This window comes from Amblyomma mixtum, chromosome 1, assembly GCF_055824585.1.
Source record: "Amblyomma mixtum isolate Tamu chromosome 1, ASM5582458v1, whole genome shotgun sequence".
Taxonomy (NCBI): Eukaryota; Metazoa; Arthropoda; class Arachnida; order Ixodida; family Ixodidae; genus Amblyomma; species Amblyomma mixtum.
This window is the reverse complement of record NC_143012.1, coordinates 159,667,916-159,737,994: the sequence shown is the minus strand read 5'-3', so window position 1 is coordinate 159,737,994 and position 70,079 is coordinate 159,667,916. Positions and strand designations below refer to the sequence as shown.

The window sequence follows — 70,079 nt, the reverse complement described above, 5'->3', positions numbered from 1 at the left end:
TATGATTCTAGAGGGACACGTTTTCCAGGCCAACGACACCGACGAATCCGGTCGGCGGACGGTCAGCGTTGTCGGCGGCTGAGCGAGAGCACGGTGATGAGGCGGCGGTGTGTGCATGCTCGCGCTTCTAAATGAGCGAAACGAACGGCTATATTTCACGTGTGGATACCTGAACACTCACCAGCGATAAGCGCTTGCCAAATCAGTTTCAATCGACGACAGCTCTGTTCCCTTCCGCGACGACTAGGCCCAGCGAGTTCGCAGGGTTGGATCTGTGATTTCGGCGGTTGTGAAGAGCGAATCACAAGCTTTAGCGAATGCAAATGGTCACCAGGTGTAGTTTTGGCAACAGTGACCTGAAATCAACTATTGCTTACATCGCAGGGCACGCGTACGATGAACGGGAATCGCCGGTGTGACCCAGACTGCCGAGCCGTGCTTTACGGCCAGCAGCAGTCGTCGCTGTGGCTAGCTTGTGGATAACAAGTTAGGCCGTTTCAGTTAAAGCGAACAGTCGCCATACATACTTCTGGATAAAGTAGTTTAAAAAAAAGTACTGGTCACGTCGGAGAAAGCCGGGACAAGAAGCGAGAAGCGCCAGTCCTGCGCGATGCCAACAACCCGGCTTTCTCAGGCGTGCGATCGCATCATCGCTTCCCACACATTGTAGCACTGCGTAAACAATCACGAGTACAACCAGTAAAAAAGAAAACAGATTGTTTATTAGAACCAAAGCGCAGATTGCGTTTTATGTTATGTAAACAAGCGATGTAAACAACAGTATGAGTGCAGTCGTCCTCATCGGCGCACTCCCGGGGAAATTTCATGCTGACGCGGTTAATATTCATTGGCGTAATATTATCTTCAAGCACTCCCTTAGACAGAACACATGTAGCATCGTTAGATGACATTCGGCTGGAAGGCATTCGAAGCGCCCGTGTAGCAGGGGTATAAGTGGTGATCACCTTCCTGCTAGAAGTTACCATAAACGAAAGGATGACAAGAAAGGGAAAGTTTTCACTCTTCGCTGAAACCTCATTTCGAGCCCTAGATTGTTCCACGGTAGCTTGAAGTGTAATGCAAATATGTTTACGCGGACAACCCATTTGTTAGAATTTAAATATACTTCAGACGGATTAATTGCGTATTTACGACAGTACACTTTAAATAGATGGCCAGCACCAAAATGCGATGTCCCGAAACTCGATTTTGAGCATTAGATTGTTCAACGACAGCTTGTAGTAGTGCGCTGCAAATATGCTAATGCGGACTGCCAATTTGCTAGAATTTCAGTGTTCTTTGGACGAATTAATTACGTATTTACGGAAGTACACTTCAAATACATTGACGACACGCAAATGCCATTTCCCGAAACACGATTTCGAGCACTCGACTGTTCATGGCAGCTAGAAGTGTGCAAAGACGTTTAAAAGGACTGCCCGTTTGTTAGGATTGAAATATATTTCGGATGAATTAATTTCATAATTACAAAAGTTTACTTTTAATACATTGACAAGATGCTAAAACTGCATACATATACGTTTACAAGGGCTGCCCGTTTTCTAGAATTGTAGTATACTTTCGATGAATTAAGGTATGTCACCACCTTTTCAAAAATTTTTTTAATTTTAACTATTAAATTTTTATTTCACATTCACCCTATAAAGCACCGTTTTATGTGATATTGAAAAGCAAGAAAGAGTGAAAAAAGCCATGCTGGTATTAATTATTCACAAAAAAATGCCCAAACTTGGTTGTTATGCAAACATTCATAACTAGCGAATGGAGAGCAGGAATTTTAAATTTTTTGGCACAGACTTGGGCAACTAACCATACTGTGCAACCAACTAGGATCTTTGCCATCCAACAATTGGGAAAAAAAGTTATAGCAAAAATGCCAAAGAAAACAAAAAAATGTGTCATTTTTGCCTGCATTCCTTGACATAAAACATGATTATATCAAAACTAACCATTCGATTTAATTTATCCTAGTTCATTGCACAGGCTAATAACAAAGGAAAGAGCGTGCAAAGTGTCATTGAAAAATATCTATTTATTTCGAAGTTATGACTGTTTGCGCAACACGAAAGTGCAAGAAATAAAGTTTTGAGAAAAACAAGATTAAAGTTTTTCAATCCTTGTAGAAACAAGATCATGCCCTAGGAAGTTAAAATCCTCCATGTTCATAGCTAGGGCCCTCCTTAGCTGATGTGAGCTCTCTTTTGGCATTTGTTGCTGCCCGTTCTTTTTTGCGGAGATGTTTTGCCCCACCCGTTGATTGACGTTGGGCCTTCACCACATGGTAATGGTCACTGGTGCAACATGCTACGAGAGTGTGGTGCCCAGATTCGATGCCTGCTTCCCTCAAAATATCTGCTCTACTTCTGCTGCCATCATTGAAGGACGAATTCGGTAGCATTCAAAGCGATAGCGCGAAGAAAACAACTGAGACGCTTGTAGCGTCATGCATCAACCTTGCGGAAATTTAAAGCAATGTTTAAAAAACAAAAGAAGCCTTACAAATGGCCTTTGAGTAATCTTTTACATATCAGACTAAAACAAAACAAAAAATTTTCAATATACGCCGCTGATTATTGCCGAGTTATCATTTTCTGTTACCAAACCACATTAGTTTCGGTTTCAGAACTGTTCACCACCTGTTCGAAAGTTGGCTATAACTTTTTAACAAAATAAGATACGAACATTATTCTTGCTGCAAAACATTTTTGAATGTTTTGGGATTCCCAAAATATAAAAAAGAAAAAATGTCATTTTTCCAAAAAAAACGCTTTTTCAAAGGTGGTGACATACCTTAATTTCATATTTCCGAAAATACACTTTTAATACACTGACAAGATGCTAAAACTGCATGCATATTTTTTCATGTATTTCAAAAGTGCTCGAAGTATGCTTTAAGTGAGGTATTTTTGGCACATTTTAAAAATATATTTCGAATACCAAGCATGAAATTTCAGAAACGTATTTCCTACATATTTTTAGTGCATTCATGAATACAAAATATTGTCACGTGCTGCTCACTGACAGAGTTGGTTAACGTCGCGACGGAACCTGACACACCTTCCTCGAAACGGGCGAGTTTGAGGCCCCGGGGCAACACAGCTGGCTCTTCAGAGTGGTTCACTGTCCACAGCTCAGTACGGCCTCTCACCACGGGAACGACGCAACGAGGCACGACGATACTCTTCTTAGAGCAGGCGAGTGTCGTAGGCTCTACCACAGCTTCAAAAGGTTCGCACTGATTGTGAATAGAGGAAACCCGCACGAATGCTGCGGAGAAAGCTGGTACAATAGTGTCTTCTTCCACCGCAAATGCTCCAAAATCCGGTGTCGAGTTATCCACAAGAGCTGAAAGTAGTGAAGAATTCAAAGCAATTTCTCCCGTACGACAGTCTAAAGTTGCACCACACTCTTGCAGAAAATCAATTCCAAGAATCACATCATGCGTTGACCGTGGTAGCACTGCGAATTCTGTTCTAAACGTTAGACCACCAATAACAACATCCGAAGCACACACACCAAGTGGAACCAAAGGTTCACCACCGACACCACGGAATAACGCTGCACGGTCACCACTAAACATCACTTTCCTACCTAAACGGTTCTTAAACCTCAAACTCATAACGGATACGGTAGCACCAGTGTCCACAAGAGCCATTGTTTTCACACCATCAATAAACACTTCCAGTTTGTTCTTCAACATAAACACGGGCAGAGGTATATTTGACGTCATCGACTCGCCGGCATCCTCACCTCCATTGGCCGCGCCTCCTAGTTTCCCGGAGGCGGAGGGGATGCACGACGTCGAGGAGAAGGTGACCGCCGTTGGCGCTGAGGTGGCGGCGTCACACTGCGGTCAGATGCAGGTGATGAACTCCGCAAAGTGCTCGGACGGTATGGGTCCCAAGCGGACGTTGAGGGTCGCTGCTGCGCGGTGTGCACTTGTCCGTAAGTAGGCGCCGGGGGTTGGCAGTCTTGAGAAGTCGGGAAACGACGGCGGCAATATCTGGCGATATGCCCTGCAATGCCACACCGGTAGCACGAAGGTTGAGAGCGCCAGCGACCGGCATAAAAGTCCTGGCGAACAAAGTCGCGACGTTGGCTGGAGCCAGGATCTCGCTCCTGACGAACAACGTCTTCTGGGTAGGTGGGCCTCCTTACCGCCGGCTGGTGGCCATAACGTTGGGCAATGTTCCGATCGTCCATGGGCAAAGTGCTGTTAGGTTGAGCCCACGGAGTCGACAGGGCGGCAACATCTTCCTCCGGTGCAGAACTGTGCCGCAGATATTCTGTGCGGCAGAAGGTGTCCCGGGATCTGGACAATTCCTCGCGCACAATCTCTCGAATCATATCAGCCATAGAATTTTGAGGACAGGCTTCAACACTGGCTATAGAGGTGACATTAGCCAATCTTCCGAATTTAGGGGTAATTCGACGCAGCTTAAGAGCTTCAAATGTTCTGCAATGTTTTATAACGTCAGCGGTGGTGCTCAGGCTCTCTTTACTAATCAGGAAATTGTAAACATCTTCCGCAATTCCTTTTAGAAGGTGGCCGACTTTGTCTTCTTCAAGCATACTGGAGTTAACTAGCTTGCATAACTTTAGGATGGCTTCGATGTATGCCGTGCAAGTTTCTCCGGGTACTTGCGCGCGGTGAAGCAATGTCTGTTCCGCACGTTTCTTTGTTGCCGATTCATCCCCAAAATTTTTCTTGATTTCGGTCGTAAAGGTTGCCCATGAACTCAGTGTATCCTCATGATTGTCGAACCAGTCAAGGGCAGTGGCGGCAAGGAAAAACACCACGTTAGCCAGTTTGGTAGCAGCGTTCCAGCGATTGTATTTGCTCACCCGCTCGTAGTGTTTCAGCCACTCGTCAACGTCCTCTTCAGGTTTTCCAAAAAATGTGCGGGGCTCTCGGTAATGTGGCCAGTTGTTCGCTGTGGATGTCCCGGGTTGCTCGCCATTGTCGTCTCCAGGCATGTCCGATGGCAGTGGTGGGAAGCCTGCGAGTCTACGGCTCCTTCGGTAGATGGAATGCTCCGTGGTCGATACCCGGCACCTCTCACCAAACTGTTACGTGCTTAGCACGCACGGGGGGTTATTCACAAAGGGAATCGGTCGGAGCAGGATGGAAGCAGGAAACCTACCAGCGTCCCTCAGCTCTTTTTCTTCCTTTCTCTCTGCTGGTCCTTCATCTTCTGCTTCTTCCGTCGAGGCTCTGTGCAAGCACGTGAAAGGAGATATGGAGACCCAAGTTAAGGCTATGATTAATCCGGCTCTTCCCACAACCGAGCGTCGCACTCTAGTGGAACTCCTTCTGAAGCACGTGTTCGTGTTCGACTTTGCCAAAGACGATTCTACACCACCGCCTACCAGTCGTATTCATCACACGATCAACACCGGCTCCGCACCTCCTATCCGCCAGAAGCCCTATCGAGTCTCAGCCACTGAACGTAAGTTAATAGATGACCAAGTTCAAGAGATGCTAAAGCGAGGCATAATTCGAGAGTCTTCAAGTCCATGGGCAGCTCCAGTAATCCTTGTGAAGAAAAAAGATGGCACATGGAGGTTCTGTGTTGACTACCGTCGCTTAAATACGGCCACGAAGAAGGACGTCTACCCGCTTCCACGTATAGATGACGCAATTGATTGTCTGCACTCCGCTTCATACTTTTCTTCTATTGATTTGAGATCCGGCTACTGGCAAATCCCCATGCACGCTGCAGATAGGGAAAAAACGGCATTCATAACACCAGACGGACTTTACGAGTTTAACGTTATGCCTTTCGGATTGTGTAACGCACCTGCAACATTCGAGCGGTTCATGGATACAATCCTGCGTGGCCTTAAGTGGCAAATTTGTTTATGTTATTTGGACGACGTTGTAATTTTTGGCAAAACGTTTAGTGAGCACAACAGCCGCCTGGATATTGTGCTTGATTGCATGGAACGAGCTGGCCTTATCCTCAATTCCAAGAAATGTCATTTTGGGAACCGTGAAACAATTGTTCTTGGTCATTTAGTTGATAAAGAAGGTGTTCGACCAGATCCAAAGAAAATTGAAGCTGTCAAAAGTTTTACGGTGCCTCAATCAGTGAAAGAGCTGCAGAGTTTTTTAGGGCTCTGCTCGTACTTTCGACGTTTTATAGCTAGGTTTGCGGACATCGCTTACCCACTGACGTGTTTGCTGCATAAAGATGCACCGTTCAATTGGACCAGCGAATGTGACGCAGCTTTCCGACATCTGAAATTTCTTTTGACCTCGGGCCCCATCCTACGCCACTTCTGCCCATCTGCACCAATTGAAGTGCATACTGATGCAAGTGGTATCGGTATCGGCGCTGTACTTATACAACGCCATGGTCACGATCAGCACGTGGTAGCATATGCCAGCCGGTCATTGAGTAAGAGCGAAAGAAATTACACGGTTACTGAGCAAGAATGCCTCGCCGTTGTTTCCGCTGTACAACGCTTCCGCTCCTATCTGTACGGGAATGCTTTCACCGTCGTCACCGACCACCACTCGCTTTGCTGGCTAGTGAGTCTTCGTGACCCCTGTGGCCGGCTTGCTCGATGGGCTTTGCGCCTACAAGAATTTAATTTCACTGTGGTGCATAAAAGCGGCCGTAAACACTCAGATGCCGATTGTCTTTCCCGTTTGCCGCTTCAAACGACTGATGACGACGCCGGCAACTTTGATGAATACTTGGCGTCACTTTCACAAGCCTTCCCCGATCTTCAAGTTTTCCGAACTGAGCAACGCAAGGACCAAACATTAACCTCTTTGTTTGATGCCGCTCAAGATTCTGTAAAGAATACTTTTTGCATTCGCGACGGTTTGCTTTATAAGAAGAATTTTGCTTCTGGAGGAGCACGCATGCTTCTTGTCGTACCCGAAAACCTACGCATCACAGTTCTTGAAATGATGCACGACGACGCCACGTCTGGGCACTTGGGAGTGACACGCACACTCCACCGCACACAGCAACGATTTTACTGGCCTAACATGCGTTCAACCATCCAGCACTATGTAGCCAGCTGTGTGCAATGCCAGCGCTTTAAGCTGCCGACTTCAAGTCCACCTGGCAAACTGCGGCCAATCACACCTCCAACAGCCCCGTTTGAGCAAGTTGGCATTGACCTCCTTGGACCTTTCCCACGGTCCTCGAAAGGAAATCGATGGATTCTTGTGTGCGTAGACCACTTAACCCGTTATTGTGAGACAGCCGCGATACCAGCTGCTACTGCGTCTGAAGTATCTAACTTCTTACTTCGTTTCGTCATTCTTCGGTATGGCCCTCCTGCAGTTCTCATTAGCGACCGTGGACGCCAATTTACAGCGGACGTTGTTGAAGAACTTCTCCGCCTCAGCAGCTGCAGTTTTCGCCACTCCACGCCATATCATCCCCAAACGAACGGTGTGGTAGAACGCACTAATCGGACGCTCACCACCATGCTTGCTATGTACGTCGCTGCAGATCATAAGGACTGGGATGGCGTCCTCCCGTTCATTACTCATGCATACAACACAGCGCAACATGAGACAACTGGCTACAGCCCCTTTTACCTGCTCTATGCCCGGTCGCCTCGCTGTGGCCTTGACACCATTCTACCATTTTTCATCCACGACGAACCTTCTCTTGCGACCACACTCTGCAGAGCTGAAGAAGCTCGCCAGCTTGCCCGCGTTCGAATTTTATCTTCGCAAGAGCGTTCCAAGAACCGCTACGACGTCCAACACCAAGAAGTTTCTTATGTTCCTGGTGACATTGTGTGGTTGTGGACCCCTCTACGCAAGCGTGGTCTGTGTCAGAAACTGCTATCCCACTACACTGGACCGTTTGTTGTGTTGGAGTGCATTAGTGACGTTAATTACGTTATATCGCGACTAACTGCTAGTGGTCGACGGTCACGCCAGTCTCAGGTGGTGCATGTAGCCCGCCTCAAGCGATTCCATCCCAGACGGTCTATTTAACTCGCCCGACGGGCTTCGTCTGCGAGGAGGGAAATGTCACGTGCTTGCACAGAGCCTCGACGGAAGAAGCAGAAGATGAAGGACCAGCAGAGAGAAAGGAAGAAAAAGAGCTGAGGGACGCTGGTAGGTTTCCTGCTTCCATCCTGCTCCGACCGATCCCCTCTGTGAATAACCCCCCGTGCGTGCTAAGCACGTAACAATATGTTTAAAATACATTTTAAATAGACCTCCCTATATTCCAAACGTATTAGTTTTTGCTAAGGGATACGGCCATGCCAGCGACATGTCTTTCTGTTCAAACTTTCTCTAGAACCGCTGTCACTACGCAGAAGCAGGTAGCAGTATCTGTACTAAGAATTCGTATCTTAAAGGAAAAAAGAAAGCACAATGTTCACCTTTAGCATGATTTCTGCAGTGATGTGCGTTCTGCCGACTGACAGTACACCGCTTGCTTGGTGTTGTCGGCCTAACCTGTGCTTTACTCAAGGTGTAGCGGGTAGCGCTTTTGAGCTAGCCACCAGCGACCACAGAAAAGTCTACTCTTTTTACCGCCTCTACAATAACTTTATGGGGGTATGAACGTGCAGTTTATTTCCCCACCGTCCTCGTAAGTGAAGCGCGTGGAAAAACTGGCCAGGCGGACCGCCTCGCACTGATGGATGTGGGTTGCGTGCACGGACGCAGTCTGAGCCGTCGGCAGAACAGTCATTACAGGCCATGGTGCACTTGCTCACACGTTGCATGCACGTCTCCGTCTTGATTTCTATCTGGAAACAGCTTGGTTGACATCACTTCTGTCAATAAAGTGCTCTGCATGCCAATGTCTCTCCCATTCCGGACGGTTCCCGCCAGCCATCGTATGAAGCGGGGTGTGCATATTCTTCAGTTGTATAATTGAGGCTTTTAATGCATTATTCCTGTGGGTTTACGTCGGGCCTGTGCCAATTTGACGTTAAATGTGTATCGTTGCATGAAAGGGAAATGCATAATCGAGATTCCACTGTATGACTTTTGTAACATTTGCATGCATTTGTTGTGTATGCATACTATATATATTATTGTTCTTTTTCTTCAGCTAGGACAGTCGACAAGAGACCTGCAGAAAATCCTGTGTACAGGGGTGGAAGTGCTGCACCATGCTGCGCCAACTTAAGGGGGGATGAGGGTCTTGAAAACTTGTTTTTTATTTTTCGACATAACTTGTTGAAACTTGGCACGCAGGTGTATCATAGAATGCTGATTTCAAATATGCATTTAGATTTCAAATATCTCACCTGGAAGAAAATGTATCGCAAAATAACATTTAAAATAGGCAATTTTTTACGGGCCTTTATATTAGTCTATCAGTTAAAGAATGATTTTTTAAGAATAAGTAGACATTTGCAAAGGCCCAAATCACATGCTAAAGCTTTCTTTTTTCCTTTAAACATGATATATGAGCAATTAGGCAAAGTGTGGGCTAATTACTGCCACGTCATTTTTTCTTTCCAACTTTGTTGTTTATTTATGATCAACAAAATTAGTTTGTAGACATTTTGTTAGCTTTAGGATGTGCTTTGGGCCTTTGGAAATGTCTGCTTATTCTTTAAAAATGTTTATTTAACTGATAAATTACTAAAAAGGCCCGTAAGAAATGACCCAATTAGGATATTTTATTTTGCCATATATTTTCTTCCAAGTGAGATATGTGAAATCTAAATGCATATTCGAAATCAGCATTCAATGCTACACCCAGGTGCTAAGTTTCAGAAAGATAAGTTAACAAATAAAAAAAAGTTTTCAAGACCCTCATTCCCCCTTAATCTCCTGCGCCAAGATGCACCTAAACAGCAATTTACGCCCATTACAAGTATACAGAGCCAAATTTAGACGAGTGTTATTGTCAGCTGGGCAACACTGAGTGCTCGCTACGAAACGGACGCAACTGCATTGGCATCGACAGTTGGGTTCGCTCTTGGAGGAAGGAAAAAAATTACCGAATGCAATGGAAATTCTAGTGGGCTTGGCGAAAGCCTTGTGGTCAACCCACAGCCGCTTTCCCGAACTGCTTGGCGCGTGGCGGGCTTCCCGCGTGTGCGGTTTTTGTCTTTGGTGACTGCGGTATCTATATTGATTGCAATGTTTTAGAGCGAGCTCTTTAGCGCCTGTTTCGCGGCGTCGCCATCGCTGGTGTTCATTGTGTTCACTGGCATTGACATTTTACACTCTGATGATTTTAAGGAAAGGAAGCGTTGCAGTGTTTTAGAGCCAGTGTTTTAGAGCGTTGTAGTGTTTTAGAGGGAGCCCTTTGGCGCTCGTTGACATTTTACACTCAGATCATTTTAAGGAAAGGAAGTGTTGCAGTATTTTAGAGGGAGCTCTTTGGCAGAAACGTTGCCCTTGCCATTGTCTGTTTGTGTTCACTTTGTTCATTCCCCTTGTCATTGTCTGTTTGTGTTCACTTTGTTCATTCCCCTTGCCATTGTCTGTTTGTGTTCACATTTTACACTGATCATTTTAAGGAAAGGAAGCGTTGCAGTGTTTTAGAGGGAGCCCTTTGCCTTGCCATTGTCTGTTTGTGTTCACTTTGTTCATTGCCATTGTCTGTTTGTGTTCACTTTGTTCGTTGGCGTTGATGTTTTACACTCGTATCATTTTAAGGAAAGGAAGCGCTCTTAACTGGCTCCCTGGGTCAGTGCACGCCTGAATCCCACTTTTGGGTTGTTTCGGCTGCTACCAACCATGGCTGTACAGGAAGGGAGGCAGTGGGAGTGAAAGAAAAAAAGACACAGAGAGGGGCCATAGGGAAGAAAATGAAAATTCTATTTGAGGCAAGGAAATTCCGCAGTAAGCAGTAACTGTCTTGATTCTTCCGTTTGCAGAGGAAGTGGGAGTGAAAGAAGGAACAGAAAGAGGGCCGTAGTGAAGAAAATGAATTTGAGGAAAGGAAATTGTTGGAGGAGGTGGTTGTGCTGTGGCGCTAGCCTGGAGGAGAGGCCACAGTTGGCACGATTCCAGCGCAAGGACAGACACTGTGAGCATGAGCCATTAAAGGCTTTCACTCTGGAGATAAACAGCACTTAAAACGGCGTCCTTGCCATAGGCCTAGCTTACTAGCCCCAAACCGAATCGGTTGTTTAGGATTCCGGACACCTTGACCTGCATAGCAACTGCCAGCGCGGGCAGGGTAAACGGCGCGCGAATATAATTTTATTTACCTGAGCTAATTTCACAAACGAATTGCGAACTTCTTGCACGTGGTGCTGCCAGGGAATGGACACCTGACTTACTACCCATCGTGCGAGGTACTGTCGTGCTCTTACCTCGCACGCAGTTGGCGTTGCTTTGGTTTGGCCTGGCCAGTTATGGGGTTACATCTTCATAGCGGCGCGGCTGGCATCCCCTCGCTACTCGCACCTTTCATAGCTGTACAGAGCAACGCGTTCTTCCAAAGCCTGCCTTGGGTGCACCCGCTTGTACGCTGGTGCATTTTTTTGACATATATGCATGGGTGTTAAATTCTTGGTGCGCATTTACGTGAGGGCGCAAATTATGTGAGTACCTTCTTGTTGGTTTGGCTGCAACAGTTTTCCGAATTTTAAAATCCACTGGTTGGCGGGTATTGATTCTTTTTTTTCAGTCCTGACTAGTATATTCGAGATTCTGCAGCACTCTTTTGATGGTTTTGACGAACTGTCGCCAAAATGATGTTTTCTTTTTTTTCGAAACTGAAATTGATGACAGCTAATTTACTGCAACTACTGTTTGCAGCTGCCACATGTCTATTTTTTATGAACTCTAGCAAATATCTTTAGCGTGATTGCAGTCCTTTTAAAGAATTCTGGCCTGTAGGATTGATGATCAATATTTCTGCAGTTTTTTGGCGAGTTGCAAACAAAATTGCTCTCAGTCGCATTTAAATGTTGCCAGTCTGCTCCAAAAGTGCTCCCAAATAGCCTACAAATTGCTCCAAAGCTGCTCTAAAATAAGACTTTTGCTGCTCCCGTGCCTGCTCCAAAAAGCTGGAGCTAGCTGCTTCCACCCCTGTGTATATATCTAAATAAATAGTCGATTTGCTCCAAGTGAGATGTTTTTGTGGCTGGCTGTACTGCAGGAATGCATGGAATGTTCAGACAGCTGCTCTGTAGCTGCATATTAATTGACAAAGGGTACTTGGTAATGACTACAGGAATACAACACACTACAGAAATGCACTACAGAAGGCAGACTACAGAGATATGACACTACAGAAGACAGACTACAGAATTACGTCACTACAGAGGACAGACTACAGAAATACTACACTACAGACTACAGAAATACTACACTACAGAAGACAGACTACACAAATACTACATGCCCAAAATACGACAGACTACAGAAGTTTTCTGTCGTAAATTCCTGTAGTGCGTTTTGACTGGGATGGTCCCAGGATCTTATCCTCTGTTAAGGGGCGAGGATCTAGGTGGTCCAGAACGCAATGAAGCGCACGTCGTGCGATCGGAAAAGCAGGGCGCTCACACAGGAGGTATACAATTGCCTCCTCGCAGCCGTATCGTTCACAAAATACAGCTATAGTCCCCTTTTAACCATTACTGCTTATTTATTTATTTCAGTATACTGCAAGCCAGAGTTAGCCCAAGCAGGAGGGGCATACAACTAAAAAAATTTCTAAAAGAGCATCAGCTACAACACCAAGAGTCAGTAAACAGGACACAAATCCAGAGTCATCAAACAAGATACTAGGAGCCATACAATAAGTTCTTTAGCTCCTTCTCAAAATTCCTAGACTTACAAAGACCCGAAGAAAGACCATTCCACTCCGCGACAGTGTTCGGAAAAAAACTGTTCTTAAACCGACTAGTTCGTGCGAAAATTGGTGCTAATGACTACTCATGTACATGACGTGTTCTCTTAGTGCTCGCCAGCTTCACACAATCAGGAAGATCTGTCTTCAGATTTCCAGACATGTAATTATGAAGCAGTACTAGACGGGTAACTTTTCTTCTTATTGCCAAGAACTGTAAATTACTCTTTCGAATTAATGCAGTTGGAGAGTCTATCCTTCTATATTTCCCGTAAATAAAACGAACTGCTTTTCGCTGAACACGCTACAGTTGAGCAATGTCTTTCTTGTTATGCGGGTCCCACACTGCTGCCGCATATTCAATTCGGGACCTAACACAAGCCTTGTATGCAGTGATTCTGGTACTCACGGGAGAGTTTCTGAGTTTTCTTTTAATGAACCATAATTTCTTTACTGCTGATGAGCAGATGTCAGCTATTTGAGTGGACCAAGTAAGTTTGTTTGTGAGGGTTACTCCGAGGTACTTATAGCTTTCTACTTCTAAAATGAGATGATTGTGAAGTATATAACTGTGAAATCTGGGCGCTTTTTTTCTTGTGATTCTTAATAATACGGTTTTGTTTGGGTTAATATCCATGCCCCAGCGCTCACACCAGTCTGCAATTGCTAGTACAGTTTTTTGAAGTGACAAGTGGTCAGAATCACTTACTACCTCTTTAAAAATTATACAGTCATCGGCAAACAGCCTCACCTCTACATCCTTTTCAACAATATCCACTAGGTCATTCACATAGATTAAAAATAACAGGGGTCCCAAGACACTGCCTTGAGGAACCCCTGAAGTCACATGCAGCATGTCTGAACAAGAGTCCTGGATTGCTACAAATTGCTGCCTATCTGTAAGATAGGCATGCACTCACTGAATTATAAAAGAGAGAAGTCCGATCGATTCAAGTTTAAACAATAATTTTCCGTTAGGCACCTTGTCAAATGCTTTACTAAAGTAAAAAAATAAGACGTCTGTTTGCCCGGAAGCATCCAGCACTCTTGAAAATTCATGCACTACAGATAAAAGTTGGGTAACAGTAGACATACCTCTCCTAAAACCATGTTGGTAAGCTGCCAAATATTACGGTCCTCTAAAAATTTTAAAATGTAACAAAAAATAGCATGCTCTAACAACTTACAGCAATTGTTCGTCAAAGAAACAGGGCGATAATTGGTAACTAGTTGGCAGTCACCTTTCTTAAGAATAGGGACAACTCGAGCCTTACGCCAATCAGACGGTATAACACCTGTTGTCAAAGACAAGTTAAACATTTTAGTTAAGTATTGAAATATTTGTTCCGCGTAGCGTTTAAGCAATGAATTCGGAACACCATCGGGTCCGGAAAGATTTTTTTGTGTTAAGTTTAAGTAACATTGCTAAAACTCCTTCGCGACTAATTATCAGTTCATTACTACAAACAGAAGAATAATCATTACTACAAACACACTGAGGTTTAAAATCATGTAGCTTCGTGAAGACACTCTGGAAGTAATTGTTAAAATGCGTGGCAATCTAATTAGCGTCTGTTATAGTCACCTCGTCAATTTTTATCTTCGTGATTTCGTGCCTGGAAGGATTCAAATGGCGCCAGAATTGTGATGGGTCCGACCTCATGAACTCTTCAAGCCTGTTTTTGAAAAAGCTATTTCTGGCTTCTCTTACTTTGTCTGCCATCTTGCTTTTTAATGACTCAAACAGTGGAGTTCCTGTCCTGTGCTGTTTCCTAAGTCTTTTAAGTTTCCGTTTAACATGAATTATCTCTCGATTAATCCAAGGATTTTCACTGCGCTTAACGACTTTCTTGAGCGGAACAACTTTGTCAATACAAAACTTAACCGCATTGCAGAATTGTGTCCAACAACCCTCCACATCACTGGTAACATAGCTAAGGTGACATTCCAAATAATCAAGAATCGCGACATCATCAGCTCTGCTAAAATCTCTGAAGCTGATCACTTGAACGGTTTTATCGGTCTTATCACCAGTGATTTTCCCGCAAAAGCATATTAATTTGTGGTCGGAGATGCCGCGCTCTACGTGAATAGTGCCATTACTGAACGACTCGCTCACAAACAACTGGTCCAAGATCGCTGATCCCCGTGTACAGTCATTCACAATCTGTTCAAGATTGAGCGAGAACATCGTATCTAAAATGAAATCATTGGACATAGAGCAAATGGAGAGTAAGCCAGCTTGCGTTGTCGGCATGCTCAGAAGGTTAAAGTACATGATACCTACTACGACAAAACTTGGTATTTACCATGCCCTCTTTGACTCTCATGTTAAATATTGTCATTTGGTTTGGGGTACAACGACGCAAACTAATATTCACAAGGTTTTGACATTACAAAAAAATGCAGTCAGCGCAATTGCGGGTGCCACATACTTAGCACATACGAGTGCTCTATTTGCAAAATACCGCATTATGGATGCAAGTGTTATTCATCAGTACCGTGTAATTCAGCAGTACAAATCTCAGGTAAATAGTGACACCACATTTTTTGCTGACCTTGCGAATCTACGGGAAAATACCGCAACACAAGATACTACGAATATTGGTATGTACCTTGTCCACGCACAAATTACGGTTTTCAAACTCTCAGGTATGTGTTGCCATCTTTCCTTAATAGAAACGCTTTCACTAATCAATCCATTCTTTCTGTTTCATATAACGCTGTCAGAAATATGTTCTTACAAAACAATGAATAATATCCAACTGTAAAATAAACAAAGTATCCATGTGCTGTGATTAAACTATCATTTGCGTGTGTGTAACAGTACCGAGACTATTCTGGTGATCTTTTATGAAGATATTGTACATATTTGTTATTTCATGCATTCTCTTGATATTGTTTTACAGCTGTCTGTCATCGCAGTGCCAAGCCGCTACGGTAGAAGGGAGCATTGTCAAGCCGAGTGCGCGGCTTTTTTTCCTTTCTCCTCAGCCATCGTACATGACTGAAATAAATGCACTGAACTGAACTGAACTGAAGAGAGGCCATAGTTCAAGTCATTCCAGTTAACAGCCGGCAATTAAATTACCATGAAATTTCAGCAAATACTCGTATAGCTTGCTCAAAAACAAATCATCCGAGTCCGGCGCACGGTAAACTGCACAAAGAACAAACGTGTTCCCCCAAATAGAAACCTTCAAAAACAAACTTTCATGGTATTCTAACTGGTCGATTTCAAAGACATTGATACTGTTTTTTAGAATGATCGCTATTCCCCCACCTAGGGAAGCCCTATCTCTTCTTTGCATTTTATATCCTGGTGGTATAATTCCATCATCTCTAATCATATCGTGCAACCAGGTTTCAGTTAGCACGAAGATGTGCGGATGATACTGCAATAACACGTGTTCAAGTTCATTCACCTTATTAACTATAATTCTAGCATTCAGAGAAATCATATTGAGCTGGTGTGACTTTCGTTGCTAGGTTTGGGAAAGCGCACTGCACAAATCAGGAACCAAACGGCGAGAGCCTGTCCTTTCATCCCACGTGTAAACTTTGCCATCAATTCGGAGCTTATTGTGTTTCAGTGACACCTTTTTCCCGGCTGCCTTATCTGCTCTAGCACTTTCCCACAGCTGCTTGCGTTTCCGCTGCGTGTCAGCGGTGTAATCATTCTGCAAACTTCTTCCAGTTCCTTTCAGCTTCCTGGCATTTCGCAAAACTTCTTGTTTCTCTGCATAGTTGTGAAAACTTAAAATATCCGGCCTTGCCAACGAACCCTTTCCTAGTCTTTGAATTTTTGCAATAGAAGAAGAGGTCACTCCCAATCTATGCTTGAAAACATCGTTGACTATTGCATTACGCAGTTCAAGTTCAGATTCATTTTCGAGCTCTGAAATCCCAAAAACAACAAGGTTAGATTTCCGATCACGGTCTTCAAAATTGGGAAATATTTCGTGCTGGTTCCTCAGGATATCTTTAACATTAGCTGTGAAAGCATTTAGTTGCTCTGTCCCCGCCCCATTTGATTGCAACTCATTGATGCTTACTTCAAGGTTAATCAGACGCCTACCAAAAGCAGACACGATTTCTTCAGTGCGTTCAAGGCATGCTTTGATGTCTGCAATGTCAGCCCTGATGGCCTGTTGTCCATCAATAATTCTGAGATAAGTTTCCTCCAGTGGGGGACCAGGGTTTACCTCGATATCCCCGCACAACACCAGCATACAGGAACAGAAACAGTTGTAGGCAATATTCAAACACATGCGTGGGCACGGGAGGACTACAAGAAATCTATCGTCACTACGTAAGGAAGAGCAATAACTAACCTGCGCCACAAAGAAAAGACGCATGGTGAACGTTCGCCGCCGTGCGTCCTCTCCGGGCCCACTGACGATGTTTGCTGTCGATGCAGGCGTCGATCCTGATGACGTCTGCCATCCTGATGACGTATTCCAGCTTTGATTATGAACTGTAACTGTGTCGTCGCTGATAAGGGAATGGTTCCCAGCTTGCGTCCCGCTGAAGCCTGACAAGGGTGTGGTAGGCGTGATGTGAAGTCATAATTTATGAAGAAGCGTGTAGCCCACCATAAGTAATAAAAATACCAGTTTTTAGAACTTCAAAGGGCACGGTGCGGCGAGGCTCTGAGCTATACGTGCAAATGCTAGAGCAAAATGCGAGACCTTCACAAGAAAGGTCGGCAAGAAAACGCGCTCTGAGCTATCATCGTTGCGGGCATTTCCTGGGGATCTTTTCCGTATCTGAGTGTAAAAAGAAGGGTAGCGTGAACTGTTTGCACAGTAATAACGGTAGCAACTGCCGTACGTAGTGGCAGCTCGAGAGTGGCCTCAATTAGCGTTGTTTGCGTTGCTCCGCATTTCCAACCGTGTTTACATCTTTGCCATTTCCTTGATTCACGTGATACTTGACTACCAAGGTAGGAGAGCGTAAATATAAAATAAGGTTGATGGAAATTCAGTAGTAAGAAATAAAAGAAAGAACTTTTGAAGGTACTTACTTGTCTTTCTTTTAAGTTATTCAGAAAACAAATTACACCTACCCGAGTGTAGGCTTGTTATGATCGCAGATAGAATAGCCTAATCACGTGCATGTTCAGAAGCACCATTCAGATAAAAGTACATAACTGAAGTACACATCTCTTCTGCAGTTCGACAGCTGGTTACTGCGGCAGATAGTATACTCCGTTTCATACATAGCAGTCAACGCAGCCAAGGCTGCGGCGCCTGTTAGCGCTCCTCGTCCGCGTCGTAAAGTAAAAATCGTAATGAACTCAAAATTAAAGTAAATGTTGGTTGATATTGCAGTATAATAATAATGGGTTTTATTTTGGAAAAATATTGCTTTTTCTTTTATGTTCTACAAACAAAGTGCCTTAGTTTTTGGGGGTTTTTTTCGGTCCCTCCTATATCAGGTTTTCGCAGCTAGGCCGGCCGGTCATGTCGTCTGCTTGAGAGGTTCACCTGAAGCAATTCCTTCCTCCGAGACCTGGTGCGCTGTTCTCTTTTCTGTAAAAATCACCGACCGTACAACCGTTGTAGGCCACTCACTTGATACGCGTAGCGGATGTTATATATACCATTCCACAACCTACAGCACCAGTTTCTACACTCGTGTGAGTTGTGGCAGCAGTGAAAAACAACGACAGTAGATTACGATTGAGCAAATGGGCAACTTTAGTTACAAAGATGATATTTACAAAGATTAAAAACATGAGAGCGGATGTCAGCAATAGAATGCCAGCCACAACGTTCACTCACGATGCGCTTACGTCTCATTGGTGTGTAAGAAGACCGAATTTTTGCTAGTTTATATTGTTACCGCGAGAGGACGATGACGAGCTACTGTGTGGAGAACGAACAGCGAGCTTCGTCAACCTCTTTGTGCGCCCTATTCAGGAACCACGGAACCTCGTCGTCGGCTTCTCACAATAACAATGTCAACTGCAGCGGCAAGTGCGCTAATATACGACACTACTTGTTGCGTTCGATGACCTGCGCAGCGGAATCTCTGCTCACGGCCCAAATACACAGCTTTCAAAAATCCCCATCTCACCGCACTAGCTCACACCCATAACAAACCGAATCCGACATCTAATACAAAACATTACTACGAACTGAAGCACTTCAAAGAATTTTCCTTGTGACGACAGCTCAAAAGTGGAGACTTCCCGAATCAGACGCCGCTCACTTTAAAGCCGCTGAGTACGCCGATCAATGCCGGGTTGCCGCTAGTCGAGGCTGCTCGGAATAATCAACGCCGCACTGAATGCTATCACCACACAATTAATGATTCATTGTGTGCCGCATGCAAAAAAGTCACTGAAAGCTCGAGAACAGCACTTCGCAATCACGTCCGTCGCCAATACACTACACTGCTTTCTCCCTTCGCAACAAGTAAGCAGCGCAAGTAAAGAGCGCAGTGTTTTTCAAAGTAGGCATTAGAGTTTTACAGTTTCGAATTTCAACCTAATGATAATTATAAGAAAAATAAAAAAGAAATGAAAAAAAGCCAAGCCGGGAGTCGAACCTAGGCCCTTTGTAAACTGAACACACAGGCGCGCGCCTCGTACCACTCAGCCACAACGCTTTTTTTTTCTTTATTGCCTTCAAAGGCGCGGGAATACAGTGCATTAGAACATATGTGACTATTTACATGGCTATTTACGTGGCTACAGCACTCCTCGCTTCCAGAGACCATTCCAACTTCTTCAGTTGGGATAGAGTCTGGAAAAGGGATACAATTTCTTCGTCAAAACCTCGGTCTTTTAACACATCGTAAATTTTCAGGACACTCTCAACAAAACATTGATACACAGATCTGGCTCCAGGATCGCAATGGCGATATGCCATGGCACTGCGCCACACTGCATGCAAGCCAAGCAGAAAAATGGTGTCATATGGAGCTCCATCGTCTTCGACGGGCAGAAACCTAATGCCGTGCGGAGTGAGCGGCAAATCTTTCTTTATGGTTCGCTGCAACACGTCCCAAAAGAAGATTGCATTATTACAGTCGACAAAAACATGGTCAATTGTTTCCTCCTTCCTGCACAGAAGGCAATGGGCGCCCCACGGGACGTATATGTCTCTTTCATGAAACCAGCTTTTAACAGGTAAGGTACCTGTGTGCAGTTGAAAGAAGAAAGTTTTCGCTGAAGGCGTTACCCACATTCTTCTTACCCTCTTTAACACATTTTGTCCCGGTGAGGCCCCAAAGGCCGACAGATACAAGGGAGCGGGAAAAAGGACGTGTAATAAGTCTTTCTTAAGTTGCCTTTTCTTCACAGTTGCCAAATATTCTCTGGAAAAACAGGTGACAAGGAATCGATAAGATGCGACAACCTCACGGAGGTAACGAGACACACTGTAGCGACCACCTCCGGCAGAGGAGATTACAAAGTCTGCGAGTGCATTTGGCAACATAAACTGAACAAAACACTGGAGGAAAGGGTTTCTTCTTTCGCGGAGAAACATGAAGCGCATGACCACTTGGCTTAAAAACAAGTGAGAGAGGGACAGACCCCCCTCGGCGACTCGCCGAAAAAGATTCGTTCAGGAGGTTCTCTCCCAACTGGACTGCCATATAAATGTCGCAAAGATGCGATGGAACTTCTGTATATTCACCCGTGTACAGTACAACACCTGCAAGATATACATTATCTTTGCTGCTAGAAAAACATTGCATACCGTGGCACGCGCGAATACTGAAAGGTCGCGCCCACACCATTTAGATGTCATATCTCTCATTTCACCGGCCTTCTTGCTCCAGACCGAATCGCTTTCACGATAGCAATCAAGGGGCACCCGCTTCTTTTTCTTCAACATGGTATTTATTACAGTGATGTAATGTACTATGTACATGAACTATATACAAGCCATTATGAAAACAGTGTTAAACATAATATGTTGAAAAGTCCATGCACTAGAAAAGGGGCAATGCAGAGCACATAACTAATAGTGAGTGCCACTCCGGTTCGTACTCAGTCTGGGCATACACGTCTCTTAGATGTAACAACCATTCGACTGAAGTGATCCTTTGTAGACACAACAGGTTCACAGTGTCTGTCCATCATGCGGTTTTTCCAGAGGCTGTGCAGTCCATTCAGAAAGAACATGTCCAGGGATTCATCAACAAATGGCAGCGCAGTGAGACAGCGAATAGAATGTGGAGTCAGATGAATTCTTTTTTTAAAAGTGCTTTGCAGGATATCCCAGAAGAGCACTGCATCTTTGCAACTGATGAAACAATGCTTAATTGTTTCTGGTTTATCACAAAGGCGGCAATTAACGGTAGACACAAAAATGCCCTTTTTCTCTAACCATGTTCTAACGGGCAACGTGCCGGTGTGTAACTTAAAGAAAAAGGTCTTTGTACACGGCGAGACTGGCATCTTACGTACTCTTTTGAGTACGTCATGCCCCGGTAAACCAAAATACAGAGAGCGGTACATGGGCGGAGGGAAGAGCATACTAATCAAATCCTTATACAACTTTTCCTCGACACTAAAAAAAGGAACTCAGGAGAAAAACGAACAAGTAGGAAAGGGACAGCCAAATACACCTCTTGCATTATACCCCACAAACACGGACGGTCACAAACATTGGAAGACACAATGAGGTTGGGTAAAACATGAACTAAATTTGTTTGCAGGAATGAACGTACTATTGGGTGTGTAGTGTCACGGAAAAACAAGAAACGTGACACTATCTGTCGGACATACAGGTGAACTAGAGCAAGGCCGCCAGCGCTTACAGGCCGAAAAAGGTTGTCGCGCCTCATGGATTCAAAAGACGAATCCCACACAAAAGTAGCGAAAACCCTGTGAAAACGCTGGATAGGAAGTCTTGCGCAGTGAATAATTTGCAGTACATAATATATTTTAGTGGCGAGAAACAGATTACAGGCGGTCGCCCTGCCAAAAATTGAGAGGCCATGGGGGACAAACGTTTGAGCATAGCGCTGAAGAGTTGACACGCGGTCTTTCCAATAATGTGCGCTATGCTTATAGGCACTCAAAGGGACGCCAAGGTACTTTGGTGGCCTGCATGTCCATGTTATACCAGCATATTCAGCAGGTGTCGAACCCCAGCTACCAAACCAAAGACCACAACTCTTAGAGCGATTAATCCGACTTCCTGACACCGAACCAAAGTCCTCCGTTAAGCGAATAACCTCATCGATGCTTGGCTTGTCAGTACAAGAAAACGCAAGGTCATCTGCATAAGCGAATACCTTCAGTTCGTGGGCCATTATTCGGAAACCATTGACAGCTCTACTGTTTATAACACTTATGCAAAGTGGCTCCAAGTATAATGCGAACAGGGGCGCTATGCCGGAAGGCCCGAGTTTGGCGCTCGCCCGAGTTTCATCCGAGTTTGCGATGATGGCAGTCAGTGAACGAAGATAGCGTGGAACGTGCGCAGGCAGTGGACAATAAAATGTAGAGATAAAGCCACGTAAAGGGGACACAAGCACACCCTGCGCGCCTGTTTCACACTTCAAGCACAATACACCGCGCAATACCAGGCCGCAGCGCTACCTGAAGTTATCAGCGCCATATCAGCAATCGCGAAATCGTGACTTCTCTGCTATCTATCTGTACACTCGCCGCTAGCTGTTTGACGCGCCTTTTCGGGCGCGTCAAAGGTGTGTCTTCTCTTTCAGGTTCTATCTGTCTCTCCATTTCCAAAGACGACCAGTGCGCACTAGGTGCACTCTTGTATCAACCCTTTCTCTTCTCTCGAATACGTTGAAAGGCAACAGATAATGTTATCAACATTTTGTTCATTTCCAAATGTATTTTAAAATCTGAATCCAATGAAGCTGTATTGAAAAGCATAGCTTTAGGAAATTAACAAACATTTGACACTTTCTGCCGCTAGTGGCGATAGTGAGGCCATTGCTTGCAGCGTGGCTTGCATACGAACTAGAGCGGCGGCCCACCGTGCCGAAAACGAGAGAGCTCCTGCATGCGCTGACACGCAGCCGGTAGCGCTGCCTTCGACTGGAAAGACTGGGCAACTACTACACGCTGAATCTGTCTTATTTTTAGGCCATTGCGATAATATATTTTATTGTGTCGTATATCAAAATATAACAGTCATGCAGCTTCTGGCTTGCATAATACACAAAAGCAAAAAACTGAACTGCAATGCACCCCCGCGTCACTGCTGCTCTCTGCAGTGACCTCAGGTGGAGTTCTCCGCTGCTACGGCCCCTGCCGCACACCGCTATGGCCAACCATTGCTTTTAGTGCGCTCTTGGCGAATCTCAGCGGTAAAAATTGGCCGTGCGAGCGGCTGTGATGCGGTGTGAGAAAAAAAATTGCTGTTTTGGCTGTATTCAATGATTCATTACGTATGCCTGTTGTGTGTGACGCCTCTGTACACTGTAAAAAATATTTATTGAAAAAAACAGAAATTTTCTGGCAGCTGGCCTGCCAGAAATTTTCTGTTATGCTATGTTTTCGGTTTTTTACTTTTTCTGTCATTTTACAGACCTTTTCTGTTTTCGACTAACATAGAATTTCTGTTAAGACGATAGAAATTTTCTGTTATTGTATGTTTTCTGTTTTTACTTTTTCTATCATTTCACAGGGTTTCTTGTTAACAATTAACAGAAAATGTCTGTGAGGATGACAGAAATTTTCTGTTTTTACTTTTTTCTGTCATTTCACAGGTTTTTTTTCATGACTCACAGAAATTTTCAGTGAAGCTCCATGTTCTGTCATTTCACACACTTTATTTCTTTCACATCATCTTTTAATGACTGACATAAAAACAGACACAGAACATTAGGACTGCTGCCACATTTCAATAGAATAAAATATTTCACCGCTTTTAAACAATCACAAGCAAAGGCAAGTGAGTATTCAAGAATATTGGAAAATATGCAGTGTTAAACAATGCAATCATGGCTGATATTTTACTATACAGTAATATCTTTCAGCATCACTTAAGTTAAACGGTAGGAGGGTGGCCGAAGAAAAAAAGAAACTTACGTTGCCCTGCCTGCCCTACAGGCATACAGTAAAAGCATGCAAATTATGCAGTAATGGCAAGTAAAGTAGAAACGAAACCTGTGCCTTTCTGTCATACAGAATGGCATGATTCACTCTAAAATAGTAATACAATAGAATGAATACGACACGAAGTAATAATACCTGAACAATGAACACAACCAGTCACTAAACTAAAGGCAAGCATACGCAAAAGGAGAGTATTGGAAAAATATGCTTTGCTCATGACTAGTGCTGCATTAAGCAGCAAGATGAAAGCAACAGGACATAAGGCATGCCACGGGCTGTTTGCCTTATAACATTGTAACTGCAAAACATTTTTTCACTCCAGTTAGCATGTCTTATCTTGAGACTACAATAACTTTAAAATGAAAAAAGTAACACAGACAAGATAGAAAGTAGTGCTACAATTCATACAACCAGCCACTGAAGTGTAACAGCAAGTATAAGCATAAATAAGGCATCTTAAGCAAATTGTGTCTTGCCTGACACTAGTACGAAATGAAGTGAGATAGAAGCAACAGGACATAAAGCATGCCACAAGCTGTTTGACTTATCAGTGTAACCATATAACATTGATTCTCTATACATAGAACATCCACTCTTGTGACTACTGCATAAGTCATGCCACAGGCTGTTTGGTTTATCACAGCGTACACAAAATATTGATTAAAAAAGTTGTCAGATTTCAGAACAGTTAAAAGTCAGTCTTGCATGATGAGGGAAGGAACTTTTGAAGAGGGGCAGTGTTGCTTCTTCTTCGAGTGCTCTGCCTTCGTTCCCCGGACAGGATTCACAGCTGCAATGGTCCTGAAACAAGGACAGAACATTGTTACTCCTCGGACAGTGAGCATATCTATACTGTCTTCAAAGAATTAATAAACATTGCAAGAAGACTGCGCCCCTCCTCCTACCCCAAAATTTAATTCCTTTGTAGCCCACATTTCAGTTTCATTGTGTGCACTAGTGAATATATCCAGTAGTCTTTAGTACTCAGTACAAAACCAGACTTCAAGCCAAAATAAACCTTTCCTAAATGTTCACTTTAATAAGGTTTTTAACAACCATAGTGTTTTGTTACTTGCGTGAAAGCTGCTCACTGAACTCTAACACTAGTTTTTAATGGGATGCAAAAACAACTCCATGAAACCTGTTGTTATTGGGAAAAATTCATTCTGTCTGCACTTTCCCAATTTGTTGCACGCCGCGGTGGCTCAGTGGTTATGGTGCTCGGCTGCTGGCCCGAAAGACGTGGGTTTGATACCGGCCGCGGCAGCCGAATTTCGATGAATGCGAAATTCTATAGGCCCGTGTGCTGTGCAAATTCAGTGCACGTTAAAGAACCCCAGGTGGTTGAAATTTCCGGAGCCCTTCACTACAGCGTCCTTCATGGCGTAAGTCCCTTTGGGACGTTAACCCCCAATAAATCGAATCAAACCATTTTGTTGATGTCAGTGTGGCAGCGAAAAAATGCATTTATTGCTGAGAAAACTACATTTAGAAATTTTCCAGTCACTAAATTCAAATTCTGATGTATACACCGAAAAGGACTTCATGACCACATTTTGAAGTTAGTTGCGGGGCTGCTTAGGGCCTTGTTATCTGCACCCAGAAATCTGACGTGTCAGTAGATTGCAGTCTACTTAGAAAATGAGGCAATGATGACAACACCTGCACTTTGTTTCTTCATTTTATGTAGCTTGTAAAGGCACCATTTCAGTCTCCTTGCAATCAGACTAGCCTCTCGACAAAGGCCAACTTCAGTTTCCATTTAATGTTCCTTCAAAGCGCTCTCTGACACCAGAGTAGCAATGTCTATGTATACATAGGCCGAATCATCAGCATGCCTATTCTGTGTCACCCGAAAGCACAGCCGTAAGCAAACATCTTTTGACAGGTAATAAGTAAGTTTGCAGCACATATTGACGTGTTTTGTCTTTACAGAGATTCAGATGCATGACGAGGGATATGCACATTTTAGTGAAGATGGAATTAACAGAACTGAGCAGAGGCTTCACACAGACACCTAAGCGATTAGTGACGCACACTAGCACCCAGATTGTCACCGACGCGGACCTCGACACCGATACCACACCCAAACAGAAGTCCCCTAAACACACAACACCCGTCAAGAGGTCCACTCGGCACAAGCGCAGATGACTCACATCTGGCAGCACCAATCGCCCCGAACCCAAAAGACGAAATTTCCTGGTCGCCAGAAAAATAGCCACTAAACAAACTAACTACCGATTCCACCTACACACTTACAAATCCTACTCGCAGCGCAGGACAATACCCAAAGGACTTCGAGTTAATGTTAGGTGCTCCCTCGGTGCGCTCAGGCCTGAACTCCTCGCTCGATGGGAAAAGGTTTCAAATGACGCATCCCTTTCATTCATAGCTATTTTAAAAGAACATTGTCAAGAGCAGTTAAATTCCCTCGATGATCAACTTAGTAAGATAGAACTAAATTCGGGCGAAAGCCAGGCACTAGCAGATTTTGTAGCCAGAAAGGAACGCAAGCTGCACGATAAACAGCAGCATAAACAAATTAGAGATAAATTTCCGCTAGATACGAATACATCTGGACAGTTTAACAACCGCCCTCCAATTTCGATACAGACAAAAGATGCGTATTTTCCGCCGCAGGACATTGACAGCAACATTGTCGATATTTCCAAATCCCTAAGTGATAGCGACAAACGGATTCTGAAGCATGGCCTTACATTTTGTCCAACTAACAATAATTTTAACGAGTATGAACTTCACAGAGACCTCACAGAATTTGCGCGAAGATTGCGAATTAAGGAATTCTTTGCCGAAAAAGCAAACACCCCAATTACTAACCTAGCTCTTTCCTGTAACACGTGGTCAACACGTGCTCACCCTACTGCAGTAACCAACCTTAATCCCATCCCTCTCAAAGCCGAAAGCACGTGGACGCCGGAAGCGCAGCAGAGTCCCGAATTAGACTTGTACATTAAATCTGTCTCGAAAGAAATTATAGACCAAACAAAGCAAGCTCGAAAACGCAGAAACGTTACCCCAACGGAACAGGCTACTCTGAACCACTTAGCTTCTAGAACCGATATAGTCATTAAACCTGCAGACAAAGGAGGTAGCATAGTTATCCTGCCAGCCGAAAAATACAAAAAAGAAGCTTTTAGGCAACTTAACAACCCTTGTCATTATAGGAAATTAGATTCAGATCCCACTTCAGAGTTCTGCAAATTGATTCTGAACAAACTGGCAAACTTACTATCAAGAGAACTAATCACGCAGTCCGATTACCACTTCTTAAATCCGCTAAACAAACAGGCAGGACGCTTTTACCTACTTCCCAAAATCCATAAGGTTTTCGCAGAAGACTTGTTTACCGCAGATATCCCCGGCAGACCTATCGTTTCAAACAATAACACGCCCACAGAGAACTTATCAATTTTCCTGAACAACTATCTTGCAGATATTCCCACCCACCTCCCTTCCTTTGTCGAGGATACACCGCACTTTCTCCGCATAATAGAGCCTCTGAATGACGCTTCCATTATCCAAGCAGATAGCATACTTGTCACACTTGACGTCGCCGCTTTGTACACAAATATTCCCATTAATGAAGGTATCGACGCACTCTTAAAAATTCTAACTCAAAGTCCTCACCCGCACGAAACTGAAGTGTACCTCACGCTACTTGAATTGGTACTAACACTCAACTACTTTGAATTCAATTCTTCTTACTACCTTCAAGTATTTGGAACAAGCATGGGCACTCCCTTCGCACCCACCTACGCGAACATTTTTATGGGGCTACTAGAATCTAAACTTCTAAATTCATTTCTAAAAAAACCACTCATATACCTGCGGTACATAGACGATATTTTCATGATATGGGAGCACGGGGCTGAGACCCTGAAGGCATTCGTCACACATTTCAATTCATTCCACCCCAGCATTAAATTCACCTTCAACTCCTCGAAAACGCAAGTCAATTTCCTTGACACCACTGTCCATTTAGAAAATAGCAAGCTCAAAACCACACTTTACAGGAAGCCTACTGACCGACAACAATACTTAGATTTCACTAGCCATCATCCAAGACACTGCAAACAAGGTATATTCGTAGGACAGGCAACGAGACTAAGAAGAATATGTAGCGACGACGATGACTACCTGAAACACCTCCACTCGCTAAAAAACACACTAATCACCAGACACCATCCACAGACAACCCTTAATAATGCGTTCCAACGAGCAACCACTTTGAAACGAGATGTAGTTCTTAAAAAACGAACAAAAGCTAACAGTCAACGACCTCCTGCACTTATAACGAAATACTCAAACGCGCTTCCAAACATAAACAATATCCTGCGGAAATACCACCCCATTTTAACTGGTAACGACCGTCTCAAGAAAATATTTCCCGACGCACCAAGGGTAACATACAGACGCAACACAAACCTGAGGGACATCCTGGTGCATGCTAGGCTCGGTAAGAAACCACCACCGACAGTAACTTCATGCTCTCGACCCAGATGCAAGACATGCAAACAGTTACAAAGGGACACTACGGTTAAAAGTACGGCAAGCGATTTCAGTTTCGATATAAAGACCAGTTTTGACTGCACATCGTCCAATATTATCTACATGCTCCAGTGCTCCTACTGCCAGAAACAATATATCGGAGAAACCGGACAAACAATGAGTGCCAGATTAAACGGGCACCGGGCTGACACAACACGGAATGAACAGAAGGCAGTGTCGACCCATTTTAATCAACGCCATCACAAATTCGACGAACTCAAATTGTTCATTCTTCAGTCAGGCTTCAAATCGACTAGGGACAGAAAATACAGAGAAGCATTCCTAATCCACAAATTTAAAACACTGCCACCAACAGGGATAAACATGTCCAGAGGAAACCTGGAATCTCTCAGGTACATTCCAGGGTCAGCATAATTTTAAATTAACAAATGTCTTGCACGTGGTCAGACTATTTCCTAGAACCTCACATAAGTATATTGTCGCTCCTTGCACCCTTCCCAAGTCATATCTTCCACCCCATTTCCGGCCTTGTCACCCTCTTCCTTTGTTCACCTTTTTTTTTCTTTTTCTCCTAATCCCCTGCTACCAGTTCTCGGAAACCATGACACTCCTGTTACCCCCTCTGCCCCCACTTTTTGGCTTTCTCTGAACACGAGCCATTTCCCCCCCCCCCCCCCCCCTGCCTAGTCCTTCCTTGGAAATGCCCCCCTTCCTTTCTCCTTCCAGTGCCAGCCCCCCCCCCTTTTTTTTTCCCTTGTTATCATTTCCCTGTACCACGCTGACTAATCCTTTTATCTGAGTTTTGCAGGTTCACCCAGCGCCTCCCCCCCCCCGTCGCAGCCCCTTCAAAGCCTTTTGTTCATTGCATACCCCCCGGATATAGGTTGTTGCACTATTGCAGCCTAGCGAATGATGATTCACCTCCCTCCCCTTCCTGACACGCATCCCCTCCCACACCACTTTCCTTCCCCACCCCCGGGGCCTTCCTCCTCGGAGCGAAGGCCCTATATAATCCCTGCCGATGATGAACGCTTTGCCCAGACGAAGACAAGTCCCCTTGTCGAAACGTTGGCTCTAGCAAACTGAGGTTTTCCCCTCCCTTGTTCATTTTGTGATCGCCAAGGACCATCTACCGCACCCTCTCTCTACCATAATGCCCAACTAGTGATACGCAAGTCTAAAATGAGGTCTAGTGCTGCAGAGCAAGCTGTTACGTGAATGTGACGTTACCATCTTAAATCTGCACTCAGCTTCCACTGTCCAAGAATAGTGCAAAGTGCCTGCTGCCCTGAGTGATGAAACTTTTCTGACCACAACCTCAAGCAATAACCCAGCTAAAGACACATGCAGAATGCACACAAAATATTCTCTGTAGGCAGAATCAAAACAAAATTAAGCAATAGCTTCGAATAAAACTTTTCGTTGAGCATTGGAAGTCGCACATATTCAGTGCTGTAGCATTTTCCCCATACGCCGCTAGTACGGCTCACATGCAGGCCTCAACAATGCAAGTACTAACAGCCTTTTTCAGTATCCTGGCTTATGCTCAGTTTGAACTGGGCTGCAAGGAAAAGGTACTTTCACTATCGCGCATAGCAGTCCTCGAGGCTAGTCAACACAGCTGAGCGTGTCTGTACAGCATCCTGGGCTCCTCACTCCTTCCACATATAAATTCCCCCCTACAGATGCACTTTGGAAGAAATATGTGCGGCTTACAGCGCACCCATCAAGAAAGCTTCATGTCAAATGCAGCAATAACAATGCTGTATCTCTCATCAGCAATCCTCACGTAATTGACTGAGGAGCCAGTTTATTGAGACACACATAGCGAGGTATATGCCACAACAATATGCAATGCTGTATGCATGGGTTATCTTGCATAGTATACAATTCAAGACTGTAGGCTCAAATGCCGCAAAAAGGAAGTCTTCCAGTCGACGGCACCAACCAACCATTACGATGTTGTGGTTATTTTGGCTAATTTGTGGTTTATCCTTTCCTTTTGCCAGCTGGTGTGATGGATTAGCAAGTGCATGGGAATTAACAATGAAGTCGTCAGAATCATTCAACACCATAGGGGCATTTGCTGCTGCATTCTTCAGTTGTATCCAGCTATAGTCACAATATGAAGCATTGCCTAACAGTTCACGCTCAAATGAATGCAAATCAAAATACAGAAGAGAAAAAACCCAAACTTCCCATTAGCAGTGAACCTGTCTCCGACAAGTGGGAGCAATGCCAGCCTTAGGGGAGGGTGACCGGTGCAATCGCACAAGACGTCACCAAAATGGGGATGCTGAGTTGCCCTGTGGGTGTTATGCTACATCCTCCCATCCTCTACCCGCCTTCCCTCTGTCCCTTGACCTCCAAAAGAGACATTTCCAGAGCTCTTCAAAATGAGGGAGACAATATGTATGCCTGAAGCATGCCAAAATGAGTGCATAACTCGCTACTGTAGAGGGTTGCAAAGGGTGCATGCACCTTACAGACGCGGCATAGTTTCAGGTGTCGTTTGTTGCGGGCAGGACCATCTAAATGACATTCTTTCCACCTGTAAGCTCTGCTGCGGCAGAAGGGAAAGGGGTAGGGGAGGAGAGTTGTGCTTAGAGAGCTTTGTCAGTTCACTGCTTAGCCCTTGTCCCGTCTCAGTTGTGCAGATTCTTTCCATCTTTGAACTTAATACTGCCTTCAGCACGCCCTGTGCATTATCTAAATCGGAACACATCTGACTGTGTCAAGCTGTATTGCATTTAATGGTGGTAGTAAATAATGTGTGCACCATTTCTCTCCCTTTTGCATGCTCTGCTCTGTGAGAATTTCATTATAGCTAGTTCTTCTTTTAGGCACCCAGCGGTTGCCACTGCAGAGCGGCACTGCTTGATTTTAGGCGTTAATTACAGACCTAAATGTAGACTGGGCTTTTTGCTAATCATCATCTTTGAGACTCACGGGATTTTGGACTGTGAGCCCATAGTTACTCGTTCACAAGAAATACCTGTCTTGGACAAAAAAATGTTTTTAATTCTGAATGGCGAGAAAATGGGCACAGAAAATTTGAATGATTTTGTAGAGAATGGTTGTAGTGCTACTATTGTTGCTATGTGCATAGATGTAGACAAAAATTTTGTGCAGCGTTCTGGCAACTTAGAAACAGAGATTTGATTTCCTGTGTCTGGCATTATGTCGGCATGGTTTGTTTTTACTTTGAAATTCGTTTACTTCTACCCAATCACCTGTCCTGCCTCTTGCATTGTAGCTATGGACTGAGCAAATGAACTCTCCTAACAAGCTGTCTTGCCTTATGCGCAGTTCTAAGCAAGACAATTTATGAAAGAAAAAGAATGCCGAAGTGCTAAAATTGCTGGTGCATTGTGACAGTTTTCAAGAAAAAGCAGAGACGATGGAAAAAGCCCTTTTTAAAGTACAGGAACAAGATGAATTATCGTACTAAGGTTAAAACTAACCTGATCTAGCCTGGCTAACTTTGCACGGCCTACTGTTTAACCTGAATAAGTTCAGCTCATGTCGACAATAGCTGTTTCGCCCCACTAAACTTTTGCCCTGTGTATGCAGAAAAGTGGTACGCCAGACCTTCTTCACACCAATCTGCAGCCAAGGCACTGTTATTAGGAACAGAAGGAATCCGTGATGATAAATATAACGCTTGTACCATTTTCTACATATCCAACTGGGAAAAGGTTTCAATTTTCCTGTCACCCAATTTAACGCTATCAAAATTTTGTTATGCTGGCTTTTTTGTAGTCACTATTAAAAGCGGAGCAGGCAACACTAAAACATCAGCTTCATGAGCTAAATAATGGTTTCAAAAGAAGCGGAAATGCCCTGGGAAGGCCAGTATGGTGAAAGACAGCGACCCAGAGAAGAGAGATTGCATGATAAGTGGGACAGGTGGACTGTGCTCATGGTTCTAGGAAACTAACACACAACTTAAAAATCTGGATACCACTTCTCTGCTGCTTCACGGATATGTACACCAACGTAACACATGTTGACTACGATAACACCAAAGTAAATCTGGCCGGTCTCGTCCGTGACCGAATATTACAACCATTCAAGACATTTTAGTGGTTATTGCAGGGGCAGATTCATGGGTGCAACTGGAAGGGGGGGGGGGGGGGATTTGAAGGAGGGGGGTGGGGTACATTAGAACCATGTATTCCTTGGACATTTTTCATCTAAGAAATGAGGTTCAACATGGCTGTCATTTAATATTTTCCAGTGGGAATCCTTTCCTTTTAATCAATTTCTCCTAGGTGAACATTACCATATATCCTAAACAAGGTTTCTCAAAGACACCTCAAAAACAAGTCTTCAGTGGACGCTGGATATTTAACTTATTAAGACAGAGTATTCTGTTTGTGCTGCAAGCTCTTTGACAGGGATCCCATGTAATCACCAGCGGCAACTGGATAAAATGACTGGAGGCACATGGCACAGATTCTTAGAAGCCTCGAATATTTGACAAATCACTTCGCACCAAATCAAGCTTGCACAGAGGCAAGTCTAAGAATGAAGCATAGCAAATGCACTGACAAGAAGCATGAACTCATCATGAATAGTCTTCTGGCGGGCTAGTTGGTTCTTTTCGTTCATGGTTAAACTGCGCGAAGGAAACAAGGACAGAGACAGAAACACACGTACACACTGAGCGCAGAACTTCCAACTGCGCTCAGTGGTTCCGCGTCTCATCCCATTGCTGAGTAGGTTGCGCTTGTAATACAGCGTTTTGTTGATGACCTCTTTGGTGGTATTCGTTTTATCTTCACTTTTAGGATCTCAATCTTCCAGTCTCCCTTTTCTTTTTCCTTGTATCTAGGTATCAATGGTGCATAAGCTTGCACACACTGGTATAGTTTAGATTGGCGCTCTGGCGGGTCGGCGCATCATGGACACGTTACTGTCAATACTTATCGGTTTTTATCCGGGCTGTGTCATGTGGTGGTTGTTTAGTGCGTATAAAAGCTAATGCCCGAAGCGTTTTTCGAATAAAAGTTGGAAGTTCTGCGCTCAGTGTGTACGTGTGTTTCTGTCTCTGTCCTTGTTTCCTTCGCGCAGTTTAACCATGAACTCATCATGGCACAAGCGAAGAAACTCTTCAAGAATTTCTTAGAGCACCTCATCAAGATAAAAGGCATATATGGTATTTCATGGCTGTTCAGACTGGCTTTTTGCAATCTGTGAGGAACCAGGGCAAAAAAAATAACAGACTACACAGAAGGAGGACCACATGGACTGAAGTACTGAATGATCAACTTTTGTACAGTTTCCTGTCAGCACACATGGCAAAAAAAGGTGAAACCATATCAGGAGATACCCCGAAACAATGTGACAAGTGGTTTTTTTAGTCTGAAAAAACAGAGGGAATAAGCCAGTAAGCATCTGCACAGCTGTTTCTAGGACACAGCAGAAAAGCAGTTAGTGAAGAATGGCCAACAAGGAACATGGAAGAAACCAGGGTGGAAACAAGTGCACAAGACATGGTCTTGAAAGCTAAAACCAATAAAAGTGATAAAAACGTCACAGGCCAATGAATAACAGGGCAAAAGGCTAAAAAGATTAAAGTCGCAAAAGTGACAATGAGGTCAAAGACCAAATGTAAAACCAGAAGTGGTGAAGGCAAAAAATGAAAAATACGACTGAAGGCCGAGGGTGCACATGGTGAGACAAGTGTTGCATATATAAAAACTGGTATTGCATGACAAATAGGCTGGTACTTTTTCAAATAATGAAACTGAAGGTTTCCTTATGCACTGGTCCTTCATTGCCAGTACCTTGCCTGCTTTTATGATTTCACAAGCCAGTGAGTTCTTGTTCTTCGCTATGAATTCCATTCTTTGAAATTCGGATAAACGTCCTGTTTCCAAAATTTTACAGTTCCGACAGTGAATGCCAAGATGGCAGCATTATTCATTATCAGAAAAAGAACTACCCTACCTGCCATCCAATGCCTGGTTTTAGCTACACAACACTTGTCTCATCATGTGTATCCTGGGTCTTCAGCAGTATTTTTTAAATTTTTTGCCTTCACCACTTGCTCCTGGTTTTACACTTCATCTTTTCCCTCATTGTCAAATTTTATCACTTTTAACTTTTTAGCTTTTTGGCCTGTTACTTGCTGCCCTCTGAGCTCTTTATCTCTTCTATCACTTGTAACCTTCAAGAGCATGTCTTATTTTTTCACTTGTTTTCATCGTGGTTTTTGGCATGTTTCTTGTTGGCCATTCTTCGCAACCTTTGGATTTTTGCTGCTTCATAGATACAGCTGCGCAAATTCTTGCTGGCCCATTCCCTGTCTTTTCCGCCTAAAAAAAATCTCCTTGTCGAATGTTTTTGTCTTATTTTGTTGTTCCGTGATACAAGCTTTCATATCAAATGGACTTTGCCTAGCTTTTTTCGTCGTGTATACGACAGCTAGGAAGGTGTACAAATAGCTGTCCCCGTTTCTTCCGATATAAAAGTTGGCAGTTCAGCATCCACGTTGCCGCCTTCTGTGCAGCTCTTTGCCCAACAGAAAGTGTTGCTCTAGCTTTTCACTCTAAAGAACGAAAACTTTCTGCGATTACCTGAGCTTCTTGGTTAATATGACAGTCATGAAAGAGCATTTAGGTGTGTGCCAGATGTGGCAGTTCACTACTGCAGCAAAACAATTTAGAATAAAATATTTCACGTGATGGTGAAGAATGTGATCAAGCACTTCACAGAAAATGAAATGACTGAAGTGAGTGCTTTTTTGCCTCTGATGCCTCCCTTCTAGCTAGCAATTTCATGAGTACCGAAAAAGAAATGTGTACAACGGTGGCAAAGATACCTTGGTGAAAAGTGCATCATGCTGCGCCATCTAATAAGTATTGTTTTTTTTCCCCCGTAACGCAAGTGCAAGTGCTTCTGGGGCACTGCAACAGCGACAACTGACTCGCTTGGATAAATCGGGAGCTCACTCTATGCGACTGTTTCTTACCAAATAAGCTCTTTATCGGTCCTTTCATTACTGGGATCTTGTTGCTGCCACTTCTCTTCGAATAACTATACTATTTGTGTCACTTTGATGCCCATTCTATTTATGTCCCTCGGACTGGTTGATTTATTAAAGAAATTTTAATCCGACATATAATATCTATGCATTGCTTATGCCTGCACTTTTAGAAGAGGATCTGAAGGTGTCAGCATTTTCAGTTCATGTAACTAAACTCATCTTTCAGTGGCAAGCCTCTTTGCTTTTCTATATTTTAAACCGTACTATCTGCTTGCAAAGTCGGTGGTCCGTGACCTTCGGTGGCATTGTGGTGGCGACTTCCGGTTGCCGCTATTGGTTTGTAGTATCCCTTCAGGCTACAGCCATCTAAGGGCACAGCTTGTGGTAATGTACTGTAAAGCACAATTTTGTTTTACAATTAGGCTTCCCTCTGAAAAATACCGAAAAAAAAATTGCAATATAAAAAGGTAATATAAACAAAAGGAAATAATGAGAGGCTTTGCAAGTATGGGCCTCAGCAAGGGCTCACACAAGGTGCGGTAAGGTCGTCCCTAAGGCAACGTGATACTGCCAAAATTACCTGGCAATGTTGCAGGGGTAACACTTACTGAAAGGAGAAAATTAAGAAAGTACGGAGGCTGGGACACACCTTAAGGTGGTACTTGTGAATCACTGTATTTTGAGGGACTGTTCTGCTACCGTATACGCCTGTGCACACAGACTGGGAAGCTACTGGCAAAGCGTTGTTTGGTAACTGTCATCACTGATTACTTAGTTAAATATGGGGTCCTTAACTCCATGCAAGGACACTGGCATGAAATCTACAAACTGCTGGAAATGAAAAGTTGCATGTTATTCAGAGATCTGCCCTTGGCCATTGTTTATGAGACATTGGACGCATACCAAGCACACTTCCCTCTTTTCCGCATCTCTGGAGGCATCTGCATATATCATATAGTGTAAACAGAATTTTTTGCATCTTTTTCTTCTTTCGTCCTTCCCGCAGCACAATGTATCCAACACAAGCCTAACTAAACTCTCCGCTTTTCTAATTTCCGCTTTTCTTTCGCTGCAGTGTCTAAAGATGCACCTCACAGACTGTTCATTCTCACTGAGCGTATGGAGGATGTAGCTTCCGGCCCATGGCTAAATCTCATCCAACATGATAGTGGATGCTGCCAGCCAGTGCACTACTGCTGCGTGCAACACTCTTCTCTGCGAAGCATTTGCAAGTTGCATGCCACATATTGTGACTTGTGAGGAGTTTCAAATGGAAGTTTTCCCATTCTTATATCGCCGGCTGTCATTCAGATGCAGTAAAACAAGCCCAGCTCTCCCAAAAAATCTCAGATATATGTCTTCACACCCGGTTGCACGTGCATATAGCACTACCATCGCTCGCACCAGTTCACATATATAAGCAGCAAGCTACGCGGCGTGCACCAGCGGCTTGGTGCTTTCGCACTGGTCTTGTAATCTGTCAGCTCTGCTCATAATTTAAGCAAGTTATCACCAGCACTGAAGCGCAGCAGAATGCTTGCTAGATCGAGCACCTATGCTCTGCACAGCACGCATATTCCTAGATGCACCTATCCGTATTACATAAGAAACATAATGCTAGCTCTTTTTTATCACCAGATATAATATTGGTTGGTTGGGTTGGTTTATGGGGTTTAACGTCCCAAAGCGACTAAGGCTAAGAGAGACACCGTAGTGGAGGGCTCCGGAAATTTCGACCACCTGGGGTTCTTTAACGTGCACTGACATCGTACAGTACACGGACCTCTAGAATTTCTCCTCCAAAGAAATTCCAGCCGCCGCGGCCGGGATCGAACCCGCGTCTTTTGGGTCAGCAGCCGAGCACCATAACCACTGAGCCACCGCGGCGGCCTGATATAATATTCATCTTTAAAATATTTATATTATGCCTCACAGCCATGCAAAAGCAATAGTAGGGGGAATTTATTTACAGCGTTGACCTAGGTGACTCGAAGAGATACTCCACCACAATACACAAGAACATTGTGGAGGAGCAACCACAAAGCAGGAAGCATGTACAGACCACTTCCGGGCCAACATTGACATTTCTGAGGGGAATACAAGGAAAGTGCCTAGCTCGCTGCTTGGTCTTTCAGGCGGAAATTTGCACATATTGAGTGGATCGAGCTTAGCATGAGCCAATGGGCCCTTCTCAGCCAATGCCACACACCACACGTGTATTTGGAGCACTGATCCTGCACACGCACTCAGCTTCGACTGAGGGACAGCGGATCGTCGCAAGTAAACAAACCTTGAAGTTCACATAGCGGACTTCACCGTACAACAGAAAAGCACACATGTGCACCATGCTGCATGGAAATAGCCAGGGATAATTTTGCAGTTCACACACCCTAATCAAACGACATGTGGTGAACGGTGCAACCGGAGAACATGGTGTTTGTCATGCGATCAAGCAGTTCATTGCATGGAGCTCTCAGATCATGTGCGCCAAACACCAATTGGCCCATTCCGGGCAGTGAGTAAACATTCTTGAGCCCAAGGTATGACTAATCCTCATAGAATTCAAAGGAGAACTATGAGAGTAAATCGAGCAGACTGCCAGGCAAAAATCAAATGGCCGGACTTTGAAAAACACTCTCAGATTTGTCCGATGTATTTGGAAAAAAAATGCTCCGGGTCTACCCAACGTACTAAGGGGAGGAAATGCACCGGGTCCATCCGGCGTACCTTTAGCCACAGCCTCCTCTCGCAGTCAGTAGTGAGAGCACACGATACAAAAATTTCACTGCTCTATTTAATAACCCCATTGTGAGTTATATAGACAAAAGACTTTGCAGATGAATGCAATTCCAAAAAATGCTGGAGCTAAAGAAGATTATTTTTTGACAGAACTCACAAAATGACTGCTAACGTGAACAAGGAAGCCTCATTGACTTAGTGTGCTCAAAACATTGGCTGCAAAAATGAAGCACTGTGATTGCAAAGGCTTGTACACGTACACCATGATTCCAGTCATGTTGACTGACATGATAAGTACAAACACCATGCATGACCCGCCACTAAACCAGGGTGTCAAGCAAGCTACTTTCTTTCAGTTCCCTGACTTTTCCATGGTTTCCCCGACTAAGTCAAAATCCTCTGAATACTGAACAGACGGGAAAACACAGTGTCCAATGGTAATCTACAGTATACATGATCTATTCACAGCAAAAAACTATATACTGAAACTTCAAACGCTGCAATCAAAATAGATTTGCTCTTATTTGAGGCAGCTGGTTTCTTCTTGACGAAAGTACAGCTTCAATGCGACTTATGAAGCTATCTTTGCTTTTTCTGTTCCATTTCTCTAACACAAATGGTTAACATAACCTTTATTCTTCTGAGCATAAGTTGTCTCCACTAAGTGTGTTCATATTTCAAACTTTTATTTTAAAGTGCAGAGTATTAAAAATTGGCTTAGATTACAAGACAAATGTGTTTCCACATAATACAGCAATGAAAAGCACCAGACATTGGACAAATATTTAAATCCTCATCAATTATCCTATCCGAACACCGATTAAGCACCACAAAATACAAAAACAAAATAAAAAATATAGCATACCCTCCAAATAACGCCAGAACCACATCAGCTGCCAGAGCTCACGATCAAAGAAGCTCCAGCAGCCGTAGTGTAAATGCGATCAAACCATCACAAAGTTCATCGCACAGTTACATGAACACAAGTCCTCGTACTTACTAATAGTGAAAGAATGCTGACAATTTCTGCGAAGTACCATCTACGACGTCAAATCCATCAAATCTGCATGGCGACACATTCAAATCTATCCATAAACAATGGATGGTTACATGGCCACAAAAGGGTTACTGGTATTGCATGCACATATGCACTCTTCAGTAAACCTTCTCCCCCAGGTTCTGTGCTCCTCTGGACAAGTATCTATGACCCCTATGAGCAAGCAACGTGTATGACTTCCACCAAAATAGCCATATACTGCTACATAATCTCATAAGCAATATAGTACCATGTACCCCTTCCAACCCTTTCATATTAGTGACTGGGCACCATGCAATGCAGGTAGTATAGCCATTATCTGTGAAGAAGTGGTTGAAGATCAACTCCACAAAAAATAGTTTTATCTGTCTTTCCTTTCCGCAGATTTTTTCAGAGCGCTATTTTACCAGCTGCATTAACCAAGCAGCAGCAGCAGCAAAATTTCATTCCATAGCTGATTCGTTGCCTGGGTTCAGCAAACATTTTCTTACTTTTTTTAAAAATTGCTTTTGCACTTTGTTAGCATTTTCATAAAAAGGTCTTATGATAAAGTGGTATGTACCTATAACTTTTATTATCACTGCGTATTTGAGAAGTGGCAAAACCAAAACAAGAAAGGTTATCACAACTCAGTTAACAAGCGATATAGGTACTTACTGCTGTGTGAACTCCAGGCAGAGGCTTGTTTCCTTGGGGTACACAACATTGAAAGCAAAGTGCACCAAAAACATAAGCTTGAAAGCCTGGCATGGGTTGGCTGCGTGCATCACTGGCAGGGTGTCGATGCATATGGTGAAGCTCCTTGCAGTAAGGAAACTGCCTCCTGCACAAACAAGTTTTAAATCAGGAATGCTTGCCAGAGTGCAGTACCACAGAGTTATACCTTTTGCAATGATGAAAGGAGAACATGGCATGTCCCCGATGTCGTCATCACTGGCAGATCCCTGGCATAAGAGGGAGTTAAATGCGTATAAGAATTGTCTACTAAAGTAGCACCATGTGAAAGCTGCAACTTTAAACCAGTTACAAATAAGCATGCAGCAGAGTACAAGCATAAATAAGTCATTTCTGCGCTTGCTCAGGCTCTTATTTTTCCCAACAATGCGTGGTGAAATGCTTTGGAGTGTATACAAATAAGCGTCAACCACATATAAAGGCCCTAAAATCAGCATAGGCATTTACAAGTGCTGGATTATCTACAATACATAAACATTGCACCGTTTTAGTCAAATGCAGCCCAAGAACACAGTGTAAATGCCTCTCAAGAGCAAAAGAGGCCCTCCATCGAGTGGTGTCAAGGGACTGTCCTAGCACTGCAGTTAATCCGGCCGACCGGTAGTGAATAACCTTGCACCTGCCAGCCCCCTCAAATGTCACACTACTAGGTCACAGGGGAATTATTTAACATAAGTAGAGCGCAGCTTGCGTTTTATCTCAAGCAACCGAGCAAATTGTTTGTAAATGACTATGTTTTAAGTAGCATAGTACGAGGTACTAAGGTGAGCAGTCGTCGTGATCGGCGCAGTGCTGCGGAAAGTTCGAGCTCGCGTAGTGAATGCTGAATGGTGTACTGTTATCTCGAAGCGCCCATTTAGCGAGTACGCGAACTATTTACTATAGAAGCACCAGAAAAACGCAAGCAGCAGATATCGTATTCAACAGCCACAGAGCCCAAGCAGACACGCGCGGCACGGTTGTGGGCGGGCGGATGTATGGATGGTAGTGGCTTAACCCTTCGTATCGGGCGGTGGCTCGCGCCTCCAGCCTAGGATTCCCCCCCCCCCCTTTTAATTTGTATTTTAATATGCATAATTTGGCCATCTTTCATAAAGTTACTCCTCCCTTGACCTATTCCACAGGCTGGCCGAAGCGATGCGATTGACATTGGAGGATATGGACTGAGCTCGCGTGTCGAAGGCGCTCAAAAATCTCGAATGTCGGCTCCAATGACATCAGTGCCATTGAAAAACTTCCCTGTGACAGCGCAAGTACGGCATTTGAAACGCCTGTGTAGAAACTTTTCAGCCTGCGTTGACCCGTGCAACGCTATTTCGGCCCAAAGATAAGATCAGTTAAATCTTACAAAATGAACACAATTACTGCATTACTTGTACCGGCATGAATAAACGTCAATAAAAATAAAAAGACACAACGTACACTTATGATCCTTTCTTAGACGAGAAACGAATTTGAAAAGCCCGCGCTCTTTGACGTCCTCCTCCGCTAACCAATCGCGTACTTCCCTGGCCGGTTCTTTTAGGAGTGCATATCTCCAGACAAAGCAAAATTTGTGCATTTTCCCGCAAACTATCGCACTCTTCCGTGTTTATCGCTTGTGTTCCTCTCTCTTCCGCGCGCTGTGCACCTTTTGTGAGAGACAGTAAAGCAGCAGTGACGCATCGGCGGTGAAGCGGCTGTGGTGGGCACGCTCAATGTCCGCCGGCGATTTATCTTCACTGCCCTGTTCAACAGCAGTACAAGCCCGCAACAATACTCCCAAGAGACGACAAAAAGCGTATCATTCATGCCGGTAAAAATGTGCACCACTCACCTTGTGTGCGAACGGTCTGATCAGCGAAAATCACGGACACAGCACGCCGGTATTATCCTAGCTCCCGGTTCACGTCCATGCCGTCCTCCATGATGCCGTCAATCGATGAATGCAGGATCGCAGCAAATAGTACTGCTTCTCATTCTGCGCGCTAATATTGCGCGTAGAAACTTTTTGACGCTTAAAATATGTAACGTGATTGATGAAAAGTAGCAAAGGTTTTTCGGATCACTTTTTTGTGTAACGGTGGTGCTTACGTCACCAACTTTCGGTGAAATGGGCGTGTTGCGGCTCCAAAAACAGAAAATTACTTTCTTTTGCGTGAACGTGTTTCTGTTAAGGGCGCAAAACAGATATTCTCTGTATGACAACAGAAAATTTCCGTAAAAATGCCTGTCATTTCACACACATTTCTTACAGTGTAGTGCACTGCGGATGCGAAGAGCGTGCTACCCAGTGACACAACTCATCCTATGTCATTAGAGGCTGACTAAAAGCTGTGAAGGTGGTGGCGCGCGTATCTGCGTAGAATTTGCTTACGTCGCGCACTTCAAGGTTTTGCGGACTGGTTTTGTCACTAACGTCGATCGCCGTTGTATACCGCAGTGACATCGCAATAATATCGTTCGGGCAGATGAGGGATCCTGTTTGTAATAATGGAATCGGACTTATAACAGAGAAAGGCGTTACAGTTGTGAAGGACGCAGTTGTTGCGTGCTGGAAATTACAAACTGTTTATTGCACTGGGTCTGGAGCAGCGACCGTTTGTCCATCCCGAATGTGTTTGACTCATTGATGCTGAGCTTCATCAGCGATGAAAGGACGGCCAAGCCAAACACATGTGATGCGACGTTGTTGGAGTAGGACATGCTCCAAGCACCGTTTCTTCGTCGTGCTCCGTGTTTGACGCCTTGCAAGCAGGTATGACGCGCCGTCAGCGTTGTGCTGTGTCTTACTTGGTTGCAACAGGCTGTAGTGTTGTGCAATCTTGGTATGCGAGCGAAGAAATCGGCGGCTGTCGCCACATTGCGTGTCCTTCGCAGAGGTGCTTAGATTAATCAGTGATGACGTCCGTTTTGCCTGTTATATTTCCATGGTCAACATCGTCGATGTCTGTCAGCAATCAGCACAGCCGCGCAGCATACCTGCAGCCGGCAAGGATGTTGGCAGTGGCCCACCCATAGCGCGTACGCGTATAATTTATGTACGGCACGCCGGGGGCGTGGCCAATGGTTTTGATTGACAGGTGAACTCGGAGCTAAACTTGTGAACGGTGAAGTGCCCCGAATTCATCTCGGGACTGTCATGGCGGCAGCAGCAGCCTGGGTCATCGCTTCCTCTGACGGCAAATGTCAGTACGGCCGGCTGGAACCGTTTACTGCCATGGCTGACGACGAATTCCAGCGACATTTTCGCCTCTCCAAAACATCGGTACGATGGTTCTGTAAAGAGTTAGGCGACGACCCACGCCTGCGGAGAGTGCGTACCGGGCCTCATTCGCTTTCGGTCGAAGAGCAAGTCCTCTGCGCCCTCCGGTTCTTCGCGACTGGGAGCTTCCAGGGGAGTGTCGGCGCAGACCGTTTTATTGGACGTCACCGAAGCACTGTGAGCCGCTGTGTGACGGACGTCTCCGACGCGCTTATCGACGCGGCTGTGCAGAAGCGGTGGCTCGCTTTGCCCACGACTGCGGCCGAGCGTGCGTATGTTAAGGAGCGTTTCCTTCTGCGGTGCGGCATCACAGACGTCGTGGGATGCATCCACAGGACCTACATTGGCGTAAAGGCCCCTTCGAAGTCCAGCCCTAACATGGTGAAGGCCAACTATTTCACGAGGAAGGCACATTATGCATTGAACACAATGGTTGTAAGAATGCTCTGTTTTTGCTTTCATGCATGTTATGGTTAATTGAATGTTCTCCCATTTATTAGTGATAGTGGTCCGTGTACTGTGCAGTGTCAGTGGATGTTAAGGAACCGCATATGGTCGAAGTTATTGGCAGCCCTTCACCATGGCATGCCTCATCGCTTGAGTTACTTTGGGGCATTAAACCTCGAAAACCGCTTCCGTTTATTAGTGTAAACGGTAGCATTTTTGTCACTTGGCAGATTGCATTCTTATGCAATATTCATAGTCGCAATAAATGTTTCGCTTTGGCTGAAGTGGATAAGCTCCTGCCGGAAGCAATGGCGTCTGTAAGCCAGGAAAACTGGCAAAACTGTAGTGTTCATGTGGAGCAAGTTGAGGCTGAAGCATGGCAATGCGATATGATTGTTGACGCTGAAATTGAACAGATTGTCTTCAGCATTTCTGACTCGTGCAACTCCTCCTCTGATGAGTCGAGCACTGATTCCAGTGATGAAGATTTGAGTGGCATCGAGGAAATTGTCTGACTTCGAATTGATGGGTAATACACATGCTACCGAGGAAAGAGAGAGGACTCATCGGCTTGCTGTGATCACCTTTGTGCGTGTGTGGGTGGAAATGTGAAATATGTGTGCATGTGGGTGTGTGTGTGTTGATCAGTCTAGCGAGTTAATTGTAACATTTCCATCAAAAATTGTAACATTTCCATCAAATCATTGCATCATTGCAATTCATTGCATCAAATTGTATCGGGCAGTAACTTGAAGTGTAGGTGGTGAGGTGGTCGTGTTAATAGTTTCTGTATAGAAGTAGAATTTGTGAGGGAGTGCAAATAGTAATTTTCCAATTGGAATACGTATACTGGTACACGTCGTCAATGTGTGCAGTTTTTGGAAGATTAACTGCAGAAAAATAAAGTGGAGCATATTCAAGCGTTGTGCCAATTATTCGAAAAGTATCTAAAAATTTGAGAGCAAATTAGATTCATTTAAAATAATTTTGAACATATACTGTTTGATTCGTTTCACTAACTGAACAGAAATTTATTCAATTATGCTCTCAAAAAAGTTGGATCATTCAGAAACCCCTAGGCAGTGTTCTCATTTTGTGTGTGGGTTGGGAATGGTATGTATGGGTGTCTGATCTTCATGTCCTGAAAAGGAATTCCTGGTTTGGTGTTGTCTTCCATTACTGTCAATCATCGTTTTGACATGTTACGCAGTGTCAGTGTGGAGGTAGCCAGTACTGTATATTTTGTCCTTAATTTTTCGGAAGTGTGAATGATTTCAAGCTGGCTCTTGCTCAGTTGAGTGTGAATTTGTTTGTTAGTACATAGGTCAGGTTTTCGTTTTATCAAATAGTGTTGTTCGATGGCTCCACATTTTTTTGTTTTCATTTTTGGAGCACTTGACTGATTGTGTGTTGGTGTACAACCACTGCACGTGTCCTTTAATTTGTATGCACTGTGGTCCATGCCACTGGCTGTTTCCAGAAAAAAACCATTTCTCGCAAACACTGCGGGGTCAGCATTCTTTATTGTCCCGTCTCATTTATTGTTTTCTCTTTCGAAATATTTTTTCCTAGTGTTGTGGAACTTTTCTGCATTCTTACTTGACGCTCCCACAGCGTGGAACTCTTTTTACCGGGCTGCATGAAAATCCTGCCTGAGCAGTTTCGGCTCTTCTTGGAGAGCATAGAAATCGAGCCAAGCTGACTCTTGAGGCAGCACTATTTTCTGTCACTGTGTGAGTCAACACTATGTTCAAAATTTAAGACTTAACACGGGAAAACAGGCCATATCGAGGTGGTGTGCGTAAAAATAATTTGACCAATCAGTTTAAATACACTGCTCTTTTGCCGCATATAATAGCCAAGTTATAGAGCGCTCTTCAATGACTAAGGAAAACGCGCTTTGCTAAAGAACTAAAGATATCTTAACAAAAACAAAAGAATTGCAGATATGCACAAGAATGTGACACATATGCAGTAAGACGTCTAGAACATGTTTTCTGCGCTCCTGCATGATAAACCAGCTTTCTAATTTAACAGACATCTTGCTTCTGAACTTTGCGATCAGTAAAAATAATTGTTCTCGCCAAGTCCTTTGAACTACTCTACAGCACAGTGCCAAAGTCGGTCCCAGACTCTTTTGGCGAAGACTGGATCAGCCGCTAACCGGTTGCACAGAACAATTCATAACATGCCACGTACCTTAAGAGAGGCCCACAAAAAAGTGGGCTCCTCGGCAGCGGCGAAATCGAAAGTTGTAGACGGGCACTTGTTAATCGGGCCATTGCAGAGCACTCACCACTGTGCTAATTAATTAATCCCGACGAATGAATGTCACCTTTCGCACAAACCTCTCGCTTGTATCTAAAAATATAGTCACAATGCAGCAGAATTGGGAAGAAAACCGCCACTGCTGACCAAAAGAGGGCGCGAGCTAATTGACAACGAATTTCGGACAGCTCACATTAACGCGGTATGCATCAAATGAACAGATGCATGCAGTTCATTTCAGAACACGGCATAATATTGAAGCGATTCTGAACAGAACGAGTTTTCTCATTCAAGTCACGCGAAATTCATCTTGCGAAGAAAGAAAAAAATGTGGGGAAAAAAAAAGCTTCACCATTCGGGATTTGGACCCACGCACTCCGGTTGCCTGTCGACTGTCCGGAGCGACGCGTTAGACCACACGGCCACAGAACAGCACGGAGTGAAACAAATCTCTTTATTTTATTTTGCGGACTACTTCCGTAGCCTTAACAGCGTTGCACGTGTACCTCGTCGCCATTGGCAGTCAGCTGATGACGGGACCGTTGCGTTGCTGGCGTTCCCTTGCGGTACAAAGCAAAATTTAATAATGCATGAAACACTCTAAAGTGCATTAAATTCAAATCTTCGACACTATAAAATGCTTATAAAGGTGTACTAAGTGCATTATAAAATTCAACAAACCTCGTTTGTCTAACTGCACACGCACTGCACTTGGTGGAGCGACACACAAATGAAAAGTGCACCGGTGGTTGGCTCACGTGACCCGTTCTTTGTAGACCGCCCAAGAAGCCCATGAGGTGGCGCCGATGTGATGACAAAGAACGGAATATATCCAGATAACCCAATGAAATTGGAGGCGTGACGAGGGTGGGATTGTGTCTTGCTACCATTAGCTCACTCATCTGAGGGCGTCGCCAGAGCTCGGGAAGATTCCGAGTTTCAGCAAACTCGGGCCTTCCAGCATAGCGCCCCAGGAGCGGAGACAGTGGGCACCCTTGTTTCACCCAAGACTGAATTGGGACTGGTTGCGAGAGACAGCCATTAACAATCAAGCGCGTGGTACAGGATTTGCAACAAAGGTGTATGCCAGTAGAAAGTATTGAACCGAGATTGACGTGATTGAAAAGTGCAAAAAGAAATGAATGGCACACTCGATCAAATGCCTTTGCCAGGTCAATTTGCAGCATTGCTAATTGTTCTTGAGCGTCACTGCAATACTGCAACACCGTACGCGCTACATGTATGTTAGATTGTATTGATCGTCCCCGCAAGCCACATCTTTGATGAGGCCCAATCAAACTCAGCCACAACGCGAGGCGGACGCTTTTTTTTTCTTTATTGCTTGGAAGAACTTCCGTAATAAGGGGGAAAACTCCAATCAAACTGTTTCGCGTCTCACGTTACTGGGCTGCATAATACGAGCCCGCCATAGCCCTAACTCAACACTGCATCCCCATCGAAACATCGAAATTCAGGGAGGCACCCACATGCTTCTAGGCACGGCAGCCAGCTTGGAGGTTCTTCGCGTGCAGCATATACACTCCTCACCAAAGCACACTGTTCACGAAACACAGATTTGGACGATCTTGGTGGCTCGGCATGTCTGTCCATCATACGGCTTTTCCAAACACTGAATAGTCCCATCAACACAAACAGATCATAAGGCACAACAGAGTTTTTGCCAACAGGCAGAAATCTAATAGTGCATGGTGTATTTTCAATGTCCTTCTTAAGAGTTCGTTGTAGTATGTCCCAAAAGAACATGGCATCACGGCACAGGATGAAGCAATGATCAATTGTCTCAGGCACGTTACACACACGGCAATTCACATTCCAGGGTACAAACATCCCCTTTTCATTAAGAAATGTCTTGACAGGCAGCGTCGCTGTGTGTAGTTTGAAAAAGAACGTTTTAGCGGCTGCCTGAATGCACATCCGCCTAACACGCTTTAGAACACTGATGTCCAAAGACCCCAGATAAGGCTGCCGATACAATGGTGTAGGGAACAAAGACTCAGTGAGAGCCAGGGTCATCTGTTTTCTCGAGAGGCTATAGAGGTAATCTAAAGAGAAGCGCACAGTGAGGAAATCGAAAGTGCCAGCAACCTTCTAAGGAATCCCCATAAAGTCCCCTCACGAGCCTGCACAGTCGGTGCGAATAAGTAAGGCAAATGAAAACTAAGCCGCCTAATGAGCACAGTTACCAGAAACGGGTGGTTTGCCGATTTGAAAAAGAAAAAACGGGAAACAAGTTGATGCACGAACAGGTGAACAAGGCCCACTCCACCACTCTCTAAGGGAAGGAACAAGTTGTCACGCCTAATCGGCTCCCATTGAGAGCGCCACACGAATGTTGCAAATATTCTGTGTGTAAGGCTTTTGGTTGGGTCATTGGGGAACTAGGCCAAACCAGTTCGGTGGCATATGCTCGGACTGTAGCCCTCTTGAGTACCTAGGACTTCCGCTGCACCAAGTTCGCAGCAGTACAGCCTACTGGGATTCGCAAATTGTAACTCTACGGCGGCAAACACGGGCTTGGATGGGTAGGGAACTCTCAGTGTTTGCGAGGGCACAGGTCTGTAACATATTTTTGTTTGCAAAGATCGCGTATGTCCTTCATGTCCTGCATTGTGCGAGGAGGAAGGTGCAAGCAATGCGCGAGGCGGACGCTTACATTTTGCTTGTTTTTTGCAGCGGACTACTTTCGTACCTTTGGCAGCGTTGACAGCTATGTATGAAACGGAGTATAGCGCCTGAAGAGACAGAAAATAAAGTTGTTTTTTTTTGTGACTGGAGCGTTCCACGAGCCCTCAAATTCTGGTAGCAGCTTCATACAAGAACCGAAAGTACGAGAAATGACGTGCCATAAATAGTGGCGTGTGGAAGCAGCCGTGTCACCATGAACTCCGTGACATGAGCTCTACTTGCCTGCCATTTGCGCCCTTCGCTAAAGAGAAGAAGAAGGGATGTAAAAGCTTGCTAAAATGACAGGGCGTGCGGTATAGTGCTATTATAGTGGGGCTTATCCGATATCTGTAGCCGTCAGTCATTCAAAATCCTAGCGTATCACCTTTTTTTTTCACAATGGGCAGGAATATTAGAACATAGGCAGTAAATGGTTTGCTCTCTGACTGTATTCTTTCTTCTGGTAGGTTTGCATATAGTAACAGAATGGCAACGACTGTAGACGTGACTGTAAGCGTTCCTTCAAGACAGAGCTGCAACACACACTTTAGCTGCCCCAGGTGACCCGAGACAGTTACACTGTAGTGGACAGTTTATACTGTGGAGCAGTTGACCGTTTCGCCTCAAAGAATGGCCAACACCAGGCGATGGGTCGTGGGCCCCACGTGATATATTTTTACATCGGGACGCTTCACTAGGCTCGAACAAGAGAGCGAGACAGCGCCGGGCGACTAATTTTCCCCGTCTCCGTCTTTGGCAAGGGGTCCATAAAGTAGACGCCACCGTAGAGTTGCTTGTGGACAGCCAAGTTACCTGTGCAGAAATAATTAAAGAAATTAGCCTCTAGCGCAAATTCTTCCGCCTGAAACTCGTAATCTTGACTGCAGTCCTTATGGCTAACCCCCAAGACCAGATTGAACATGAAGAAACCATTAGCATCGATTAACTGGATGTCTGGCTACACGCCAGAACACGTAACTTGTTTAATCAAATACACCACGCCCAACAGATTGCGCACTCGATGACACCGTATCGTAGAACTAGAACTGTTTTCTTGAGTCCAGTATTTCAGTCTGTAGTTATTTTGGTATCATCAATACTCAAGGATGGTGAAAGCAGGGACGCAAATGAAAAAAAAAACTCGAGGCACTGAACATATCAATATAAATAACCGCACCGTGTCTGACGCACATTTTCATCCTGAACTTATTATTGGGAGTATTTGCGAAATGCTTATAGCATGCCGACGTCAGAGTACCGTACAAAAAGGTGATGAAAGGAATTAGCAAACTAAAGGCCCGTCTCAATACTCCGCGTTTTTTCTCAGTGTGTGGAAAAGTAGTCAAGCAGTCCTCTCCAAAATAACCAACTTTGGAAACAGGTGCAATATAGTTTTCAGATTTCAATTTTGCATTTGAAACCACGGGCCGACGAAACGTGCTTTAACACAGCAGAAATATATACCTACATTGAATGCTTTTGAAAATAATTAGTGGTATGAGTGTATATGCAGTGTATAGAATGTATGTAGAGACATTACTTGTTTAAGAATCGATAGCAGGAGGGAAGTATCCTTAGTGCATCTTTATTGCATGGTTGAGCAAAATTACAAGACATTAAAATTAAAACTAGTGCGCGCTTCCAAACGTCTGAACATTGTTTTAGATAACAATTTTAAATTCGATGATGACATGAAAAGCGTGCTTTTCAGTAATTCTAACATTCTATACCTTACACGCATTAATAAATATCTACTACCTATGAAATGAAATGCTCCGTTTTATATACGACTGTTTACTGTCACATTCATTGCTCACGCTTAGTTTGGATTGTTTTAGTTTATTGGGGTTTAACGTCGCGAAGTTTGGAATATGCAAATAAGATAATCTTTCTTACTTGCATTTGAGAAGACAATGGTGCTGTATGTTGCATTGTTCCACGCGATATCCCACCTTAGCCTTTATTTGAAGTTTGTTATTCGAAAGAAAGACGACGGCCAGAGCGAAGACGAGGCGCCTATCACGTGGGGTTTCGGTTTATGCTCTCATTGCACAGATGTTTCGCAAGGAGAGGAATGCCTGAAATAATTAAATTTTGCAATCACGTTGTTTTTTTTTAAATAGCGAAACAGAACATTCACAAGACACTAAGCATTATCATAAGCGGATATTATCAGGATTACTCAAGCGGATATCACATTCACAGGAAAAAAATAACGGAATATGCTCCGTGGTTGGGAAGATTTTGCGAAAGTTTTATGAGAAGCGTCAAGACAGCGGTCCGAAAAACCATACTGCAACGTACAGTAATAGTGGAAGAGCGGCAAGCGATTGCAACTGAAATGGAAGGAGCCCTGAACAACGGATCCATCACCAGCGATTACAGAGTACCCAGCGAACCAGTTCCGTTAATTCTACCGGATACAGGGGAAGGAAGACACCTGCTTCAAGGTGGCTTCAAGCATGTGAAATTCCAAAGCATTCAAGGCGCATGGAAAGACCAATGTCAAATCACTAGGATATTGTGGGCTAGGTGTCATGAAGATTATGGCAAATCGGCGCTGCAATAACGAGGGGAAAGCTCCAGCCTCAAGAGTCCACTAGAAGAGGGCACTGTGCTCTTGTCACATAGTCATAAAAAGGTTCCCGCATGTTTTGGAATATGTTCCACTTCGAGAGGACTTATCCAGCGAAAGACTGCGCAGAGAAAGCGTGTTTGCTCCGAACAGCAAACAACCAATTGATCCGTCCTTCCAAAAAGCATATCTGCACATTTTAAAGATGTTTCTTGTAAGCACTAATTGGAGTCAACAGTGATCACTCGTGGGGACGGGCATCTATTACATAAATTGTCACGAACAAAAGGGGAGCCGTGCAGGTGGTGTAGGGGAGAACTCAAGAATGAGGTCAGTCCTTTTAGTCCCAGAGCCAGGTGTAGCCCGAGCGCGTCCCTCGAGTCAACCTCCGCTTCACGATAGTTTCGACTACGCGCGAAGGCCGCGCGGTGCTTATCACGTCGCAGAATTTCCAAACAAGACGACGACGAACATGAAGAATATAATGAGATGACTTCTACGCGCTATAGCTTTTTTTTCTTTCCATCCGCCACCTAAGCTAGACGTACCGTGATAGAAGTCGGCTGCCGTGTTTTTTAAAAATACCACCGATATGTGTCTACATTGTTTTGATTCAATTCATGAAAACGGCGTGAAAGTAAATGCAAATTTTCTGTCTACATTTTCTTCTTTTTTTTGAAGGGAGCACTTTATATGAAAGTAGAAACTAAAAGAAAAACAAGGGCCGAAAGTGAAACCCGAATGTTTCAGGACGAGCCTGATGCCTTCTTCAGGGCAGATATCCACATTCAAGTAGCCTGTGCATTATATACGTGCAGTGAAATTTCAGATATGCAGGCAGGACGATATACTTATGATAGGAAATGACCAGTAACCGATTTTAATACTTTTTTCACTTTTTTACACACCAAGCAAGCGCCCACAAAATACATCAATATTTGAGTTACGCCATTATTTTCAGCTAAAATATATCCCTTTGAATGCCATTTTTTTACATGCGAATTTGTATCCGGTTCATAAGCACCGTTTTGCCATTCTTTATGCTTTGCCTGCATTTCTATAATTGGCTCATGATGTCATAGCTCTTAATGACACATAACCATTCATGTGTCTACACCTTTTCCTTTGAGGCGTATATCTTCCAGTACGTATTCAGAACAACTAAGATATCTGTCCTGGTAGACCCCTACTCCAATATTTTGAATGATGTATTGCCAAGACGTCATAATGTACTTTTAAGAAATTTTTCGCTTATCATATATTTATTTTGTCTTTATTTACTCCCTAGTGTATATTTTCCTATACAGTTATATGCAGTGAATGCGTGCAGTTATTTGAGCTTTGCATTTACGTCAATACTAGACAGTTCATTAGCTATTCTCCTTCCCTTCATTTTGTTTTTCGTGGTGAGAGGAGTCTGCCTCTGTTGACAACAAGTTGCTACTTCATTCAGAGAGGCGGCAACCAGTCAAGCTGTCTTTTCCACTTTATCCCCGGCCTCCCTCATCAGCTTAGTAGAGTTAAAGTTACCGTTTTTATGGAGCTCGTATTAGTGGAATGCCCGCGTGGTTATTATAGAAATGCATGCGTAATCCAGGCACTTTTCAAAAAGGACAAAGGGTGTTCAAAAAATCTGATTTTTATGTACTCAGGACTCAGAGAGCACTGTTATACAATCCAAACCTCGTCAGGGGCAAGCCCTCTTATTTTCCCGTCGTAATGAATCACCTAAAAGAAACTCCAAACGAGGCTGTTGCAAACAACGCGACATAGAGTTCTAAAACTTTTGTAGCAGGATTTCCGGGGAAAGTACCTTAACGACAGCTAGCCAAAATGCCGGTCCGAGCTTCAGTCATCCAGCCAGCTATCTCGTGCCGCGCGCTAGCGGAGCGGCGGCCGCCGCTGCTCATCTTCCTCTTTGCAATCACCCCCGGGTGGAAGGCGAAGCCATCCTGGCGAGTCAGGGAGACGGCAAGACACACGGAGTGTTTCCTCTAAACGCATGTCATGTCGCCTGTTGACGATGCTATTGATAATGCTTGCGATTTGTAGCGTTGTTGATTTGAGCAGGGTGAAAGTGTGAGCACTGCGGTGGTTTGATTAAGCCCACGTTCCCAAGATTCTTCTTGTTGTCTTTTTCTGTATGGGCGTTCCCTCCAGGTAGACCTTAAGTTTCATGTCCTCACTGGTTGGGACGGTCCAGTTTTGCTTTCCTCTTCAGAATCGCAGCAGTTCTGATTTGTCGCTCGAGCATTCGACACGAAAGAATTCGAACTTTGTGAGAGTGGTCAACGCGGGCGGAACGATAGGAGGCATTAGAGATTTGTTCATGCGCAGGTGGCTGTTACAGAAGTGTATTTTGTGAAAAAGGAAGAGGCGAGAACTCTAGCGGCCGGAGGAAAATGACTACAGACAGGGTTTGTTCCATGGTAGAGATAGAGGTGGTCCGATTGTAGTTATGAAGAATGAACCGAGTAGAATTATTTTGAACAAATATTTAAGCGCAGTGACCAAAGCACATGATCCAAAGAGACCGGAAGCAGCGGCTGACGGGAACCAGTATCATGGCGCGTACCGCGGCCCGCTACTATGCACGCGCTGTTTGTTCCCAACGCTTATGGCGGGCGCGCTGTTGACTAGAGTGTTTCGATGCCAGCGACGCCGTGGTGCGCTACATCGAGACGCCCTACTGTTGACGAGAACTTGACGCCATCTGGTGCCCTCAAGGCAATCTACGCATGCGCAGTGGGGACTCGAGGTACACGGTAAGCGGTAGCTGTAGGCCCTCTCCAAAAGACCGGTTTTCCGCTTTGACCGCCAATACGGCCACCATGGCGGTCGAGCTACGCAGGAATTGACACATGAAAATTTGATTACAGTGAAAATAAACATTTCATAAAGCGTCAAACGTGCACGTTTTATGACAAGCTTTAATCTAGGATCGCCATGCCTGTATTTTTTTCCCTGAAACTAAACGTGTCCAAGAAAAACGAAGCGCTGGTACCCGCAGCTGAGCGGGCGTGCCAAGATTCGGGGCTCACTCAGACTCACTCAGACTTCACTCAGATTCGGGAATCACTCAGTTATTGAAGGGACCTGTGCACGTGTGACAGGATTAGCACAACCGCGTCGAAAGGAGCATTTGCAATTCTAAGCGAACGGTTGGCATCGCTGATCTCACAGGCCAACTTGTTGAGCTGGTGTTTGCCACTTGTTAATCACATTTGCTGCCTGTCGAGGCATTAGCGGCTGCACCCGTCGCTACCTTATGTGTCTCCGCCCAGCGAGCAGTGGGCGTCACACCGCCGCTTTGCGAACTTCGAAAAGATGGTCACACGTAACCTTGTCTTCAGAATGTAGGCAATCGCCTAGTATTCGAGTCTCATGTGACTGCTGACCAACTATGCATCTCAGCTCCTTAAGGTATCGCAGACTTTGGCGTGCGGTTCTTTGCATTCACACAAGACACAAACGCTTTGCTGCGTAGAGGCGATAGTGCCCAGGAAGGAGAACAACAAGTCAGTGGTTTCGGTGGTTGGGTAAGAGCAGGAAGATATAAAGTCGCAAGGCTTGGCAAAACCCCAGTTGCTACGCGGTACGTTAGTGCGATGAACAAGGTGCTTCAGGGCATTATGCTATCGCCGCATTTTTTCCGCAACATGGTATTTACTTCAAGCGTTTATGCATGTACAGAAGGGGCTATGTGCAGATTATTTACAAGCACTCAGATAGTCACAGCATGCACTAGCTTTAAGCCAATCATACTTTGTCTTAAACTGCCGCACACATTCGCGCTGTGCGTTGCACATTGTCGTCTTCATCCGCTTCTATCTGCCACGCAAAGATACCAGATCTGCCTAACCTGGATCAGACCTTAGCCTGAGTCTAATATTGTCGCTAGACGTGTCAGCTACCTACAAAGTAAACCCCTGAGCCAATCAGTCTAAAGACATGCTTTTACCCGTCTACTCGGTTTAGCTACATTCAAACCCTACCACTTTTTTTCTTGTTGTTGTGTGATGTTTTTTTTTTAAATCTGGCACTAAGCCGAAGCCCGGTAGTAACGGAAAAGCGCGTCGTGGCTATTAGGTTCCATACTCGCTTTCCGTGAGAAATTCAAAGCTTTTAATCCAACCCGTGAAACTTAGTCTACGTTTTTTTTTGATTGGAACGTTTCTCTGTTTTTATTTTTAACTGCAGCTGCCTTGATTCGCGAACCATGTTCACCTCTATCCATCAAATAATACGGCACTCGTCGTAGCTACATTTTCTATATAAACAGTTTGTTCTGAGTGCGCTTGTTGTTCTTCCTTGTTGCTATATATTTTTTGTTGTTTTTATGAAATGAGCTCTGCAAAAACCGGCACAAGAGGTAGAAAAAACGCTCTAGCTATAAGGTTCCTTACTCGCTTGCCACAAGATTTCCTGGGTTCAAATCCGACACGCGGTTCCATTTTTTTCTGAGATTTTTCCCGTCTATGTGACGCAGAAAAACAATACACACATATCGCTGAAACCTCTCACCGCGGCCAATAATGCTAGCGCATTAAAATATGAGTCAATAGATGTTCTGTCAAACATGGGTTCCTGAGCTGAACATTAAGCAGGACGCATAACTTTTTCACACAGCGTTTAGCATCTGGCAGACTGATCATGGATGTGAAGTATGTGATGTGAAATTCCGCAGTAATGTGATGAAACATTCGTTTTCACGCATCCAAATCAATGAATGTAATTTACGCTACAGTATGGCGTCAGCTCCAGACGAACTCCATCCCAGACCTCCGCCACAAGCACATCTTTCCGTCACAATACCCTTCGCGCTGTCCCTGTTGCAACAGCGCCCAAATCTCTCTACACAACTCCATGTGGGAGTGCCCAAACACCCCCCCCCCCCCCCCTTCATCTCCTGGCAACCACGTTACCTCTTTAGAGGGGGCTCCTCTGTCCACCTCTAGCCTCTGCGATGAGCAACTGTTGATCGCATGGGTCCTGAAAGCAGAAGCTATCGGAAGTCAGGACCGGCGGCCCCGTCTACGAGATTCTGGCCCAAGTCACCCTTCCTGTTAATACCATTATAGGTTTTCACCACCACCATCCGCAGTGGTCACAGGCTCCTTTAAGCATTCTTTTAAAGTGAAGCTAAGCACCTCTGCCGCGAGGATGCAGGAGTTTGTTTTACTAAGATGTGACTTATTCCAAAGAACTCAAAATAAATCACGTGCGTGCTGCCAGGATCGGCAGCTCAGAGCCGATTCCGAGAAGAGCCGGATGTCCGCGTGGCCTAGGCCGAAGGCAACTGAAAGCAAGGCCCGCAGAAAGTGTGCTTGCAACACATACTTTCAGGCAACAAGTTAGAGACAGGTCCTATCCGTGTGTAGGAACTGTTTAAATGGGCTGCTAATTGAAATGTTTGCACCACTCATTTATCATTCCAAGCCGCACCTTCACTAAAGCGTTTTTTTATGCCTTTTTTTAATGACTATTGCCTTCTCTCATTCATATTTTTCTGCGACAATTAAGACACCCCCAAAATAATTTTTACAGTAGCATTTTCAAGTCATATTACAAGATTTTTGTCACATCATTTAGGCGCGTTATGCAAAATTTGAGCAGTGCGCTCTTAAACCTATTGCCTCTTCACCGATCCTATGGCAAGCACTGAAGCCTTTCGCACAAATGACCGATAAGAACAATGGAAGCTGCGCACCTATAAGTGCAAAGAAACAAACTGTAGCACCGGACAGAGAGTCTGGCAGCAGCAACGCGCTACTCCACTAATAGAAGAACTTCCTTGTGGCTACGCGGATACGTGCTTTGGTCAATCGGGCAATGAAACGCCCCATCCGGGCAGACGGTGTCCGGTTCGGTGTTAGGATAGCGCCGATTGCAGCTGAAAGAGTCGCAGGAGAAAAAAAAAACGGATGAGGAGGATAACGTGCCTTTTGTACGCGAACAAATACCGTCATCATCATCATCATCATCATCATTTATTGCCCCTTAAAGGCCCCTGTCGGGGTATTACATAAGGGGGGAGCGTATACAAGGTTGATGTGGGAAAACAAAGGTCACAAAAACATAACAATGCAATATAGGAACATAAAGAGAAGCAAAGAACGCGATAGTTAGAACGGTGCAGGTAAAAAATGCGTTTAGGCCACAAGCACCACACACGTCGGCGAGAGGTTAGGGCAGCAAAACTCAATACAGGAAACATAATTTTCATATAAACACAAGTCGACGAAAAAAAAAGACATGTCAACCCAGGTGATCTAACAACATCGCCTTAAACCTTGTCGCATCGTGCACATTTGTTAGTGAGTCGGGCAGAAGGTTCCATTCTTCAGTTGCGGTCGGAAAGAAGGAGTTGTTAAAAGCATTGGTGGAGCCATGAAGTCGTTGGACGCTATTTGAATTAAAAAGGCGGCGCGATGTACGAAAGGGAGGAGATATGAGGGAACCACGGAGATAGGTGAAATTGAAGTATAACTTAAGAACAATCAAAGGCGCGCAACTTTTCGTCTGAGAGCTAAGGAAGTGAGGTCAAGTGATGATTTAAAGGAACTTACGCTGGAATGAAAGTCGTATGTTGACGATATGAAGCGTGCTGCACGGTTCTGGACGGCTTCAAGCATATTAATTAGGTAGGACTGATGAGGACTCCAGATCGCGGATGCATACTCCAGCCTACTGCGGAGTTTCATATGCCAGTTTACGTATGTTAGCGGGGGAAGAGGGAAGTGATCTTCTAATAAAACCAAGTGTACGTGAAGCGTCGGCCGTGATTTTTGTAATATTGCCACGTATCATTGTAGTGTCCGTTCGTTCGCGCTCAGGGCCCCAGGAAAGGGTCGTTATCATTTTTGTTCGTGACGCGAGAAGCGACCAGTCTAATCTCGATTGATCGCAGCCATGAAAGGCTGCATCTAGGTTTTTCCAGATTACTGTAGATGATCTTGTCCTGCTATCTGGAAGTTTCCTTGCCGGCTTTAAATTGAGCGATGCCGCGAGCGGAGGACATTCGTAGTTCGACGACCGCCGAGCACGCCTGTTGCTTACGCCGCCACCGAGTGATTCAGTTCTTTTGAGGGCGCAAGTCAGCCCAAATAAAGAGCTTCGTTTGAAAGTCTCTGTTGCTGTCTTTCTGAACGCTGGACCGCCGTCACTACAACGTGACATCTGGTGGAGGTGCTGGGTACCCTTTCATGTTCCGGACACCCCCTACAAGTCGTGACGCCAGCCCTCTGAGTCATTCACCGCAGGACCTGAGTCCAGTCCACCGCGCAAGCCTACGCCTGCTAGGAGACGCACCTGAGTTCGGGATTCTGCCGGACCCTACCCGGAAGCGAAAGCCAGCAGCAACGTCAACCATGAGCTTGTCCCAGACGACGACTCCAATCATTCTTCACCAGCCCCGGGTGCCGCCAACCTTTGACGCTTCGCCTGGTGCCGACACGGAAGAATAGCTGGAACAGTTCGACCGTGTGGCTGTCTTCAACAACTGGGATGATGCTACGAAACTTAGGTACGTCTTCTTCGCCTTGGAGGGACCAGCAAGAATCTGGTTTCAGAATGAGGAAGCTAGCCTCACGAACTGGGAAACCTTCAAGGAGTAGCTTCTAAAGACCTCCACGAACGTCTTGCGAAAGGAGAGAGCCCAGCAGCTGCTACAGTCTCGCATACAACACCCAAACGAGACCGTTGCTGTGTACACTGAGGAAATGAAGCGTCTCTTCCGGCGTACCGACGCAAACATGAAGGAAGAAGAAAAAGTAAAGCTGCTCATGCGAGGAGTTAAAGAGCAGCTCTTTGCCGGCCTCGTCCGCAACCCACCGAAAACTGTCGCGGAATTTGTAGAAGAGGCATCCACGATGGAAAAAACTCTTGATGTCCGAGCCCGCCAGTATGACCGCCAGCAGCGCGTTTTCTCAGCAAGCTGCCTGGACACCGCTAACAGCAATGACCTGCGGGAGGTTATACGTCAAGTCGTGCGAGAGGAGCTCCGACGATTGCTGCCAACGGAAACGCAGCCGCAACTTTCATCGCTCACTGACGTCATCCGGGACGAAGTTCAGCAGGCCTTGGGTGTGACGCCATCATCCACGCAGCCTCTGCAGCCCCCAGTCATGACTTACGCCGCAGCAGTGCGCCGTCCTGTACCTCGACGATGGGACCCAAGCCCTATCGCCCTTAGCCAGCTGCGCTGGAGCGCTGCCCTCTCGCCCCAACTCGCCCGTACTACGAGCGTCGCAGACGGCCGAGGAAATGCGACGAGTGGGGAACACCCGACCAGCACCGCCAACTATGCTTCCACTGCAGGAGAGGCCGGTCACATTCTCCGGTACTGCCCATAGAGGAGAACGGGCATCCGAGGGGTCTCTTACGACGCCCCACGACCCCGACCCGGCCAGCGACCAGCCGAAATCGAGGATTTTTTTTGCGTCTGGAAGGATACTCATCGCCGAGCCGCCTATCGCGTTCTCCGTCGCCATCGTCACCGCGCTATGTATCTCCTAGCCGAGGTTACGCCGTACGTGGACGCTGCCCCAGCCCCCGAAGGTTAAACTGAATAGAGCAGCCTCTGGAGGCAAGGTTGCTTCATAGCGCAAGAACTAATAAGATCTTCTATCGACGAAAACACAAGACTATGCCTCAACTACGACGACCCCTACGATGACGACCCCTACGATGATGACCCCTACGATGATGACCCCTACGATGACGACCCCTACGATGACGACCCCTACGATGACGAACCCTACGACGACGACGACCCCTACGATGACGACGACCCCTACGATGACGACGACCCCTACGACGACGACGACAACTACGACGACGACGACGACCCCTACGACGACGACAACTACGACGACGACGACAACTAATTACGACGACGAAAACTACGAAAACGCCGCCGACGACGACGATACGGCCAGCTTTTACCGCTGCCTTTAAACCTTATTATGAACGCTAAAGGTCTCGAAGAGCATTCTCCGTGTTTATTTTCATTTTAAAGCATCGAGACTATGCTTCTTTGATAGGGGGGTAATGCCACGTATCATTGTAGTGTCCGTTCGTTCGCGCTCAGGGCCCCAGGAAAGGGTCGTTATCATTTTTGTTCGTGACGCGAGAAGCGACCAGTCTAATCTCGATTGATCGCAGCCATGAAAGGCTGCATCTAGGTTTTTCCAGATTACTGTAGATGATCTTGTCCTGCTATCTGGAAGTTTCCTTGCCGGCTTTAAATTGAGCAATGCCGCGAGCGGAGGACATTCGTAGTTCGACGACCGCCGAGCACGCCTGTTGCTTACGCCGCCGCCGAGTGATTCAGTTCTTTTGAGGGCGCAAGTCAGCCCAAATAAAGAACTTCGTTTGAAAGTCTCTGTTGCTGTCTTCCTGAACGCTGGACCGCCGTCACTACAACGTGACAATATGATCAACCCAAGTTAATTTGCTATTGATTGCGATGCGAAGCTAACGATAAGATTCAACTTGCAATAGGTCCTCAGAAAATAAAGAGTAAGGATAAGTTAAATTGGAGGGTTTCCGAGAAATTTCCATAAAACTGCACTTCCTAATATTCAGTTCCATCATCCACAAAGAGCACCAATTTTCAATGAGCTTCAGATCGTTTTGGAGGGCAGCTTGATCGTCTTTAGTATTTATACGGCGGTAGATAAGGCAGTCATCTGCGAAAAGACGGATGGTGGATGAGATATTGTGTGGGAGGTCGTTAATAAATATTAAGAAGAGAAGCGGACCCAACACAGACCCCTGTGGTACTCCGGAGGAGACGGAAGTAGAATTTGAAGGAAGTCCGCCTATTACAGTGAACTGAGAGCGAGCTGTGAGAAAATTGTGAATCCAGTCTAACACAAGTGGGTGAAGGTGAAGACCTGAAAGTTTGAACATAAGACGTTGATGTGGGACACGGTCGAATGCTTTGGAAAAATCAAGATAGATGACATCGGTTTGGAACAAAGAATCAAGGTTTAAGTGAAGGTCCACGGTAAACTCAAGTAACTGTGATTCACATGAATAGCCGTGACGAAAGCCATGCTGATTTTTGAAGAAGGAGGAGTTGGAATTCAGGTGGGATGCAATATGCGAGTATATAATATGCTCAAGAAATTTACATGGTATGCAAGTTAATGAAATAGGACGATAATTCGACGGGTCGCTCCGGCTGCCAGCCTTGAACACAGGAATGACTTTGTTAATGTTCCAGTCACTAGGTATGGAACTGTTCGCAAGAGATTGATCAAAGATTATTTTTAGAAAATGAGAAGATACATTTTTGTAGCTTTTAATATCTTGGCAGTGAGGTTGTCAGGCCTGGCAGCACTGGATAAGTTTAGTTTGTCTATCAGAGCACAAATGACAGCAGTAGTGATGTTGATAGGGGCCATCGCAGAAAAGTTTAAAAAATCTTGATGTGATGTATTCCAGGCAGGTTCATGCCCTCGAAGGCAGAGCACCAGCCATTGTAGCTTCAGTGGATGCTTTCAGTAGAAACATAGTTAAATAGCACATGGACAGTCACAACGAAAACAGCGCAAACTTCACGAAGGACGCAGAAAGGGGAGACGAGACACATACAATACACATACAATACACAATACACACATACAATACACAATACAAACCATATAGTCTATTGACAATCTATAGATCTATGGCTATACACTTTTAGTAGATAGTCTATAGGCTACGAACAGACAAAATGACATATCTACGGAGAGGCAAAGAGTCGTTGAGAAGCCACTAGAGAGTCTATAGACGGGTGGCGTAACACGGGTGGCGAGGAAAACACAACCGCTTAAAACAGATGCGATGCGGAGTCTTGCGGGAGTTATATACGTATACTGCCCGTCTGTCGCACATAGCTCAGGAAACCGAATTCTCTCTTTTTATTTCTGAGGAAAAGGCAACAAAAAACACTGACACACACAGACGAAGACAAGTCCTCTTGTCGAAACGTTGGCTCAAGCTACCTGAGGTTTTCCCCTCCCTTGTTCATTTTGTGATCGCCAAGGACCATCTACCACACCCTCTCTCTGCCATAGGTTTGTTAGCTGTCACGTTTAATTTATTGATCCGGGCTGTTCACGACTGGCTTTAAAATCTCTTCTGGTTTGGGCGGCCGTGGTACCATGATAGGCTTTGCATATGGCAGCTCGCTCACTCCTAGTCCCCTACGCCGATTCGTCAGAGTAGCACCTTGAGGTCCTGGTGACCCCGAACTCGGCTGGTCAAGGTAAAATGCGTCTGGACCTGTTGCGAAAACAGATGCAAAAGTTACGAAATTTCACAATGCTGAAAAAAATCCACTTTTATATTGCTCACCACATGCAACTGCATTCCCATGCAGAACAGAAGAGCGCAATGTTGGCATCTAGGCCTTCCTTACCAAATGACTGTTAATGTTGATGTAATGGCTGAAGCCCAGAATCGAAGCTTGTTGCGGGAGTTGGTTGATGTACCACATAAACAGCTCAAAAACCAGGACAGGACAAGAAACGGCACAAAACAATAGGAACGGTTACTCCTCGATATTTTTTATTTCTTAAGCACGAATTATATTTACAAATACGTATGCAAGTTTAGCATATATAAATCGTGAATCAGCAAGAGAAAACCGTCGAAAGCCAGCGCTGATGTGTTGTGTGCCCTTTGTAGTCTTGTCCTGGTTCCGAGCTGTTCATGTGGCTCAACCCCGAATTATTTGAGGACTCTAACATAACACATAATGAGTGAACTATTCATATATTTCCTTTTTGTTGCAGCAGTCTGCCACAGTTGAATGTTCTGCAGAATACTCGTTCAATACATCAATTACAGGCCGTATAGAACAAGTCCTGGTTCCTTTCATGTTTCCGTCCCTCGGTCAAAAAAAAGAAAACAATATACTTTTTCTCCTGAATTCTCGGCTTTTTACGTGTGTTGCATCGCCACGGCCGCCTCAGAGGCGCTCCGAAGAATCGAAGCTACGCCTGTCAGCAAGTGAGGAGACCCTAGGTTTATTTTCGCGCTCGGCTCGCTTTTACAGGCATGAAAAAGAGGGAGGGGGTCGAGGGGAAGAGGGAAAAAGCGAGTACAGCGGCTAACGCAATGAACTAAAGGGTGCGCACTGATGGCGCGCGCACAACGGTGTTGATACAGCAGAGAATATGTGACAAAAAACCCTACCAGCACTAGTTGCGACCTGGGAGTCCCATATACTCGTACCAGTATATTTTGTTCCCAGCTACTGTCTGATGTTTAATAAATAAGCTTCCTGGGCGTCTATGCTGCTACACGTGCCTGCGCTGTTGGGAATTAAGACGACCATGTTTATCGCTTTTCCCCTCCTCGAACATTCAAAACATAACTATAATTTGTGCACAATAGGAGCATAAGCTGAAATCGCGCCGCTTGCCGTTCATTCAAGACAGAACGCGTGCTTGCCGTACTTCCGGGTTAACGTTCGGGCGGATTCGTACGTTTGTTGATAATTTTGCTCTATATTTCAAATTTAAACTAAAGGTACTACATTTTTGAATCCGTACAGTCCGGTTAAATTTCTCAGGCTCCTCGAATCGGCTACAGAAACCACAATTAAGAAATTTGTCTCGGAGGTGTAAGTGGCAGTCCGGCATACAGCACGTCTTGTCCGCTGTACCCCGGGCGCCTAGGTCTCTAGATACGCAGCACCACGAAGCCCCAAGATAAGGGAACAATTGTGTGGTACGCTTGAAGAAGGTGGCTTTTCTATCGGCCGCGGAACACGGGGCTCCTCAGTAGGAATAAGATAAGGGGCGAAAGCAGCCCTTGAGGCGTGGCAAATGCGAAAGTGCACGGCGTAAAGGGAACAGAAAAACAGAAAGACGATCACAGGAACAATAGAACGAAGAAATTAAGTGGACTGATAACCTGTTTTATGTTTCGAAGGACGGTGTTCACACTATCTTGCGCAGTCTTGCAAGCTATCGCGCTTCTTCTGCGCGTCAGATAAATTCCTCTGCACCAACTTCAATGTCATGGCCATCATGGAACAACATGGCTTCCAGCATTGTGGACACCTTGCGGCCATAGAGTAGAGAGAAGAGCGTCATTTACGTAGTTTCTTGTTGTGCCGTGTTGTACGCAATGGTGGCATACGGCAGGATGTCATCCCAAGACCGATGTTCAACATCCACGTACATAGAAAGCATGTTGGCGATAGTTTTGATGATTCGTTCTGTGAAACCAATCGTTTGCGGATGGTATATGTTTGATTTAAGGTGGTTAGTGGCATTCAGCTTATGATGTATCCCAGCAGCTTGGCAGTGAGAGCGGTGCCGCGGTGCGTTATTACTGCTGGGGTGCCGTACCGTAGGACGATGCGCTCAGCGAAGAATTTAGCTTTCTTGGCCGCAGTGCCATGCTGGAGGGCCTTGGTTTCAGCGCAGTGCGTTAATCAGTAGTGATGATTATCCACCTGTTGCCCGAGAGGAAGTTGGGAAAGGACCCAGCAGATGCACGCTAACTTGCTCAAATGGGAGTCTGGGCACTTGTACAGGCTGCAGTAAATCAGCCGGTCTTAGAGCCTGTACCTTCAGTCGCTGGCATTTGTGATACGTTCGCACGTAGCGGCGAACTGGCACCGCAAGTTTGGGCCAGTAGTAAATCCTTTTGGCGCCAGCCAGAGTGCGGTAGTATCCTAGGTGACCGGCGATGGGCTCGTCATGACACGCCTGCAATATTTCTGCGCGCAGAAGTTCTGGCACGACAAGGAGGTAATCTCTCCCGGTTGGAGCAAAGTTGATCTTGTGTAGTACGTTGTTTCAAATACAAAATGAGGGCTGCGCCCTTGCAAAAAGACCGCGTATCTTCCTAGTACGCGCTTCCACGAAGTCGATGAGTGGTGCGAGCTCCGGGTCCCCGCGTTGCTGCTGGAAAACAGTTATCGCGTTGACGGCCGGGATGATAAGAAAGTCCGGAAAGTCCGCTCGACTGGAGAGCGCGACAGACAGTCAACATCTTCGTGCTGGGGCCCGGAATTGTATATGATGGTCATGTCATAATACTGTAGACTTAAGCTCCGCCGCCGCGGTGGCTCAGTGGCTATGGTGCTCGGCTGCTGGCCCGAAAGACGCGGGTTCGATCCCGGCCGCGGCGGCTGAATTTCTTTGGAGGAGAAATTCGAGGCCCGTGTACTGTGCGATGTCAGTGCACGTTAAAGAACCCCAGGTGGTAGAAATTTCCGGAGCCCTCCACTACGACGTCTCTCATAGCCTTAGTCGCTTTGGGACGTTAAACCCCATAAACCAACCAACCAACTTAAACTCCATCGTGCTAGGCGGCCAGAGGGATCACGTAAGTTAGTCAGCCGGCATAGTGAGTGGTGGTCACTCACGACCAGAAAGTGCTGGCCGTATAGATACGTTCGAGATTTCATTACCGCCCTTGCAACAGCGAGGCATTCTTTCTCGGTGGTTGAATGATTCAGCACTGGAAAACGTCCGGCCGGAGTACGCGATGACTCGCTCGGCGCCGTCCTGTCCCCGAACGAGTACAGCGTCGAGGCCAGCGTTGCTTGCATCTCTGTGGACCAGAGTCTCGGCCCGAGCATCCAAGTGGGCAAGTATGGGTGTTGTTTGCAATCGGTAATAAGCGCAGAGGCCCAAGAAACGCCGGACAGTCTTCTTGTCGGAGGGAGTAGGGAAGTTGGCGACGGCTGCCGTTTTCGAAGGATCGGGCTGGACGCCTTGATGTCTGACAACGTGGCGCAAGAACAGGAGCTTTTTGTAACAAAATTGGCATCTTCCAGGTTTCAAAGTGAATCCAGCAGTTCTTATATCATGTAGCACAGCAAAAAACGCTGGAGGTGTCCCTCAAATGTTGGCGAAAAGACCACGACGCCTTCCAGGTGGACTACACATGTTTGCCATTTAAGGCCCGATAAGACTGCGTCCATTATTTGCTGAAATGTCGCTGGAGCGGAGCACGATCCGAAAGTTAAGACCACCGGCGTAAGAAACGCTCTCTTCTCGCGGTGCCGTTTGTATAGCCAGGACCGTGAGCTAGTCTTCGTGGACGTAGTGGAATACACGAAAGGCTCTCGTATGGCCCTGGCGGTATCCGACAACAATGCAAAGCTTCTAACCTCCAAGTCAATCATTGCCAATTCGCCTACACAGGCAGAAGAGGCAGCCATCGCGCTTGCTCTTGTTTCTACATCTGCCGCAAAATTTGTCGCTGATTCCAAATTTGCCACTTTAAATTATGCCAGCACCGCTGCTAGTTTACTATACTTCTGGCAACCCTGGCGCCCCATAACCCCCATCTGCACGTCAGCACATGCCGGCCTTGCTGGCAACGAGGAGGCTCATTCCCTAGCCCGAAGTCTCAGATTCCGGGAAGGAAGAGTCGAGCCGCCTCTACGCGCCTCGGAGCGCCTGCTCTCCTTCTGTGGTATTCTCTCGTACTACCGAGACAATCGAAGGGAATACGCACCCCGAGCTCCATCCCTCACCATAGCACAGGCTGCACTTCGGCGACAACTACAAACCCGGACTGCTCCACACCCAATACTACTGCATGTCCGATACTCAGACCAATTCCCGTCATCATGCAAACTTTGCGACAAACCAGGAGACTTCTTACACACGCTCCCTACAAGCCCCACCTTCCTTCATCCCCCATCACCAACCGTTACGGAGTCTTACTGGGTGTCTCTTCTGAGCAGCTCGTCCGCCCAAGACAAGCACCGGATCATCTCCAGCGCTCGCAGAAGGAATCCACTCTAGGGGCTATTCTTCGCGTTGTAAGGGTGCCTCCTCACATTGAGGGGGGCATCCAAATCTTTTTCTTAACGAGAACAGGTGGGCCACCGTGGTGGCTCCGTGGTTAAGGCATTCGGCTGCTGAGCCGAAGGAAGCGGGTTCGATCCCGGCCGCGGCGGTTCGATTTCGTTGGAGGCGAAATTCTACAGACTCGTGTACTGTGCAATATCAGTGCACGTTAGGTGGTTAGAAATTTCCGGAGCCCTTCACTACGGCGTGCCTCGTAGCCTGAGTCGCCTGTATGACACCGTCCTTCAACATTGCGTCCACCTGCTCAGCGATTACTTCGCGTTCCCTGGGTGCTATTTGGTATGAGTTCTGTCTGACTGCGCGGATGCGTTCATCGGTTATAATGCTGTGCTTGGTGAGGGGCGTCTGCTTGACTGGCGACTAGTGAATATTTCTCGGCCGTTGATAAGGCGGGGTTAACATCTAATGCGAATTCAGGCGTCCAGAAGGCGGACGTTTCGCCCTGGAGTGCGAGGCAGTAGTGAGTTTCGGCTGTTCTTCAAAGGATGCCACCGCGGCGCCCTTGGCGAAGTGTTGCTGTTCGTTACCAAAGTTTGTAAGCAGCATGTCCGCTAGGCCATTGGTCAGATGGACGATAGCGCGTTTAACGCAGACGCCATTATGCAACACAAGGTCAGTGTTCTATTCGGCAACCCCGGTAGCACTAGTCTGGTCATCGCACTGGATGCTAACGAGGGCACATGAGCGGGGTGGTATGTTACACCCACGTCAGGGATTCACAACGGTGCGCGGCGTTGCTCAGAGTTTGCTGTAGTTGTTGCGGGCGTTGAAAACTTGACCAAACGGCGAGGAACGTTGATCAGGGCACCATGCTCTCGCAAAAAGTCCACGCCAAGTACAAGGTGCTTGCAACAGTGAGGGAGGATAACAAAAGCTGTCACAAACGCTGTGTTCGTAATCGTGACGCGTGCAGTGCAGCGTCCGACCGGTGTCATAAGGTGGCCACCAGAGTGCGAATTTACTCTCCCGACCATTCAGTGTTGACCTTGCTAAGGCGATCCGCAAAAGTTTTGCTCGTTATTGAAACGTATGGCCCTGTATCAACGAGGGCAGTCAGTCACGGGATGCATGCCCGTCAAAGAGAACGGAAAGATCGGCGCTTACAACGTCGGCAAGACGGGAACTCAGGGTGATGGGATCACTCTGTGCCGTTATCAGTGTCTTAGAATCTTGCCAAGCAGTTACGGAGGGGTCTTCGGGAAATCGTTTTCGTCTATCAGCAACCTGCCCTCCTGAGGTCGCCGCCTTCGGTTTCCCTGGCGGGGGCTTTTTGACCGCCCTGTCCTCGTGGTATCGCGGCTGGGCGACGGGTGGCACACAGGTGAAGGCGACTGTGGGCGGACTGTCGGAGAAGTTTCGCGAGCAGCAAGGTATTCCTCGACTTCGCCAGGGCACTCACCCAACCGAGGACGTGGGGCCTCACGTGAGAAACCCAGAAACTCAATTTCACGGTAGGCGCAACGGCGATACAGGTGGCCGGCTTCCCCGCAGTGCTGGCACAACGGCCGCTGACGAGGAGTGCGCCAGATGTCGGCCTTCCGAGCCGGTGGTGGTATGGTGAGGTCCTGCTGAGATGGCCGCTGGTAGGAAGATGGAGGCAAAGTGGGCGACAGCTGCGGTTGGAATGGGAGATGCTGCGCCGTGGGCTGACGGACAGCTGCCGCATAAATAAGAGGACTTGGCTCAAGTAGCAACTGATGCGGTGGAAACTCCCGGCGTCCTCGCGCACGATTTCGGTGATAGGCGCAGCAGTAGGATCAGGCTGGACGAGCTGCAGTTTCAGGAGCTCCTCGCGAACCACTGCTGAATGGCTGACCGATCGCGGACTCGTTGCGTCGAGAACGTTGATGCATAGCGCGCTCAATGAGTGTGCCTTCGGAGATGAAGTTCGCGACGGTGCGGGAGGGGGGAGGAGGGGGATTCTAATCTAAACCAGCGAAGAGGTGTCCCTTCGCTCCTTGCGTCAAATGTCGCCACTCCGTGGTTTCCGATAAATACAGGTCATGTCTTCGGCGAACATTACGCTCTCATTGGCTTGTTGGATGCGAGCTTCTAGGAGGCGGCGGGCACGATCGCGACGGTCTGTGCTGGTAAATGTATCACGCACCTGCTGGCAGAAGTTATCTCAGCTTTGAAGCCCAAACTCCTGGTTCTCGTACCAAGTCATGGCGCCGTCTTCGAGTGCGAAGTACACACTTGCGAAGTTTCTGTGCAAGGCTCCATTGGTTGAACTGAGCCACACGTTTGAACTGGTCAAGCCAGTCGTCTACATCCTCCCAAAGGAGCACCATGGTGATTGGACGGCACACGAGGTTGCTGAAGTGTTAGGTGACATGAGCCTGGTTTAGCCACGGAAAGGATGACAAATGGGACGTTGAGTTCGTAGCGCCTGTGGAAGGAGACCAAACTTCGGAGCGAGGCCCTGGAGGCGGCGACTGCGATGTACGGGTGTAGACGCGAGTAGGAGCCGATCGGGACTCGATGAGCCACAGCGAGAGGAGGTCCAAGACATGGGACGTGAAATCCGCTCCTCCACCAATGTCACGTAGCCGTTTGGAACACAACACAAGGCTTCTACGGGGATGCAAGCCGAGGCGCCAGCCAAGAGCAGTTGTTGTTGTTAGCCTTTGAAAAGATGACACTTACCCACACTGGGGAATCGGCCAAGAAACGGGAGGCAGAGCTTGCTACTCAGCTGTACATACTAAAGGCAAAAGAGAAGCACACAGCAGAGCGGAAGAGTCTACGAAGGGCAGAGAATGGGAGGGCAGGCAGCGGGAGGGCAGGGAGTGAAAAGAGAAGAGTTTGTATGAAAAAGAGAGAGAGAAAAAAAGGAAGAAGTAATTAACTCAAAATGTAATAAAGCATAGACAAGAAAATTTTGTAACCTTCAGCAAGGCAGTTGAGGAGACTCCGGCAAGAAATTTTCAACAGCAGCCAAAACAGACGTGTGGCTGAACCCAAGCGCGATGGCGCCAAATGATAGCAGGAGTGGGCTACTCAAACTAAGGCCAAGATGCTGCATAGGGCACCTCCCGCAATCTTCTCAACGAGGTGAAAACGGCGACGATGGAGCAAAACATGATCGATAGGTTCAGGCTCACGGCAAAATGAACAGAGGGGAGACGTCGCCAAACAAAACCTGCGCAGATAGA

General features: G+C 45.6%; 1 protein-coding gene across 1 annotated transcript; it reads right to left on the bottom strand.

The window, feature by feature from the left end:
• Positions 1-24,521: 24,521 nt before the first annotated feature.
• LOC149369524 (uncharacterized) lies at positions 24,522-42,082 on the bottom strand. Its single transcript, XM_089573649.1, has 4 exons — positions 41,683-42,082; positions 40,015-40,075; positions 39,789-39,954; positions 24,522-24,633 (listed from the first exon to the last, which is right to left on the bottom strand). The coding sequence occupies exons 2-4, from the start codon at positions 40,043-40,045 to the stop codon at positions 24,528-24,530; spliced, it is 303 nt and encodes a 100-aa protein (XP_089429775.1). The 5' UTR covers positions 40,046-40,075; positions 41,683-42,082; the 3' UTR covers positions 24,522-24,527.
• Positions 42,083-70,079: the final 27,997 nt, after the last annotated feature.

What these genes read in the sequence shown, in the direction of transcription:
- LOC149369524 (XM_089573649.1), bottom strand. Translation starts at nt 40,045, where the DNA reads ATGCCATGTTCTCCTTTCATCATTGCAAAAG. An exon ending in TCCTTTCATCATTGCAAAAG is followed by an intron (nt 39,955 to 40,014) that starts GTATAACTCTGT and finishes TTGTTTGTGCAG; the next exon opens with GAGGCAGTTTCCTTACTGCA. An exon ending in TGCCTGGAGTTCACACAGCA is followed by an intron (nt 24,634 to 39,788) that starts GTAAGTACCTAT and finishes TCCTTGTTTCAG; the next exon opens with GACCATTGCAGCTGTGAATC.